Below are 72089 nucleotides of genomic sequence, written 5' to 3'. Positions count from 1 at the left end.
GGACCCATGGTCCGGACGGTCTGGATATAACACGTGCGGCATGAAGGACCCACCGTCCAAAGGTCTGGACAGTGTGGATCTACGACACATCATCAAGGTGGCCACACGTCCCGACCCTGGACAAACAGCTTGGATCTGAAGCACATATATCATGCGGGACCCACAGAACTTGCTAATGTCATTACAGTAGCTCTAGATGCTGGTGCGACCTGCTGGCCCATCGTCCAGATGGATGATTGAGATATAACACACCTCATGATCAGGACCCATAGAACTGCTGATGTAAATACAGCAGGTATGCAACTCGTGGGTCCCCACCGTCCAGATGGACAGCTGGGATATAATACATACAGCATGGTGGCCCACGACCATGTTTAGACGCTAGACGGTCTGGATGAAACAGATGGATAACATTGATAAAACACATGCACCATGGTGCAACCCATCGTCCACAATCTGGACAGTGCAGATATAATAAATAAATCATGGTGGGTCTACATTAGCATGACCCACCGCTTGGATCAAACTAATACTTGTGTTTTTCCTTCATTTAAGTCCGTCTAGGAACAACGGTGTGGATAATACATCATGGTGGGATTTTCATCGCCCATGGTGTGGATCTAATCCATTCTTTAAGGGGGGGCCGCATTAGGAAAAAAATAGAGAGAGAGAGAGACGTGTGATGAAGGGAACTCTGCCACTATGAGCCCTCTCAGGATTACAAAAAGTACATCAACATGGGTCCTAAATAGGATCCATACCATCAATCAGTAGGCCCCACTTGGTCCATCACAAAAATTAAATTATAATCCTACAAAACACCCACCGATTGCTAATCTTCTAGGATCCTTGGAATGTTAAGCTTCTCGGCTTCAATTTTGATGGAGGATGATGAAGATTGAAGGGCTAGGATGAGAGATGATGGGGGTAGGAAGTGGGCCACACTTGGCTCTCTTAGAAGAGCTTGGACGTCCTCTCCTTGGGAATTGCTTGGAATGGAGTGAGAAATGAGAGAGAGAGAGAGGAGTGGTGTGTAAGGGATATGACATGGAAAGCATGGGTCTTATTGACTTTTGGGATGAGAGGAATGGGCTAAGCATGGGTTGCTTTGACTAGTTGGTGGGAGAGGTATGGGTGAGTGATGGGTTGTACTTGACTTGTGATTGATTGATTGATGGGATGGATGGGATAGAGATTCTCTCAGAATCCATAATGGGCAGCATTTTCCTCGAAATAAACGCGGTCCCACAACTCCTAGCCTAGGTATCACATTGGTGTGCAAGTCGCGGCGTTGAAACTGCTGCGACGGTGCGGTCGTTAAGGTATAAATCTCGGGTCGAGTCGACTTAGATATACGGGACACAACTTAAGGTCACGTGCAAACACTGATTATAGGTCATGGGTGGTAGGAATTCAATGGAGAGGATGGCGAAAGTCTAAGGAACGGTACGGACTAGGATACGGGATTTATATATCATATACCCTATATCCGATAGTCAATGGGTGAGTTCAATTTAGGTAGTTCGCAAGAAGTTCAGAATCACCATCGTATCCAATGCCGACAATGAACTTGTGCCAGCTAGAGTCACTACAGGGTTGGAGAATGTGCATTACTACAGAAGGTTAAATACTATCATAGGGGAGGACTACTTTTCTTTGCTTTTCATTGATCAAATTTTGAAAAGGCTAGCTGGTCACTCTTACTACTCTTTCCTTGATGGACATTCAGGCTATAATCAGATAGAGATAGCCCTTAAAGATTAAGAAAATACAAGATTCACATGTCCCTTTGACACCATTGCTTACCAAAGGATGCCATTCGGACTGTGCAATGGCCATGCCACCTTTCAGCAATGCATGTTGAGTATTTTTTTCTGACATGGTGGGGCAATATTTAGAGTTCTTCATGGATGACTTCTTTGTCTTTGGTCCATCCACGAGTATTTGGAAAATCTTAAAAATGTGTTGAAGTGATGTGAAGAAAAGAATTTGGTTCTTAATTGGGAAAAATGTCATTTTATGACTCCTAAGGGAATTGTTCTTGGACATATAATTTCGTCTAAGGGAATTGAGGTAGATAAGGTGAAAATTGATCTTATCTTTAACCTACCTCCACCCAAGAGCATATGTGACGTGTGATCCTTCTTAGGACACGCCGGATTTTAGTGGTGATTCATAAAGGACTTTAGTCATCTCTTTCATCCTCTATGTAATCTACTTCAAAATGATGCACCATACGAGTAGACTGAGCAATGTTAAGAAGCTTTCATTAAGCTCAAGGCTATGTTAACTACCACACTTATATGCGATGCATTTGACTATGCTATTGGGGCGGTGTTAGGCTAGAGAAAAGAAAAGAAGCCCTATGTGATTCACTATGCAAGTAGACCCTAAATTCAGCCCAAGTGAACTGCTCTACTATGGAGAAGGAACTCTTAGCCATAGTGTTCACTTTGTACAATTTTAGGTCTTACTTGATCGGATCCAAAATCATCATTTACACTGATCATGCGGCGCTAAAGTACCTTCTTTCTAAGAATGATGCCAAGCCCCGCATAATAAGATGGATCACTCTACTGCAAGAGTTCGACATAGAAATATGAGATAAAAAGGGAGTAGAGAACGTAGTGGCTAACCATTTCTCTAGGTTTGATCTTCCTGATTCCCTTGAACCGACACTGATAAATGACATGTTCCATGAAGAATAATTGCTTAAACTTTTCCAATTACCTTGGTTTGCTGACATTGTGAATTATTTTGCCACAAGTTTCACGCCGACATATTAGACTACGCAAGATAAGAAGAAATTCTTTGCCGAGGTACGCAAGTTCTTCTGGGATGATCTTTATTTATTTAAATATTGCCCAGACCAAATTCTAAGGAGATGTGTGTCAGACAATGAACATCAGAGTGTCATATCCTTTTGTCACTCTTAGACCTATGGTGGTCACTTTCCTGATAAAAAGACCACGACCAAAATTCTGTAGTGTGGCTTTTACTGACCCACTATGTTTAAAGATACTCATGAGTTTTGCAAAGCTTGTGAGCGTTATCAAAAATTGAGAGGATTGTCCAGTAGAAATATGATGCCACTAAACCCAATTCTTATCATTGATGCATTCAATTGCTGGGGCATCGATTTCATGGGGCCATTCCCCCAATCCTTTAGAAATATTTACATTTTATTGGTAGTAGACTATGTCACTAAGTGGGTTGAAGTGATCCTATGCCGGAATAATGATCACAAAATGGTGATTAATTCTTAAAAGAAAACATCCTTTCCCGGTTCGAAACGCCTCAGGTCATCATTAGTGATTGAGGTTCACATTTTTATAATAGGCCATTTGAGAACTTAATGAAGAGATATGACATCTCTCATAAAGTGAGCACTTAATATCGCCCACAGACAAGCGAGCAAGTTGAGATTTCCAATAGGGAAATTAAACAACTTTTGAAAAAAACTGTTAACTCTGACCGTAAGGATTAGTCAATCTATTTAATCGATGTTTTATGGGCCTACCATACAACTTTTAAGACCCCCATTGAAATGTCTCCCTTTAGAATTGTCTATGGGAAAGCCTGCCACTTACCTATGGAGCTAGAGCATAAAGCCTATTGGGATATTAAAAATCTGAACTTTAACTTGGACAACGTTAGCTCGCTACGCAAACTCCAACTAAATGAACTTGAGGAAATCCGAAAGGGCGCTTATGAGAACTCAAGAATTTACAAGGAAAGGATGATGTATTCCATGACAGGAACATCCTTAAGAAACATTTATAACTGGTCAAAAAGTCCTTCTGTATAATTCTCAGTTATATCTTTTTCTGAAAAACTTTGATCTCGTTATAATGACCCTTTCACTCTTACTAATGTCTATCCTCATGGGGCCACTGAGATAAAGAATCTGACAAATGAAAATGTTTTCAAAGTAAATGGACATCATCTCAAGCCATTTGTTGAGAAGTTTAATTCAAAGGACATGTACATGCCTTTGACTGATCATGTGTACCAAGATTGACCTCCTAATCCGATGGAGGTGTAGTTAGGTTTATTGCTTTCATAGGATTTAGGATTAAGATAATTTGATTTCAGTTTGTTTAGTCTTCGTACTAACCCATTTACATGTTAAGAATTTTCGAAAAGCTTCAATTCTCCTTCAAGTATTATCTTCCCGTCACTTCCCATTTCTTTTCGTTATCTCATTGCATTGCATGCTCATATCTTTTACATTAAGGACAATGTAGGTTTTAGGTTGGGGGTGTGGATTAGGTAAACTAATTAGTGTTTTCTTATTTTTGAGCAAAAATTATGACAAATTTCAAATTTTAAAGTTAAAAACCTGTTTGGAAAGCAATAGCTTGTGCACTTAAGAATGTTTTGAGCATGATGATAAGACGGAGATTGAATTTTGAATTTTTGGAGTTTGATCAAATAAGTAGACGATCACTTAAGTTCTCTTATCTAATTGATTAAGAGGAAGTTTGAATTTCATGTTGATATAAGTCACAAGACACCTTCGATTTGCTTCCTGTGAATAATGCTAAAATTTCTAGTTGCTAATATGTATATCATTGATAGATGTTGAGAATTGAGTCTGGAGAATTCCATCCACCTTAAAAAGATGAAAAGAACCAGTTAAAAAATAGAAAGATAGCTAAAAAGGTCATGTATGATAAAAAGATTGAAAAAGAATGAAAAGAACGAATAAATAAAAGGGTCCATTGATATAAAATCAAAAACTGGAAAAAGAAGCAAAATATGATAAGTTTGGAATAAGTACTTGATTATTCAATAAAGCTTGAGGTGATGAGCATGGATAACATTATGAAATACTAGTATGTTATGGAAAGTAAATAGAATTCACTAAGCACATTGGAAAATTTTGATATATGAACTGATGTTCTTAATTGATTGATAAAGAAACTTTTTGATTGATTGCTCGTGTGATTCGGCTCTAGGTTTTCAAAATTGTACTCATTCATCTTTGATTGCACAAAAGATTGTTTTCTGAAAGTGATTTGAACATTAAAGATTAAAGATCATTTCACGCATGTATTGCTCGAGACTAGCAAAATACTGGTTGGGGGTGTGTTGAGTGTGAAATATTATATATTCCCCCTATTTATACCTTACTTTTATAAACATGATAGTACTCAATCGATTTAATTATGCATGTTTTCATGTGCGAGGTGATTTCCAAAGCTTAAGGTGAAATTGATGCCAAAAGGAAGATTTATGCTCAAAAGTTTACTAAATGAAGAGTCGGAGATTTAGAAGTCATTAATGAAGAATTCACATACCAAAGATCCAAGAAAACCAAGTGTGGAATAAAGAGAATAAAAAATTTGAAGTGAAAAAAATGAATCCTGAAATTTTCCTGAAAACAAATATATTCCTTAAATTGTCTTGAAAAAGTATATTCTGAAACTTTGAGCCTATTTTGAAAAACTGCACAGAGTGCATAAATTTGAGACGGTTTAAACTCTGAGCCTATTTTGGAAAACTACGCAGAGTACATAAATTTGAGGCGGTTTCTAGATTTTTCCAACTCAATGTGAAAGTTAAAGTTCTACAACTATAAATAGGACTCCCTAGGATGCTTCAAAGCATCTTCTAGGGTTTGAAAAGGTCTCAAGGAGCATGCACAAGGGTGGAGCAGCCACTAAAGAGTTTTTCTTCTTCCCTAATTTATTTTTCATGTTTTGTTTAAGAGATTTGGTTTCAATCATGTCTATGGTTGGCTAAACCTCTTAGCTGGGGCTAAGAGGTGAAGCTTGTTTCGTGTTTGGATGTTTATTTTGCTTTAATTCTTGTTTATGTTGAACTTCATTGGATTCTAATTTGATTTTAAGGAATATTTTCAGTTTTCTATAATTTATTGTGACTTGAATTATAATAGATGTTGTGATAGCTTAGATATCTTCTTTTCCTGTTTTGAGATTGTGAGATTGGTAAATCTTGTTGGTCACCATCGTCTCCTAGGCATGGTAGGTTGATGGATGAAATTGCGGTAATGACCACTTTAGTTGAAGTAAGAATATGTTAATATGTCATAGAGGGGGGTGAATAAGACTTTTTAATATTTTATGATTATTTAAAATCCTATTAATCTAATCCTGAGAAAATATGAGTGTATTAGGATTTATTCAGAGTAACTCCAATGGCTTCCAAGCCAAAAAGAGGATCCAATCATAAAACTAATTGAAAGATAAATAAGATGCAAATCATAGTTTTGATGGATGTGACTGTGTGCGAGGTGTGATCTCAGATAATCAAATATGAAAGCATTTAAGGAAATCACATAAGTAATGGAAGACAAATATCAATCTTAAACACAATCATTTTTATAGTGGTTCAACTACTTATCTACTCCACTTTCGGCAGACGCACTCAACTCTTGAGTGTACCGGATCTCACTAAAGGAGGTTTCACAATAGGTTCACCTCAAACTGGAGGTTTTAAATCAGGTTCACCTCTAACCAGTACAACCTACACTTAGGCTGACACACCGTGTCTACACGACACACTTTATACTCCCATGAGTAAGGGTCAACACACAACACCTGATTTTAGGCCACACAGGCCAAGGGTCCACACAAGGAGCCTAATGGAGGTTTCACAACAAGTTCACCTCTAACTGGAGGTTTTAAATAGGTCCACCTCTAACCAGTTTGTGCTCTCCACAGAGCAAGGGTCAACACAAAGCACCCCTATGTACACTCCTGCCAGAGGCCTCCTATGAGGACTAGCAAGGGGTGAGAAACACCTTAGACCCAATCCTACAGAAGGAATGATCACAAGGGTTCTTTGGACTCTGATGACTTACAGATAAGTAGATGAGCCTTATTCAGCGCGTTGTCGAAGATCTCCTCCTTTGTTGACGAAGAATCTTCTGCTTCCTTGAACCGCAACTCAGAAGATGTACCAATACATGGCGACGGGTTGGGTCAAGGTTATGATGGAATCCTACTCTATTAAATGTTTTCCTATAAGGGAGATAGAACGATTCCAATCATCTATACATTCAAGGCATCCCAGCTTAATGATTTGCCATTAAGGTGGTAGCTGCAGGATCCTTGAATGTGGAAGTTCATTCCTTAATCCACTCTATTGAATGTCAATGATGAGGGTGGATTGGAAGATGAACTTCCATGAGAGAAAAGGCTTTAGGGTATATGATCTAAGGTTAAACACTCAAAAGCACTCTCTATTTTCCCTATCCAACAACTAAGGGCAAGGTCTTATTAAATAGATAAAAGGTTCTAAAGGATATAAAATGGTCACATTTTTGACAGAGTTCGATATCATCGAGCGTATACTCTCAATAGTATCGACTAGCCACTCGTTGACACAAACTCAAATGTCAAACGCTTTTGAAACCTTTTGCCAACTGGTCGAGAAAATCAAATGTGCATTGATTTCATCAAATTTCGAACTCCGATTTCATCGACACAAGGTTCGATTCCTTGACATTTTAAAATGTGAGAGCAATTGCCTTTGAAATATTTCAGGTATAAGATATGATCGAGCATCACTTGATATCATCAGAATTTGAATATCGATGATATCGAGGGCAGTGTCGATTCATCGATAATTCCAAACAATTTTACTATAGGCTTGCTGGATAGTTTGTGTCCACATTCGATGATATCGACCATGTCTCGATATGCTTGATATTTGAATATCGATTTTATCGAGTGACCCTCGATCCAAGAAAACAAACCACCTGAAAAACTTGTTGGATAAATGTGTGTCCAAACCGATATCATTGAAGGGCTTCTGATATCCTTGAGATTTGAATTCTAAGGATATTGAGGAGTTCTTTGATATATTGAAGATTGCATAATTTGCCTTAGCAGAACTTTGGACACAACAAACCTGATGTCGATTTTATCGAGTCTACTCTGATGGAATTGAGATTCAGATATCGATGATATCAAGCCATATATCGATACATCGATAATTCCATCTAGAGATCTTTGTGGTTGCTGGACATCTTATGTCCTTATTTCAATAATATCGATTGAGCTTCGAGGATATCGATAACAATGTTTGATTTCATTGAACCATGTATCAATAAATCGACAAAGGTAGAAAACTTAAAGATTTTTCCTAAAGTTTGGGAAAGTTTTCTAACCACAAAAACTTAGGGTGTTATATTCAATTTTAAGGGATTTAAGTACCTAGTGTTTTTGGGACATGGGATGTGAGGCTAAGATTTACCTATGGTGAGTTCTAGGTCTCATCCAGTTGAGGCAGGCGCTTGATCAATCTTCCTATGGGGCTCCTCTGTCTAGCTGACTCAACGCTCACGTTAATTGACAAACCAGGGCACTTTCAATGGAATCCCTTACACTCATCACAATTTTCTTCCATTGAGAATTAGGTCAATGAAAAGTTCAGATTTGATTTAATTATTTTATCTTCCAATTGGATAGGATAGGATAGGATAGGATTCCAATTCCAATTGTGTTCTTTGAATCAAGTAAGGTAGCATCTTGATAGCTACAAGTCGATCCTTTGCACCCTAGTTTCTACCTTTAATTGATAGTTTAAACATTATTCACAATTACTCTTAATTATTAAGATTTCAATTTAAATCTTCTTCTAGTTCTAGTTCTTTTTAGAATACGTACAAGTTTAGTCCCTGTGGATTTGACCTCGTTCTCACGAGTTATTACTACATCGCGACCCTACACTTAGGGTTATGAACAACAACTCGCTAGAACATTCTGGATATTTTCTGATGGATCGAGGACATGTTCGATGGCATTGACGATCTGTTCGATGTCATCGAAGGGACGCTCGATGAAATCGACAAGTTACACAATGCGAAAGAGCGTGACTTTCAAATCCAATTCAAACTAGAATTCTTCCTTCGATGACATCGAAGTCTGTTCGATGGCATCGAAAGTATTACATAGAGTGCATAAATTTGAGGCAGTTTTCCAAAGTCGGCCAGATTAAGGCTATAAATATTAGTTCTTTAAGGAGTTCGAAACACAAATTAGGTTACAAGGAGTAGAGCCAAATGGTGGAGCAGCTTTTCAAGAGTTTTCTTCTTCCCTAGTTTATTTTTCATGTTTTGTTTAAGTGATTTGGTTTCAATCATGTCTACGGTGAACTAAACCTCGTAGCTAGGGCTAAGAGGTGAAGCTTGTAGTGTGTTGGGATGATTATCTTGCTTTGATTCTTGTTTATGTTAAAAAATCATTGAGTTCTAGTTTGATTCGAGGAATATTTCCAGTTTTCTATGAATTATTGTGACTTCAATTACAGTATATTCTGTGGAGGCTTTTGATATCTTCTTAATATATTTGGAGTTGTGGAGATTGATAAATCCTGTTGTTCACCATTGTCTCCTGGGCATGGTAGGATGATGGAATCCTTTCCAATCAATGCAATGGATCTTATGTATTATCTCAATGAAAGTTCATATTGTGCTTGAATAATTTATCTTCCACCAGATAAGATAGGACCCCAATTCCAGTTGTGTTCCTTGAATCAAGTAAGGTAGAATCTTAATAGCTACAATTGGACATTATTTACAATTACTCCAACTATTCTAGAATTTAGATTAGTATCCGATTCTAGTTCTACTTCTAGCTATTTTCAGAATACAGATAAGTTTAGTCCTTGTGGATTCTGTCACGCCCCAAATCCAGGGACGGACAGCTTCCGTGATGCCCCGAATCCGGCACTCGACTTCCATACACCAAGTCTCGAGTTCGGCGCACCATAAGGAAGATTTTTGATTGATTTTTTTTGTTGTATATACATATAATAATACCTGAGCATGAAGATCCATGATCAAAATACGAAGCAATACTCTCCATTATAAATCTTGATGGTTACAAGTACAATACTTTCCAAAAGGTACACGATGTCATCATTACCAAATCGAAAAATAAATGCAATGCATCGAGAAAGCTAAGTCTTCCAAGCTACTTCAGCCCTGAAAAAAATGGAAAATAGGAAGCTTAGGCAAAAAGCCTAGTGAGTACACACGTGTGTGCAGTGTGTCCTACATGCAAGCAAGATAAATATGCTACAAGGAAATCATATATGTGAAAGGTGTGTAGCACATAAGGTATGATGTCAATGCCAATGCAATGCATATGCATCATAGTAATACTTCGAGTCAATGCTACTAGCATTACCAAGTCATGTTTTCATTTCTTCTTTACCATAGCCATAACCATATTACACGCATCCGTAATCACATCATCATCATCATCATCATCATAATGTCATACCATATCATAATTGTGTATCTCGGGAAGCACTATGGTCGATACCCATACACCAGACACTAATAATCGACCTCGCATATCCGCCCTGTGGTATACTTCCACCAACTGTATATCATGGGAAACACCATGGTCGATACGCATGCACTAGACACCAGTAATCGGCCTCACATACCTGCCCTGCAGTGGACTTCCACCCGGCATGCTAGTAGCGGACTTCATTCACGCTTCTCCTCGCCGGCGAGTCAAACCGGTCCCTGTTTGCACCTTAGCCCTTAAGCAGGTTGGACCTACCTCTTCTCAATCCAACCTCGTCAGTGGGAGTCAAATCTATGATCCATGTATCCACTCGGCCCGATGGTGAGGCAACCTAGCTAGCATAGGGGTTTAGGGACTTTCAACCTAAGAGGCACATCATCCCCTACTATTTCCACACTTCCAGTGTCCCGTTCATTTTCAGGGATAACCCAAGTCATCATCATAGATGTACATTTCATCGTTAAGATCCAACTCATGTTATACGACATGACTGTGGTATTTCGATCATCATGTATGTCATGATTATATATGAATTCAAGCAACCATGATAAGGCATACATTCAAGTGCATGTGGTATGTATATAATGTCATGAGTTTAGGGTCTACTTAACCTTTAAGGAAAAATGATGTATAATCATCATATGCCACTATCAACTATATCAATCCATGATCATGTGACTAAACTGAAGAAGACATGTCTTACACATGAAGAAATGTATCGAAGTACACTTGCACATACCATCATTCCATAGTACATGAGTATAATCAATATCAACATGGTTAAGTAGATGAATTTAGTATGCTAGGGAGTGGAATAACATTAATCAAGTATTAAATCACACGCTTCTATTAACCACAATTACTGACATCATTAATATTGTCCATAACTATCATAATCACGAGCATTAATTGTAATAAGAGTTACACCATATCCTTCACAAGATAGATATTTCATTAGTGGCTTTGGCCCGATATAATTTTCTTCTATTGGGACCACATGGCTATACCCTAACTGGGCCTTTTGGTTAATGAGTGGTGGTGATGTAAAGTACATGCACCAAGTGGTTATGAGATGAAAGGCTTAGACATAACATATAGTAAATGAGCCACAGGATGAATGGTGTTGGCGAAACTCATATAATGTAGTGAACTTCATCTTCACGTGGGTTGTTAGTAGATTGGATTTACAAATAATTATTGTAGTAGTTCTACAATGGTTTGGAAGGTACATGTAAACTTCATAAGATATAGTGAGCCCTAAGTTGAATGACTTGGTATATAATATACACATAAGAATTAGTTATGGTTGGATAATGCGGGTTTGTCTTATACAACATAATGGGTCCTACTTTCAAATGGTACTACAAGCAGATGGGTCCACACATAAACATTACAGTGGGTCCCAACAAGTAGATAGTATAGGTATCTCACATAAATTAAGGTAATACAAGGAAGAATAGTTCAAATGCACAAGGCACACGTCAACGAGATCCATCATCAAATTATTTGGTTGGCAAAATAATTGAACAGCATGGATAAAATACATACATTGAGTGGGTTCACAAGTGTTTGAAAGTTATATGTTCAATTAACACTATTTCATGTCGTCTGACTTATTTAAGAATAGGATCTGGGTCATTTTGGAATCATATTCTAGATTTAGCTAGCCTAATAAATAAATGATGAAATATGCAATACTCATATCAAGGTAGGGTTCATAATCAATCTGACACATGCCCTAAGTTCATATACAGAATAGGTTACACCATCAGCATAGTCCACAAGCCTGAGTAATCACACAATTCTCATATGCCCACATGGTCTTATGGCCACTCCACCATCAGAAGTTCGTATAGTTGAGTGGCCACAGAAATGTCACTCTACTTGTCATAATAAGAGATTTAAGGTGAGATGGTTACTTATTATTATTATTATTACTATTATTATTATTATTTTAATTATACCATAACTTGCATAATGGGGCAACCACTTTACTAAACTTTCACATAGTCAAGCGGCCAGTACCACAATTTCACATAGCTTAGCAGTCACCTAAGCACCACATGATCATATAGTTGGGCCACACATTCCCCATATATCCACATGATTTACGTCTATCCACGTCACGCATGATCACAAGATTTATAAGCTATATATTCAACACCATTTCACCAAATCTACCTGCCATTTATCCTGTTAGTGATCATATGGTTAAGGGCCACAACAATCATAAATCCACTTAGACAAGTAGTCATACAATTGCCCCAATTTCATACAGTTAGGCAGGCTATAAAAATCACGCACTCACATGGTGTGGTGGCCCACACAACTTCCACCAATTCACACGACTAGTTGGGCCACCCAAGATCCCAAATTCCTATAGTGTAGTGATCCACATGATTCCTACCAACTAACGGTCTAAATGAGGAATAACTATTATAATGGGTACCATGAAAATGACTTAGATTGCAGTAAATATATAGGCAGCCCCACACTCTAAAATGATCTAATCAAAATAGATGAATGGTTGGTAAAACATGTATAGTAGGTGGTCCATGATCGGTTAAAAAGAATAGATGGATAAATTTCTCACAAACATTACTACAGCTCTAGGAAATATTTAACGGTGGACAAGTGATCAATATTGCTCCGTGGCATGAGATTTGGATCTAACTAGTCTATGAGACCATACCCTAAAATGATAAGGATAAACCAATGAATGGCATGGATCTACATCATACTACAAAGTGGAGTCCAAGGTCAAGGAAGCATCCCAGCATATAGGAGCACACTAGAGCCTAAGAATTTCCAATGGTTATTACAACTGTTTCTATTTATAGCGTGGTCCACCTAAAATTGAGTTCTACTTCATCTTGTGTCCACAGGCAGGAGGTGGGCTCACATCCCAAGTGACTGGAAAATATAGGCAGTGTGGGTATACAACATATGCACCTAGTTGGGCTTCACATACATCACATTATGTCCAAGGAAGTTTTCATTGGTAAGCATACAATTCCCTTTCCTTATTATTATTATTATTATTATTATTATTATTATTATTATTATTATTATTATTATTATTATTATATTTTGTATAATTGTGGGTCCCATTGACATGGTGAGGTTCACCCCATGAACAATTGTACAACAAGCAACATCATAGCTGGTACCACCCATTAGACGAATGACATGGATATAAGGTACATACGTCGGGCGAGGCTCATATCACATGGATGGTCTAAATGATGGACAACTTGGATATAAAATACATGTCACGAGTTGGCTCAATGGTCTAATGGCTGACCCAACTTTAGTGGCAATTACACGTCACGGTGGAACTCAAAGGATTTAATAGTAGGGATTTTTATTCCCACAGTTTCTTATAGTGTGGTCCACCTAAGGTGTGGATCTGCCTCATTCCTTTTCTCATGACTTAAAATGGTCTGAAGGAGTGGATGAATGTCCCGGATATACCTTTCATCACCAAGGTGGGCCCCAGAAAAATCTAAGTATTTTGAGTACAATTTCCAATGTCCAAGTGGCATGGCCTGCATGAACTTCTAATCGACTTGATTTTTAGGACCATACAATAAATGGGGCCAGTAAGATGGATGAATGGTGTGGATTTAGCACATATATCATGGTGTGGCCATGATCACCGCCCTCTTTGGACGTCCAGGGAGGATGTCACCTCCTCCACACCCCTTTTTATTTTATTGTTTTTATTTCTTTTTTGTATATTTCTCATCAAGGTGGGTCACTTGAGAGATCCAGTCCATCTTTTGTGTGTGTTTCACTTGGTAGAGGGGTCAGTCCAAGTTTTAGATGCATCAAAATTTCAGGTGGGCCCCAGCAAGTACTTTTATATGTTTTAGCATGTCTTGACATGATTTTTAATGGTGTGAGCCACCTGAGTTCTATGTACAGCTGATTTTTGGGGGGTCCCATCATTTAAAGGGGACCCATCAAATGCACGGTGCTGATGTCCGACATACATCATGGTGGGGCCTATGGCTGGGACCCACAGTCCCTACCCAACACAGCTGCAAGACGCTGCTTGCTGCAGCGTCATCTGGACACTGACAGCAACAGCGTCAAATGCTGTAATTTTTATTTTTTATTATTAATTTTTTTTATTTTCTTGTGGTTTTTCATAGGTAGGGCCCACATTAAGATGATCTAGTCCATCTGTTGCATTCTATGGCTCGGGACAGACCTATCAAGCCCAATATTCAATATATTTTTTCACACAGAAACATTGCAGTGGGCCCTAACAGTTTATCACTATTAAAATAATATTTTTGATGGTGTGGCCTACCAGAGATTTGGATTGACTTCATTTTTTGGGTCAATACCTAAAATGAGCTAGGGAATTGAATGGACGGCGTGGATTAAATACATACATAATGGGTGGGGCCTGTTGTGGGTTCCACACTCCTCCCTCTTTTTTAAGCAAGGTGGGACGCTACTTGCTGCAACGTCTCTGGACGATGGCTGCAGCACCCTCCCATCTCTTTTTTATTTTTTATTTTTTATTTTTATTTTTTACAAACAGCAAGGTGGGTTCCCATGAGTCCAATGGTGGTATCACTGTCACTACCGTTCTAAAAGTGTGGTCCACCTGAACCTTTGATTTGCTTGATTTTATTTATTTATTTATTTATTTTGGTGTGTCCCACCTAGAATGATCAAGGGAGATGGATAGACGGCTTGAATCTAACACATACATCATGTGTGCGTGTATGCATGGGTGTGTGTGTGTGAGTTTGGCCAGCCCAATGGGCCAATGCTTGGATGATTTGGATGTCATACCAACATTTTGGTGGGGCCCACTATCAATGGGTCTCACATGAACTCCATAATAAATTGATTTTATATATTTTCTCCAATACATCCACACCATTAATAGCATCATCATCATTATTACAATTATCTTCACCATCAATCATACTATCTTCATCATCCACTATTAGTCATCTTTTTATATGTATTCTCCTATACATCCACACCGTTGATCACATCATTATCATCAAATCATCACCACTATTAATTATCCAAATAATCAAAAAGAGAACAAATCATAAGAGTGGAGGGGGGTGTACTCACCTTAATGGACTAGATGGATGGATGAGATGGATGGAAGGGATGTGATTGATGGACTTGATGGCCCACCAAGATCACTCGTCTGTGTGTGTGTGTGTAGAAAAATGGTTAAATGTTAAGGAATGAAGGAATATATGTAGAGAAATTGTTAAAATGTGGTTAAATTCAATTAATGTGATCTGTTAGCTTAGACTAAGATTATGATAATTAATTCATGATTTGTAATTAATAGTAGATTAAAGGAGCATGGGATGGCATGGTGTGATGATGTCATACATAGGGTATGGAATGCAGAGGTGTTGACTCTGGGGAGCACATGAGAGATGGGAGGTATAAGTGTGTGACATCACACACATGGGTAGAGATTCTCTCACTCATGTGTGGCATGTGCATGTGTGTATGACATGTGTTGTGCACATGTGTGGAATGGAGTATTTGGCGCCTTGCGCACATGATACACTAATGATTCTGCACGGCGTATCTCACTAACAGAGTATCGTACAGATGCACGAGTTATACCTCCATGATCGCGGCGACGAGGCGGTCGACATGAAATAGGTTTTGGGGTCTTGTGGTTCTAGTCAGTTGGGTGTGTACTATGAACGACCAATCCAGGTCTAGCTAAGGGCATTGATCATTGTCTACATAAGCATAGAAAATTATATGGAATAGACGGGGTCATACAGATTCGACCTTGGTCTCACCGAGTTATTACTACATCACGACCTTGCACTTGGGGTTGTGAACATTGCACCCGACCAAACTCGGCGCCAACTTGACCCAACTCGGTACTGGTGACTGGGTTAGGTTCGGTCCGGATTAGTCCAGGGTAGACCCGGACTCGGATTAAGGCAAACATGCTGGACTTGGTACTGAGTCAGGTCGAGTTTGGGTCAAGTCTATTTGAAAACCAGATCGAGTTCGGGTCAGCCCTAAATCGGTCCGACTTGACTCAATGCCTAGCTCTATACTAAACTTTAACTATTTAGATACTACTCGGTCTAGCAGAAGGCGGGACAATATTCACAGCTTCATCTCTATTTCTTTATGATCTCATCAACGCATCAGATCACTCTATTGATGAGGTATATCTAAGTTGTTTAAATCCTGAAGATCCAACTACAAAGGAACTCAGTTGTACATGTCCGATACATTTACTCAAATGAAGCTGTCCAAATTGTGGACTCGACATTACTAGGTCCCCACCTTATTAAGATGAAATCAATTTAAGTGTTTCTAAACTCAATTAATGAAAATTTTGTTAACTAAATTGTGAAAGTTAACTTGTTTTAGCTTCACCTGTAAATGAAATGACAACCATTCGTCCACAATTTCAAAACAAATTAATTTGAGTTACATCTATATTCCACTAGAGTAACAGACTTCTAATTTGTGCTTAGTGTCTAACAAACCATGATATGCACTTTGACAAAGATTCAACAAATATGAAATCTAAGAAAACATGGCTTAGATGAACTGAGGGATTCTAGTTGTAAGTGGGCCATTCAGTTGGAGGGTCCAAATTCCTTGGATTAGCTTAATTGGAAACTTGATTTCAAAAGTTACCAAGCTTTATTTCTACAATCTACCTTATCTGATGATTCTTGCTCATTGATTCAGGTCACACCCTTTAAGTTAGAAGAAGCCAATTTTTACATTTGGAACACTTGTAGGTCTGGACCATTCATATGCTGAGCGCTACCATGATCTATTAAGAAATCCCACTGGTTGGATAACCCCTAGATGATTAGAAACAGAGCTAAAAAATCTTCGAATCAGTAGCTAAGATCATTTGATCAGTGTGATATTTGGTTATGGTCACCATGGTCCATTAGATGAGTGGTCAATACAAGTGAGCTTGGAACAAGATCCTTTCCTTTTTTAAGAATCACCATACTTTTCTCTCCCTCATCAGACCCAAAATTTCTTCCCATAGGCCTGCGCTCCCAACGTTAGACAGCCTAATTACATTCAGGCTACAAGCAGCCACATTCCAATATCCAGCTCTAATCTCCTCCTTTAATTGGTCTTTCTCCCACCCATAATACCCATCAAAGAACCTGAAGTCCCCTAATCCAACTACATTCCTCTTCACCATCTTAGCAGCACATCCCACACTCTCCTTTGTCCCATAATACAAATCCTTCATCATCTCATCAAACACCCCACTCCTGCCAACCTGATCGTCACCCCCATTCTGATTGCCCACCAAGAATAGCCCCTCCTCCAGTGGCCCACCAAAAAATAATGGTTTATCCGAGAATATGCCCGCAACATCTAGGTCTGTTGATCTTGTCTCCTTGATTGACATGAGGCATGGACGGTTGAGTATGATGCCATGGACCCAATTGGACCTGTCGACAAGAGGAGAATGACGGTATGTTCAAAGATATGGACCCCATCAAGCTTCTTTGTTGCGATGAGTAAGCAGCCATGTTCTGGATCATGGAGGTTGTGGGCCCACTTCCCGCTGAGCTTGACTGGAGGAGGATTATTCCCCCTGGCTTCATCGAGGGCAGGCTCTTCTGTCCCTGAAGTTTGTTCTCCAGCGACGAGCCTTGCTCTGAAAGATCATTAATCTCGGTCGATCATGGGCTCCCGATCGTCATTGTTTGGCATTGGTGAGGAGAGCTGACAACTTACAGTTTTCGATGAAATCACAAAAATTTGAGAAGAAAGAAATCTATTAACAACAGTTAAAGAGATTCTCTTACTATGCTTCATAAACAACGTTTGGATGTCTAAATTTTTGTGTAACATAGTTCAAAAACTTGAAAATTCAATTCAGTTTGATGTGGACCTGAAGATTCGGCTCAGATTAACTTGACATTTACTAGTTAAAATAAAAGGTGTTTAAATTAATAATAGATGTTTAAATAACTATAAGATAATGTCTTAATTTGTAAGAAACATGGTGCATTACATGCAAGGTGGTGACACTAAACTATCCATGACCCACCTTGCATTTTTTTATTATTATTTTTTAAAAAATATTAAATAGTCATTTCACTCAATGAATGACTCGGTTTTAGTAAAGCCAAGCTACATCGCGTCGGCTGAGAAGGCAAGTTCTAACAATCTTAACTCGTTATCGAGTTTTCAAGTTACTTGGCGTGAAATCCCTTCGAGTCAAGTTGATTCGGCTTAGTTACTAGGCTGGTAATAAAGTTTTAAAACTATGGCGTGTATATGATATAAACACAGTCCAATTCCTTTTTAGATTTTAGCTCAATTGAAACCCGAACACAAACTAAAATAGACAAACGAGGCAGGAGTCATATAGAGAGAAGGAAATTCAAGCACTTACTAGAAATGGGAGGATAAATTGCACCATTTCTTCGAGGAAATACATTGACTTTTCTCTCGTAGAAGATGGGGATTTTAGCTTTGGATGAAGTTTGGGTTGCGGTGAGTGACATGGACTTGAGAAAACAAGCTTCCATGATCGTCGTCATCTCTCTTTCTATCTCTCTCGATCGCATAAACGTGGGTCAAGGGATAAGGAATAATATATATATATATATATATATATATATATATATATATATATATATATATATATATGAGAAGTGGCTGAATGTGCACCACATGCTTCTCTCAACCCAACTGAAATTGGGATGCACATCTCTTCTTGGTTTTTTCCTACATGGGCCAATGAACAGAGTACTTTACACGTGACAAAAGAAAAAGGATATCATGGCACATCCACGTGGATTGCATATGTATGGCTACTGATTTCCTCATGGAAATTTCTTTTATGCTTTTAAATTGAGTCCAAGTATCATGACACATATAATGACATGGAAAGCTCATAGCCAATGGCTCAAAAGTGGATTGAGATGACAGGATGCGGATTTCCCCAAAGTTCCTGCCACTACATCAAAATCGTTTAACTAGAGCGGTTACGATTTTGGTTCAGAAACGGCTTCAAGCTGTTTCTGATTTGAAACGGTATTCAACCCTGCTCAGTCCGTTTCTGATTTGAAGCGGTATTCAACGGTATACGTATTATTTCCACTGTTTTGTTGGTGAGTCCCAATTGAGTGTTGAATTTTCTTATTTATTATTATTATTATGTTTTATTGTTTTATTTTGAAACAAATGAATGGAAGGGATTCGATTAGTAACCTCTGAGTGGACCCCACAAAGCCTGAGAGGCACATTGGTTTATATCTACCGCAGACTACCAATTCATTTTCAGCCCTTTCTTACGCCAAAAGCTCTCAAACCCTATTTCGCATCCATTTCCATCTCCCTCACTCGATCTCCCTCTCCCTCTTCCTCTCCTTCTCTTAATCTCCCTCTTTCGATCTCCCTCTCCTGATCTCAACTCTCTCTCGATCTCCATCTCTCTCCCTCCCTCTCCCTCGATCTCCCTCTCCCTCGATCTCCCTCTCTTTCGAACTCCCTCTCCCGATCTCAACCCCCTCTCTCGATACGAACGCACTACGTGAAAAATGGGAAAAAATGACGGATTTAGAGACGGTTTTGGACCGTCTTTAAAATTGCTTGGTTTAAAGACGCTTTAGAGACGGCTGTAAACCGTCTCTAAATTTTTAGACGGCCCTTGACCGTCTTTATTATTGTCTTAAAAATTTGAACATTGACAAATCATTTAAGACGGCCAAAAACCGTCGTTAATTGCAGATAAAAGATGGCCATTGACCGTCGGGAATAAGAGACGGTCCCTGACCGTCTTATATGGCGGAATTTGAGACGGTCAAAGACCGTCTCTTACTAGTAATTTGAGACTATCAAGGACCGTCTCAATTAGAGACGGTCGTTGGCCGTCTTTTCCTGTAATTTGGGACTGTCAAAGAGAGTCTGTATTAGGGACGGTTCTTAGCTGTCTCTGTTTGAGACTGTCAAAGATCGTCTTTATTAAAGACGGTCATTGACCGTCTTGTATTGGTAATCTAAGACTGTCATGGACCGTCTCAATTATAGACGGTCATCGGCCATGTTTTACTACTTAAGGAAGGCAGTCAAAAATAGCCTGTATTAGGGACGGTCCTTAGCAGTCTCTATTTGAGACTGTCAATGACCGTCTCTACTAGCCGTCTTATTATGGTTATTTGAGACTGTCAAGGATCGTCTGCATTAGAGACGGTCCTAAACCGTCTCTAATGCTCAAGTAAAACATTAAGAATAAAAGAAATTATGAATTTCAAAAAAAAAAAGGGTTAAAAAACTTGGAAAAATAACTAACAATGTTTAAGAAAAAAATTTAGATTTTGAAAAAAAATGTAATTTTATAAAAATCTAGATTTTGAAATAAAAATTAAGAACTTTTAATAATGTTGATAATTTTGAAAAAAAAAAATTCGATAAGAAAATGATATTTTGAAAAAGAAAATTTTAAAAATTAAACAAAATTATAAAAAAAATTATCAAATTGCAAAAAAATATATATTTTAAAAAATAAAACTAGATTTTGTATTTTGAAAAGAAAATTTTAAAAGTTGTATAACAAAAGTGATATTTAAAAAATGATATTTTGAAAAAGAAAATTTAAAAAATTAAACAAAATTGTGAAAAAATATATATTTTTAAAAATAAAACTAGATTTTGTATTTTGAAAAGAAAAATTAAAAAGTTATATAACAAAACTGATATTAAAAAAATGATATTTTGAAAAAGAAAATTTAAAAAATTAAACAAAATTGTGAAAAAATTTGTAAATTGTGAAAAAATATATATTTTAAAAAAGAAAACTAGATTTTGTATTTTGACTAGAAAAATTAAAAAGTTATATAACAAAAGTGATATTTTGAAAAAGAAAATTTTAAAAATTAAACGAAATTGTGAAAAAATTGGCAAATTGTAAATTATATATATATATATATATATATATATATATATATATATATATATATATATATATATATATATATATATATATATATATATTAAAAAAGAAAACTAGATTTTGTATTTTGAAAAGAAAAATTAAAAATTTATATAACAAGATTTTGATAAAAAAATGATATTTTGGAAAAGAAAATTTTAAAAATTAAATGAAATTGTGAAAAAATAGACAAATTATAAAAAAAAATATATTTTTTTTAAAAAAAAAAGAAAACTAGATTTTGTATTTTGACAACAAAAATTAAAAAGTTATATAACAAAAGTAAGATTAAAAAATGATATTTTGAAAAAAAAAAAAAAAAAGAAATTAAACAAAATTGTGAAAAAATTGAAAAAAATGTAAAAAAATATATTTTTTTAAAAAGAAAACTAGATTTTGTATTTTGACAAGAAAAATCGAAAAAAAAAAAGGGATCTATACCAAATTGAATAGATGTGGCCTACAATACACAAGGTGGGATTAAAAACATGTAAACGTGAAAAGAAAAAAGAAAAAGAAAAAGAAAAAGAAGAGTGTTAACTCGAGGTTAAAAAAAATATACACGTTTAAGAAAGAGGAGTGCAAATCAAAGCTCCTCAAAACCTTGGTAAAAAAGAAAATGGTCTAAATTCAACGGTAATATCAGATGGTTGAGATTATCCAATCATTGTGATATTAAAATAAGTGTTCTACCCAACAGAATAGATGTGCCCTTCAACCCAAGTGCAGACTAAAGAAGATTGAAGCATATAGATGTTTAAAAAGAATAGTACAAGTCAATGTTCCTCAAGATAGTAAAAAAGAAAATGGTCCAAATTAATCCAACGACAATTTCAGATAGTTGAGATCATCCAATCAGTGTGACCTTTGGAGAGGGTATAGGTATGCCAGGTGTTGCCAACATTAAGAATTGGTACCAAATGCATACATTAGTATAGGCCATTCTCATGTTATCATTTTTCGACTATTAACTCGTCTCCAAAGCAATGAGATGTAAACTTGCACAGCTTAGATATAGTTTAAGCTCCTTATTAATTAAAAAGGAACTAGAATATAGTTAATTAAGCCAAATGGAATCTCAAAAAAAGAAAAAAAAAAAGACGACCGACATCCATCCAATCGTACCAAGTCCACCAATCAGGTGGCAGAGATTGTTCCATGAAAGGCATTCCCAGCTCTCCACCCATCCACAGTCGGCCCCCACATATTAGCTCCAAGGACTCCAAAACAGTAAAACACAACACATAAGTCTCACTAGAAACCCTAGAACTTGCAAAAACACAAGACATTGACACAGATAGAATTTTTTTCAAATGGAATCAAATTAATATCAGAGGTTAGTTTCCAAACACCACTAGTAGAATCGAACAATCTTTAACAAGAAAACAAAATCAAACCCTACAACCCCTAGAATTCAACATATAGCCTCATCAAAACAGCAAAATCCAAAGGTGAAAAATCATCATAAGAGCGATTTCATGACCCACCTGAGATTATTGAGTTCTTATGATTCAAAATCACATCCTAAATATATGATAAAAAAATATATGGATGATGTCGATATGCATAAAATATATCAAGGTGGGCCATACACGGTTAGATTAACACCCATGAAGGAGTTATCTAAATAGTGAAATGGTACTATAAGGTCACCTCTTGGGAACTTCCCATGAGGTTAATCTGTGTGCGCCCCACCATGATTTATGTAGAACATCAACACCATGCATTTGATGTGTCCCATTTAAGTCCAAAAATCAGTCATATACAAAACTCAGGTGAGCCATAACATCTAAAACTATGTGAAGACATCCCTAAAACGTATAAAAGCATTCAATTGGTCGGGCCCACATGAGTTTTGGATGTGTGTGAAACTTGGGCTGACTCCTCATCCAAGTGGGACACACGTATATAATGAATGGGGTGGATCTATGAACCACATCTAGGTGGGCCCAATAAATGATTATGAATGTTTTAATGGAAGGGTAACCCTCTCAACTATAGTATGTGGTGTGGCCCACCCAAGTCATGGATTGACTTTATTTTTAAGGTCGTGGCCACCATGGAATGGTGCATCTGACTGACGGGACAAATCCAAAGTTCAAGTGGACCCACCATAGAAAAGAGTGGGATAGTGACACCCACTATTGAAACCTTCTTAGGGCCCGCCGCGATGTTTATTTGAGATCCAACCTGTTTATAAGTTAATACAGACATAGATGCAGTTGAAAATTGGTCTGACCCCTCATCCAAGTGGGACACACATAATGAGTGGGTTGGATATGTGAATCACATTTAGGCAGGCCCAATATATGATTATGAATGTTCTAAGGAAACCCCTCCATTATATTATGTGGTGTGGCCGACATTTAGGTTGATGTTTGTGTTTTCCCTTCATTCATATTTTTTTTGATATTATGAACATGTTGGATGACAAATAAACATTACTGTGGGCCCAAGGAAGGTATCAACAGTGGAAATCATTATTCCACACCGTTTTGTGTGGCATGGTCCACTTGAATTATGGATTTACCGAAAATTTGGGATCAACCCACACCGTTCATCTATTTTTCGAGATCATTTTATAGAATTATCCAAAAAATGAATCATATCCAAAGATTAAATGGACCACACCACAAATAAGGGGAACGAATTGGCTCCTCCCCTATACCATCCAATGGCTTATGGTTGGTGCTGTGTGGGCCCAACCATGATTTATTTTTACAAATACATGGATGAAGGGAAAAACTAAAATATCAACTTGATCCAAAACTTCAGTGGCCTCCCAAAAAATTTCAATGGTAGACGTTTAGTTTATATTATTTCCTATGATGTGGTCCACTTCAGATTTTTATAGGCTTCATTTTTGAGCTTATGTAATAAAATTATATGTTAAAATGGATGGATGGAGTGGATAAAATGAAAAAATCATGGTGAGCCCCAAAGGATTTACTTAGTATGCTTGGGAACGGATTGGCTACTCCCCAAACACTAGCCAATGGCTGGTGGTGGGTGCTTTGTGGCCCCCACCATGATGTATGTGTTTCATCCATGCCGTCCATATATTTTTACAGATAATTTTACAATATGAGACCAAAAATGAGATATATCCAAATCTCAAGTGGACCACATTATAGGAAACAGTGTTGAATGAGCATCGACCATTAAAAACATTTTGGCAGCCATAAAAGTTTTGGATCAAGCTGATTTTTGTTTCTTCCCTTCATCTGGTCCTGTATGACCAAATCAACAAATTGGATGTCAAATAAACAGTACAGTGGGCTGTAGGAGGATTTTAATGGTGGATATCCAATCACTATTGTTCTCATGTGGTGTGGATCACCTGAGATTTATATTCCTCTAATTTTTGGCATAAAGCTTTAAAATGATCTTTAAAAATGGATGAACAGAATGGATGAAACACATACATCATGGTAGGGCCCACAAAGCACCGACCAGCAGCCAGCCCAAATTTGGGCGCGCGCTCAAAATAGAGCCGCGCGCGCCCTTCCCTCACTCGGCATGCTCCCTTCCCTCTCTCTCTCTCTCTCTCACCCCTGCCCTCCCTCGCTAACCTCCCTCGCCGCCCTCTCTCACTCTCGCTCATCCTCTCTCTCTCTCTCTCTCTCTCTCTCTCTCTCTCTCTTTCTCTCTCGGTCCTCTCTTCACCGCGCCCTCTCTCTGTTTCTCTGTCTCTCTCGGTGCTCTCTCTCTCTCACGCATCCACACGAGGTATCTCTCTCTCTCTCACTCTCTCTCTCTCTCTCTCAATCTCTCTCAATCTTAATACCGATTGAAACGATTTGGGGATTTAGGGATTTAGGGATTAAGGTGGGCCATACTGAGTTTACTTAGTACAATAAGAGCGACTGAGTAACTTAATATGCAATCCGATTTCCTTTACAGCATCACCATGATCTATGGCCCCACCATGATGTATATATTTTATCCATGCCATTCATCTATTTTTACAGATCATTTTAGGGCTTTATCTCACTTGGAAAGCCTTTTGGAGGACATGTGTGAGATGGCCATGCATGCTTATGAGAGTATCAAAGTTTCTCTTTTGCAGGCCTGTTCCACGAAAGGGGTTTGATACTCTAGCAGAGTTTAGTGAATGATACACATGTACACAAACATCTTTCAAGTAGCAGATTTTTTTCTGAAATTAAAAATTCTTATAACTCTGTTGAAGTGGCCACTGGCTTTAAGATGGAATGTAAAGATTAGAGATTTGGACATCAGCAGTATTTATGCATTGAATTAGTCGTAATCTTTGATGTAATATTGACGTGTGGATTCTTTGGTATTAGTTCATAATATAGATGTCAGACAGGCAAAGCTTGTTATACACTGAAAGCTGCAAATATTTAAACTTATCTAATGTGTTTTGTGATGTGTTCTTATGCAAAACCAAAAGAAAATGTCATCTAGAAAGTTTCAGATATGTATTGATCAGGTAAAATATTTATCTTCCTTTAGAGAGATTGTGATACTTTAGCTGATTGGAAATGAAATTTCATGAAACATGATGAAGCAATTGCATCATAAGAATTCCAAAGTGTTGTATTTCATTTAAAATAAAATAAAATAATTCATTGTGGTTAGGAACATATAAGGTGTGTTTAGATGCATTATTGAACTGAATTGCAACTATTAGTCTAATAGAGTGGAAATTAGACAAGTTGTGATTTCCTCAGCAACTGTTTGGGCTCCAAATTGTGGTTATGTTGCTTCCAAGTTGGACTTGAATAAAAAATAACTACCAATTTTGTGGGTTGATTCCTCATCATGAATTCTAGAAAATGTCGATTACTTTTGCCCATTCCTATAGATTAATAAAGTGAAATTTCACAATTAACTTTGTGCGTGATTTTTGTGTTTTAACCCATCATAGAGGTAACCCATTGATTGGACAATTGGAGTCAATGAGGATGTTGATTGGATGGTATACGGGGCTTCATACCAAATCTTAATATATTGCTGATGAACAGGATCATTTCTATTTCCTACACATTTACACTTTGATTTTCAAATAGCCGATGAGTTAGAAAGGCCCATTGCTTGGTGATCTAGACTGTTGAGATGGGTTTTCATCGTAGATGGACCATGCTTCCAAAATTTGCCCTACCAAAGATCCTACGTCTTAAAAGTTTCTACTCCTTTTCCTATTTGCTTTGAATTGTGTTGGAACTAAGAGATTCTTTAGATACATCTATTTAACCTTATTTTCATTTGTTCTATTTGACTGCAGGAGATGATATCCAAGCCTGAAATTGGACAATCACAAAGGTTTTATGCATGAAACAAAGCTAATTTTTCCCTTCCTATGTTGCTTTACTATTGATTCCAAGTAGCTTTTTCTTTCTTCTTTATATAGTTTTTATAATGATTTGTATTTTTTAAAAATGTTTCTAGGATATCATGCTGATAAATATGGGTGGACCAGCATGATTTTTTTGAGTATCTATATTTTTCTTTCTTTTGTTTATTTATTTGTTTATTTTTCCTGATATTAGTCCTAAACATATGCATTTCTAAATCTTGATTCTACACATCTCAGTTTGCTGGATTGAATAGTTCACCATTTCTTTGTAGGACTAATTTAGGAGTCGTTGGAGATGATAACCTGCTTAATGTGGTTTCCATTTTCTATGTCACCTCAAGCATAAAGTGGATGGGTTTCACTAATGATGCTGATCCAATACCGATTTGGAGGTTCATCCAAACGTGCCCTTCAACTGTGGCATTCTCCATCTGCTTCCTTGCTTCCCTTTTCTATTTTCTTTTTTGGTAGTAGCAGCAACTTGCCTACTAATATTCCATCTCTTTTGAGGGTCCTGCAAGGGGTATAGACAAGATTGACAAAATTCTACATGCCCATTTTTTTTTGGTGAAAATCAATTTGATTTTAGTAGATGTGTAGTTGTTTTTTTTTTTTTTCCTTTTTGAAAAATTAGTGAAATTTGGGATGTTTTGAAGCAATTTTATGCATATTTTTCGATTTCGATGTTCATCAAATTTGGATTAAAAAAGGAGTATTATGTGGGTTTTTTCTATTATATGTAACAGAATCTCATTTGAGTGCTTTTTTATTTATCAGTTCTTCAAGTCTATGTAATCATTTGATGTGAATCCATTTGGATTCTACTGTAATAATTTTTCTATTGTCAAGAAGGAAATCTCATATGGGTATCTCTCCTTTTGAACTTTCTTTGATTTGGTGAAAATCAATGTGACTTTAGGATGATGTGTGGGCTGTTTTCAATTGTTTTGGGATGAAAAACCAATGAAATTTGGGATGTTCTTAAGCAGTTTGATGCATATTGGTTGAAAAATGAAGTGTTATGTAGATTTATTATAATTTTTTATGGTTTAGATGATGGAATCTTGTGTGGGTGCTTTTGCATTTATCAATTCTTAAAATTTGTGGGATTACTTGATGTGAATCAATGAGAGTTTTTTATGATTAGTAGTTGCTTTTGGGTGTTCTTGGACTGAAACCAATGGAATTTGGGGCACTTTCAAGTTATTTGGACTTGGCATAATTAATGGAGTGTTGTACACATCATTTATGTTACATGTAAGCGAAGCTCATGTGGGTACTTTTGCATTTGGTAGTTTTTGAAGTTTATGTGATCATGTTATATTAATTGATGGGAATTTAGGATGATGGGTACTTGTTTCCGGGATTTATTTTTTTTGGGACCAAAATAAAGGGAACTTGGGATGTTCTCAAGCAATTTGATGCATATGTATTGACCCAGATGTTCTTCATACTTGGATTATCTGAAAAATGGAGTGGTCATGTAGATACTTTTCTGTTTATTAGTTTTAAAAGTTTGTGTTTATTTGATGAAAATCAATGGGAGTTGAGGATGCCGGGTACTTGTTTTCAGGTATTTTGATTGGAACTAAGGTAATTAGGGGCTTTTTCTAGTTATCTGATGCACATTGATTGATTTAAATGTTTTTCAGATTTTAATGATTGTATTTATATGCATGTGTTGCCCTCAGGTCTTACATGAACTAATTTATATGCATGTGGTGTCCGCGGATCTTACATGAACTAATACGATGCCCCAATTAGATTATGTGGAGCAAGAAAGAAGTTAGTTTTCTTCCCTTTACCATTGTTGTTTGATTGTTAATCCATGCAACGATTATTTTTTTATGCCATAGGTCTTGGCACTTGCTATTTTTCTTAGAATTTATTAGTTTAATAACCTAGCTATGTAAACTATTAGACTTTGTTACATAAGCATAAATATGAATCACCTTCTTTCTTCTTTTTGCTAGGTGGCATCAAATCTGGATGTCGTAACAGATGTGTATGATTTCCTCCATTTGGTAAGCACCATTTCTAATGAAAAAGAAGTAAGCAATGAATGTCTAGGTGCAGTGCTGATGAAAAACAAGTAAGCAATGAAGCAGGCCGTTCAATCTGATCAATCTACTCCCTAGGGAGGTTGGAAATCAAATGATGTGTACAACAATTTAGGTATGGTTTGCACCAATTCAAGATACTGTACATTAGGCATTCAATATATAAGACTGGAGTGAGACTGATTAGGCATTTAAATGTGTTGTAGGATGTTGTTTGAATTACTTGTCCTAACAGGTGCACAAGTTGGGATGGATTGGACTTCTATCTTGAGAAAGCATCATGATTTCAGGTAGTTATTATTGTAATGGAAAGTTAAAAAATTAAAAGAGAGAGAGAGAGAGATAATGAATTCCTGAAAAGAAATGTTCCTTATCATTAGGGCTGCTTTCGCCAGGTTTGATGCAGAAATCATTGCCAACTTCATAAAAAGACAAATAGCATCAGTGGCCATAGATTGCAACTTGAATTTAAACAAGGTTCGAGGTGCCGTCAACAATACTAACAGAATCCTCCAGGTCAGATTGTTAATTGGACCTGATTTTATTTAAATGATCTTGATAATCCATTTTATTTAAATGAGCAGACCTATATGTGCGTCGGAGCTATCCGGATATTGAGGGGGGTTCCCTGGAAGGTGGAAACCGCTGTTATGACCATGATGAAGTTGTCCATTTCCTATGGACACCATTGGAGGGGCCTGGCCATTTGGACATGCCGTGTTTATGTATTTGATCAAAATTAATGGAGCAGACCCGGATGTGCATCGGAGCTATTCGGAAGAGCGGGGTTTCCTGGAAAGAGGGAACCGCTATTATGACCATGATGAAGCTGTCCATTTTTTATGGACAGCATTGGAAGGGCCTGGCCATTTGCACCGGATGGCCGTGTTTATATCTGTATTTGCAGGGACCATACCCTTAACCTAAACCAAAACCTATGACCTAAAACCTTAACCTATAACCTAAACCTCAACCTTAACCTAAACCTAAACCTTAACCTAAAACCTAAACCTAAACCTAAAACCTAAATGTATTCTCAAATCCCTAAACCTAAACCTACACCTAATCCTAATCTCAACTCCCTAACCTAAACCTAAACCTAAACTTGAAAACCAAAACCTAAACCCGATCCCGAACCCGATATCCTAAACCTAAACCTTAACCTATTCTCAATTCCCTAAACCTATAGCTTATAACCTAAACCAAAACCTAAACCTATACCTAAACCTAAACCTAAACCTATAACCTATAACTTAAACATAAACCTAAAACCTAAATGTATTCTCAAATCCCTAAACTTAAACCTACACCTAATCCTAATCTCAACTCCCTAACCTAAACCTAAACCTAAACTTGATAACCCAAACCTAAACCCGATCCTGAACCTGAACCCGATTTCCTAAACCTAAACCTTAACCTATTCTCAATTCCCTAAACCTTAACCTATAACCTAACCTAAACCTAAACCTATAACCAAAGCCTAAACCTAAAACCTAAGTGTATTCTCAAATCCTTAAACCTAAACCTACACCTAATCCTAATCTCAACTCCTTAACCTAAACTTAAACCTAAATTTGAAAACCAAAACCTAAACCCGATCCCGAACCCGAACCCGATTTCCTAAACCTAAACCTTAACCTATTCTCAATTCCCTAAACCTATAGCTTATAACCTAAACCGAAATGTAAACCTATACCTTAACCTAAACCTATAACCTATAACCTAAACCTAAACCTAAAACCTAAATGTATTCTCAAATCCCTAAACTTAAACCTACACCTAATCCTAATCTCAACTCCCTAACCTAAACCTAAACCTAAACTTGAAAACCCAAACCTAAACCTGATCCTAAACCTGAACCCGATTTCCTAAACCTAAACCTCAACCTATTCTCAATTCCTTAAACCTTAACCTAAAACCTAACCTAAACCTAAATCTATAACCTAAACCTAGACCTATAACCTAAGTGTATTCTCAAATCCTTAAACCTAAACCTACACCTAATCCTAATCTCAACTCATTAACCTAAACCTAAACCCAATCCCGATTTCTTAAACCTAAACATTAACCTATTCTCAATTCCCTAAACCTAAACCTAAACCATAACCTAAACCTAAACCTAAACCTATAACCTATAACCATAACCTAAACCTAAACTTAAACCTGTAACCTATAACCTAAACCTAAACCTAAAACCTAAATGTATTCTCAAATCCCTAAACCTAAACCTACACCTAATCCTAATCTCATCTCCCTAACCTAAACCTAAACCTAAACTTGAAAACCCAAACCTAAACCTGACCCTGAACCCGAACCCGATTTCCTAAACCTAAACCTCAACCTATTCTCATTTCCCAAAACCTTAACCTATAACCTAACCTAAACCTAAATCTATAACCTAAACCTACACCTAATCCTAATCTCAACTCCTTAACTTAAACCTAAACCCGATCCCGAACCCGATCCCGATTTCCTAAACCTAAACATTAACCTATTCTCAATTTCCTAAACCTATATCTTATAACCTAAACCTAAACCTATAACCTATAACCTTAACCTAAACCTATAACCTATAACCTTAACCTAAACCAAAACTTAAACCTGTAACCTATAACCTAAACCTAAATGTATTCTCAAATCCCTAAACCTAAACCTACACCTAATCCTAATCTCAACTCCCTAACCTAAACCTAAAACTAAACTTGAAAACCAAAACCTAAACCCGATCCCGAACCCGAACCCGATTTCCTAAACCTAAACCTTAACCTGTTCTCAATTCTTTAAACCTATAGCTTATAACCTAAACCAAAACCTAAACCTATACCTATACCTAAACCTATAACCTATAACCAAAACATAAACCTAAAACCTAAATGTATTCTCAAATCCCTACACCTAATCCTAATCTCAACTCCCTAACCTAAACCTAAGCCTAAACTTGATAACCCAAACCTAAACCCGATCCTGAACCCGAACCCGATTTCCTAAACCTAAACCTTAACCTGTTCTCAATTCCCTAAACCTATATCTTATAACCTAAACCGAAACCTAAACCTATACCTAAACCTATAACCTATAACCTAAACATAAACCTAAAACCTAAATGTATTCTCAAATCCCTAAACCTAAACCTACACCTAATCCTAATCTCAACTCCCTAACCTAAACCTAAACCTAAACTTAATAAACAAAACCTATACCTGATCCTAAACCCAAACCCGATTTCCTAAACCTAAACCTTAACCTATTCTCTATTCTCTAAACCTTAACCTATAACCTAGCCTAAACCTAAATCTATAACCTAAAACCTAAGGGTATTCTCAAATCCTTAAACCTAAACCTACACCTAATCCAAATCTCAACTCTTTAACCTAAACTTAAACCTAAATTTGAAAACCTAAACCTAAACTCGATCCCGAACCCGAAGCTGATTTCCTAAACCTAAACATTAACCTATTCTCAATTCCCTAAACCTATATCTTATAACCTATACCTTAACCTAAACCTATAACCTATAACCTTGACCTAAACCTAAACCTAAAACCTAAATATATTCTCAAATCCCTAAACCTAAACCTACACCTAATCCTAATCTCAACTCCCTAACCTAAACCTAAACTTAAACTTGAAAACCAAAACCTAAACCCGACCCCGAACCCGAACCCGATTTCCTAAACCTAAACATTAACCTATTCTCAATTCCCTAAACCTATATCTTATAACCTAAACCTACACCTAAACCATCACCTAAACCTAAACCTATAACCTATAACCTTGACCTAAACCTAAACCTAAACCTGTAACCTATAACCTAAACCTAAACCTAAAACCTAAATGTATTCTCAAATCCGTAAACCTAAACCTACACCTAATCCTAATCTCAACTCCCTAACCTAAACCTAAAACTAAACTTGAAAACCAAAACCTAAACCCGATCCCGAACCTGAACCCGATTTCCTAAACCTAAACCTTAACCTGTTCTCAATTCTTTAAACCTATAGCTTATAACCTAAACCAAAACCTAAACCTATACCTAAACCTAAACCTATAACCTATAACCTATAATCAAAATATAAACCTAAAACCTAAATGTATTCTCAAATCCCTAAACCTAAACCTACACCTAATCCTAATCTTAACTCCCTAACCTAAACCTAAACCTGAACTTGATAACCCAAACCTAAACCCGATCCTGAACCCGAACCTGATTTCCTAAACCTAAACCTTAACCTATAACCTAACTTGTACCTAAATCTATAACCTAAACCTAAACCTAAAACCTAAGTGTATTCTCAAATCCTTAAACCTAAACCGACACTTAATCCTAATCTCAACTCCCTAACCTAAACCTAAACCTAAACTTGAAAACCTAAACCTAAACCCGATCCCGAACCTGAACCCGATTTTCTAAACCTAAACATTAACCTATTCTCAATTCCCTAAACCTACATCTTATAACCTAAACCTTAACCTAAACCTAAACCTAAACCTAAACCTATAACTTATAACTTTAACATAAACCTAAACCTAAACCTGTAACCTATAACCTAAACCTAAACCTAAAACCTAAATGTATTCTCAAATCTTTAAACCTAAACATACACCTAATCCTAATCTCAACTCCCTAACCTAAACCTAAACCTAAACTTAAACTTGAAAACCCAAACCTAAACCCGATCCCGAACCCGAACCCGATTTCTTAAAATTAAACCCTAACCTTTTCTCAATTCCCTAACCTATATCTTATAACCTAAACCTATGCCTGAACCTAAACCTTAACCTAAACCTAAACCTGTAACCTATAACCTAAACCTAAACCTAAAACCTAAATGTATTCTGAAATCCCTAAACCTAAACCTATACCTAATCCTAATCTTAACTCCCTAACCTAAACCTAAACCTAAACTTGAAAACCAAAACCTAAACTCGATCCCGAACCCCAACCCGATTTTCTAAACCTAAACCTTAACCTATTCTCAATTCCCTAAACCTATAGCTTATAACCTAAACCTAAACCTAAACCTAAACCTAAACCTAAAACCTAAATGTATTCTCAAATCTCTAAACCTAAACCTGCACCTAATCCTAATCTCAACTCCCTAACCTAAACCTAAACCCGATCCCGAACCCGAAACCGATTTCCTAAACCTAAACCTTAACCTATTCTCAATTCCCTAAACCTATTGCTTATAACCTAATCCGAAACCTAAATCTATACCTTAACCTAAACCTAAAACTAAACCTATAACATATAACTTAAACATAAACCTAAAACTTAAATGTATTCTCAAATCCCTAATCCTAAACCTACACATAATCCTAATCTCAACTCCCTAACCTAAACCCAAACCTAAACTCGATCCCGAACCCGAACCCGATTTCTTAAACGTAAACCTAAATGTATTCTCAAATCCCTAAACCTAAACCAACACCTAATCCTAATCTCAACTCCCTAACCTAAACCTAAACTTAAACTTGATAACCTAAACCAAAACCCGATCCTGAACCCGAACCCGATTTCCTAATCCTAAACCTTAACCTATTCTCAATTCCCTAAACCTATAGCTTATAACCTAAACCTAAACCTAAACCTATAACCTATAACCTTAACCTAAACCTAAATCTAAACCTATAACCTATAACCTAAACCTAAACCTAAAACCTAAATGTATTCTCAAATCCCTAAACCTAAACCTACACCTAATCCTAATCTCAACTCCCTAACCTAAACCTAAACTTGAAAACCCAAACCAAAACCCGATCTCGAACCCGAACCCGATTTTCTAAATCTAAACCTTAACCTATTCTCAATTCCCTAAACCTATAGCTTATAACCTATACCTAAACCTAAACCTAAACCTATAACATATAACCTAAACCTAAACCTAAAACCTAATATATTCTCAAATCCCTAAACCTAAACCTACACCTAATCCTAATCTCAACTCCCTAACCTAAACCTAAACCTAAACTTTAAAATCCAAACCTAAACCCGATCCCAAACCCGAACCCGATTTCCTAAACCTAAACCTTAACCTATTCTCAATTCCCTAAACCTATAGCTTATAACCTAAACCTAAACCGAAACCTAAACTTAAACTCTAACCTAAACCAATAACCTATAACCTAAACCTAAACCTAAACCTAAACCTAAAACCTAAATGTATTCTTAAATCCCTAAACCTAAACCTACACCTAATCCTAATCTCAACTCCTTCACCTAAACCTAAACCTAAACTTGAAAACCAAAACCTAAACCCGATCCCGAACCCGTACCCAATTTCCTAAACCTAAACATTAACATATTCTCAATTCCCTAAACCTATAGCTTATGACCTAAACCTAAAGCTTAACCTAAACCTAAACCTAAACCTAAACCTAAAACCTAAATGTATTCTCAAATCCCTAAACCTAAACCTACATCTAATCCTAATCTCAACTCCCTAACCTAAACCTAAACCTAAACTTGAAAATCCAAACCTAAACCCGAACCCGAACCCGATTTCCTAAACCTAAACCTTAACCAATTGTCAATTTCCTAAACCTATAGCTTATAACCTAAACCTAAACCTAAACCTAAACCTAAACTTAAACTTTAACCTAAACCAATAACTTATAACCTAAACCTAAACCTAACCCTAAAACCTAAATGTATTCTCAAATCCCTAAACCTAAACCTACACCTAATCGTAATCTCAACTCCTTAACCTAAACCTAAACCTAAACTTGAAAACCCAAACCTAAACCCGATCCCAAACCCGTACCCAATTTCCTAAACCTAAACATTAACATATTCTCAATTCCCTAAACCTATAGCTTATGACCTAAACCTAAACCTAAACCTATAACCTATAACCTAAACCTAAACCTATAACCTAAATGTATTCTCAAATCCCTAAACCTAAACATACAACTAATCCTAATCTCAACTCCCTAACCTAAACCTAAACCTAAACTTGAAAACCCAAACCTAAACCCGATTCCTAACCCGAACCCGATTTCCTAAACCTAAACCTTAACCTATAACCTTACCTAAACCTAAACCTAAACTTATAACCTAAACATAAGCCTAAAACCTAAACCTAAACCTAAAATCGAAATGTATTCTCAAATCCCTAAACCTAAACCTACACCTAATCCTAATCTCAACTCCCTAACCTAAACTTAAACCTAAACTTGAAAACCCAAACCTAAACCCGATCCCGAACCCAAACCCGATTTCCTAAACCTAAACCTTAACCTATAACCTAACATAAACCCAAACCTATTACCTGCACTTATAACCTAAACCTATAACCTAAACATAAGCCTAAAACCTAAAACTAAACCTAAAATTGAAATGTATTCTCAAATCCTTGAACCTAAACCTACACCTAATCCTAATCTCAACTCCCTAACCTAAACTTGATAACCCAAACCTAAACCTGATTCCGAACTTGGACCCGATTTCCTAAACCTAAACCTTAACCTTAACCTATTCTCAATTCTCTAAAGCTATAACCTATATACTATAACCTATAACTAAAAGCTAAACCTTAACTTAAACCTATAACCTAAGCCTAAACCTTAACCTAAACCTAAACCAAAACCTATAACCTAAACCTTAACCTATAACCTATAACCTAAAACCTAATCCTAAACCTAAACCTAAACTTAAAACCAAAACCTAAACCTAAACCTATTTTAATGATCATTTTTATTTTTAAAAAGTGCCCACTTTTTTAGAAGAAGTTTATGCAATTCTTCATGATTCTGAATTATAATATTTTGTTGGTTTAATATTTTTTTTCAGGTGAAAGACACAAAAAGAAAATTGTTGCTGATTTTTTTTCTTTTTTTATTTATGATGTTAAACCTATATGTATTTATGTGTGGATGAATGTAATGTGGATAAGATTGCTTGTGTTTGGATGGATGTAGTTTATGTTTGGATGAATGTAGTTTATGTTGGATTTAAGTAGTTTGGGTTGTTTAGATGGATGTGAATGTGAATATGATGAAATATATTATATAACAGGTGTATATCAGGAAGAATATGATGAAATATCTTGTAACAGGTGTATATTGACCCTCTTATAAAGGACGGTCCGTGACAGTCCTTTTTAAGGACGGTCCATGACCGTCCTTTTAAAGGACGGTCTATGGCCATCCTTTGAAGGCCCATAAGAGACGGTCCATGACAGTCCTTTTTAAGGACGGCCCATGACCATCCTTTGAAGGCTTATCAGAGACGGTTTACGACAGTCTTTTTTAAGGACGGTCCATGACCGCCCTTTTAAAGGACGGTCGATGGCCGTCCTTTAAAGGCTTATAAGAGACGGTCCGAGACCGTCCTTTTTAAGGACAGTTCACGACCATCCTTTTTTAGGACGGTCCATGACCGTCTTTTTTTCATCAATAAAAATGACGGTTTTCGACCGTCCTTTAAGTAATACGACATGTCAAAATTTGATGGCCCTTGCGACGGTCCATGACCGTCCTTTTTGGTCATTTGAGATGATTTTGGGCCGTCCTTTTTTCACAGTTTTGGCGTAGTGACGGATCTGATCAACGAACCATTCTGCATGTGGTCCTAGTGACAGTGATATACACATCAGTCGTGATAATAGGTAAATCGAATTCTTCCTATTATATACCTTCCGAGCAATTAGGGTTCTTGTAACTCTCTCTCTCTCTCTCTCTCTCTCTCTCTCTCTCTCTCTTTTAGGGTTTTATGTTATTCCATGGCAGAAGGGGCTGAGATGCAATTGGGGAGAGCTGTTATACGCCGTAGCTCTGAATATGCCTGCAGGTTCTCTACAGGTTGGCTAACTCAATCTTAGCCATACATTTGTAACGCCCTGAAAACCGGGGGTCGAGCAGAAGCCCAGCTCCCAAGTTCCAACACATCACTTATGCAACATAGATAATGATGATTAAATGTTGTCTATATTAGCACATTAAACATGAACGGGATTACACTAAATTAGCATATCATACTCCAGAGACAATTAGATTACGCAAGCGGAAGACTGTGATAGATATATAAAGCATATAAGTGGTAAGTCCCCAGAGTATCAACATGTTGCCAGGTACAATAATTACATGTATAGTTCTAAACTATACAAAATGATAAAGTGTAATGTCATCTAATCCATATCCCTATAGCCCCGGTGACGTAACTCCAGACTTACAAATACCCGCTAGAGAGTTGTAAATAGGAGAACTCATCCTTGTCATCATAGAAGGCCGGCTCCAACTCGTAAGCCACAACATCATTGTAACTACAACAGAGTCTGGTTGGTGTTTTAAAACACCGTCCCAGAGTGGGAGTGAGTGATCAAATTAGTAGAGTTATAAGGCAAAGGTTAACATGTTATCAATTCAATCAAGCAGTAATGATAAAGCAGTACAGCAATCATGTCCTAGATGCTCTTGTTAATATAGGAATGATATGCTATAATGATGCATGCCCTTCCTACATTCCCCATGCGACATCATCTCACGATCGCAACATGCAACACTCCCGCTGTTCTTAACTCCAATGCCAAAGGCACATGTAATGCGGTGCATGTGCGTGATTAGCCAAGTTCTTACTTAGACTTATTCATGCAATAGGTTTAGGAAGCTAAGGTACCTCCCTTTATATCATTGACCCAAACAATCATCAATGTAAGGTCGTTAATCCTAGTTAGTCGCATACGATGACAGTTCTAGGTTGCTACGGAGAGGCTCATCACCTCAGCGCAGGCCTAGTTTATACTCGAATTCACTAAGAAAAGGCTTGTCACCTTAGTGTAGTCCTAGTATATACTCGAGGTCACTACGAGATGTTCGTCACCTGATCGTAGGCCGATAACTCGAATACAGTGTCCCATACTACCGTATTCGGCTCATGAGTTTGGTTTGCTCACTGGACACTACGGGGAGGCTCGTCACCCCAATATAGGCTGACAGCTCGACCACGGTGTCCCATACCACCATGCCCAGCTCATGAGTCTTAGCAGATTGTAGTACCAAGGTTAAACGAGCTTTGCATTGGTAAGTGGTACCTTAGATTCAAGCAGTAGCGTCCATACATGGTGAACATACATTAAGCCAATCGGGATACTTGACAAGCTCGACTGGTACAAGTGCACATTGAATTAATCGACATGGATCGTGTAAGCACTCCACGTGGCCTAACCACTCTCGACAAACAGCGCACGACTCAGATTCATCGAATGTGTCTTGTGTGGCGAAACGACCTTGGCCAGTAATTCGGGAATCATTACCAATTGCTTGGACTATGCAATAGTCCCAATCATATTCAAACACAATAGGCATTCATATGTGATAGTCAAATAGCATGTGACAACCAATTCGAATATAAATCTCATTTGAGCATTTTAACAAGCACATAGTACACATGTTGTTGTACATAGGCATTTCATTCATAAAGCACGTAGTAGTAAGATAGTTTACATGAAGGAAACTTTAACTATAGATAAGGTAATTGAGAATCCTATCTCAATACCCTTATTAAATGAATTTCAACAAGCATTTTCTCATTTAGGCATTTTATCAAATACTTAGACTACATATATCAACATACATGTAATAAATTCGTTATAACATATATTATAGCAAATCCTTTCACAAGGGAGTTGCCACACGAACAACAATGTAATGACCCTGAAAATTTTTTGCCAAGACCCGAGTACTACCTCTATTTTCCTTAGAAGCTTTTTGGGGTAATTAGCGTTAAACTCGATTGCTTGTGAAATTTGCATCAATCATGTTAAATTTGATCTGCATGACTCAAAATCTGTAGAATAGTTAGCACTAGGTTACTCTGAAATCTGGGATTCATCGCTAAAGCCAATTGCTCTTGGGAATTTTTGGAAGTTCTGGATTGGACCTGGACCGCGCGTCGAAAGTCCGATAGCGATGATCTTAGGCTATTGCGGTCACCATGTTAGACTTGGCCATCACCTCAAAAATCAAGTCCATGTGATGTTCTGGGTCGATTTGATTGAGTTCGGAGTGAAGAGTGTGTGAACAGTTGGAAATTTAATAAGATTTTCTGAAATCTTAGTCGTGTCGCTTGCGCGATGATTTTAAGCAATCTGTCCGTTGGATTCTGACCCAATTTCACCCTCTAATCAGAAAAGGTGGCCCAGGCATGTCCTTGTGCTTGTGGACCTGATCGAGATTCGGTGACCATTGAATTGAGTGTGGTCCGCCACGGATGATCTGAAGATCCAATCGGTACGAAAACTCAGCTTGGCCTAGATCCATGGTCAGTGAGCTTAAGTCTGACCTTTCATGGTAATAGACCCACCGGAAGTGCTCCGTTGGATCGAGAGAGGCTTGTTTTGGTTATACCCTAAGTATACCTTGGCCCTGGGGTTATTTTCATCAATGTTAGGCCTATATATAGACCTTAAAACCCTAGTTCTCTTTTCCATACGAATTTCCTAACCCTAGCTAAGAAAGAGAGAAGAAAAGATAGAGAAAGTGAGAAAGAAGTTGGTGAATCATCTTAGATTCTTTCCTGTTCTTCTTCATCCTTAAACCTTTACTTTTGAATCGTTATTCCGGCGATTCTGAGTTCATCTTTGGGTAAGTTAACCTAACCCTAATCTGTGTTAGAGCTTAGAATATTCTTTGTGATGTTGTATCTCATTTCTATTCTTACCTTAGGTTGTCTTGTCGCTGTTGACGAAGACTTATCGTCTGAATCAGTTCGGTGTTCTATTTCTGGATTAAGGTGCGGACTTTAATCGTATAGGTTATGGTTTTCAAGGCTTTTGATGCCAGTGACTGGTTTATTCTTGCTATGGATGAGATTTCACATGCCAAATGTTATGTTTATTTTGCATTCCTGATATGCATGTGTTATATTAAGATCTGTGTATTCTGTGTATGTATAAAGTACCGTATGCGTATAAAATGTGAACATGTGATTGCCATGATTATTTGTCGTGTACTTATGCTAATTGTATGTGCGACAACTCCTTGGCAAAAGGAATTGTTCAAATGCGTGTATTTTTAACATACGTCATGTATATTGTATTATGTATTCTAAGTGTTTGTAGAAATGTCTGAATGATCTAAAGTGTGATATATCAACCTAGTATGGGCGTTGAGAAGCGATTCCCAACTCTCCCACTAGTGTGTATGATTTCCTTCATGCAAGTTACATTCCTTGTTGTTTAATTTCAAGTCTTGCTTATGCTTAAATCCATGTTAAGTTGATATTCTTCAAATGCTTGCGTACTACATGATTCGAGTTGTTGTTCCATTACTATTCTAAATTGTAGATATGAATATCTGTTGTAGTGGAATGTGTGTGGGACTATGCATTAGTCCAAGAAATCGGTAATCGGCCTTAAGTTCATGGCTGAGGTTGCTTTCGCCACGTAGGACGTGATTAGACGAACCCGAGTCGTATTAGAGTTGTCGGCAGTGGTTTGGCCACGCGGAGTGTTTGTGCACTCTATGTCGTTCAACCCAACGTGTGCTCGTGCTAGTCGAGTTCGTCAAGTAACCCGATTATTCGATGTATGTTCACCATGTATTGACGCTACTGTTTGAATCTAGGATACCCAACTTACCGATGAAATCTTATTAACCATTGCACCTTGATCCGCTAAGACTCATGAGCCGGACATGGTGGTATGGGACACCGTGGTCGAGCTGTCGGCCTACGCTGGGGTGACGAGCCTCCCCGTAGTGACCAGTGAGCAACTAAACTCGTGAGCCGATTATGGTGGTATGGGACACTATATTCGTGCTGTCAGCCTATATTGATTGGTGACGAGCCCTCTGTAGTGACCTCGAGCATACCTGGATACCGCATTGAGGTGACGAGCCTTATTGTGGTGACGAAGGTATGATAGGCGTACATTGATTGGTGACGAGCCCTTTGCAATGACCTCAAACCATATGATCGTATGAGAAGTCTAGGACTGACGACCCTAGAATGGATCACTGTTTAGATGGTGATATGAGGAAGGTACCTTAGCTTCTCAATCCTACTGTATGAAAAGGACTAATAACAACTTAGTAATCATGTTCATGCACCGCATTTGCATGTGCTTTGTAGACGTGGCGCACTTTGAGGCGATGTCTTGTGTAACGTAAGATGAAGACGCTGAGGGTGTACGCGCGAGGGCACGCATTATTCTTCATACATTCTTGCATTAATAAGAGTACTTAGGACATATTTGATTGTTCTGCTTTATCATTACTGCGTGATTGAACTGATAACAAGTTAACCTTTGCTTTATTGTTCCACTAAGTTGATCACTCACTCCCACGTTCTGGGGCGGTGTTAAACACCCACCAGACTCTGTCTTAGTTGCTGATGTTGAAGATGTTGATGCAACCTTTGAGGCAGAGCCAGAGATCGAGGATGATGAGACTGCATTCTCTTTCATGCAGTTTTTAGACAAGTCCTAGTGAGCCTCGTTCTGATGCAAGGGATGCTGGGATTTCTTTTGGAAATTAAATTATGTAATTTGATACTTGTAATTTTGATAGCAACACTTGTCAGTACGACCTGGTATGTATATATATTTCAGGGATTTGTGCATATACACATATATTTCTATAAGTCTTTCGCTTGCATTCTTCACTTATCCCTGAATTATATTTGCTATTTGGCTTAATCTATTCCATGTTTTATGCACTAATACAGACAACATACATCCATCATTAAATATGTTGCATAAGTGATGTTTTGGAACTCGGGAGCTGAGTTATGCTCGACCCCCGAATTTCAGGGTGTTACAAACAACAATAATCATGGCAAGAACAAATCATAATTCTATATTCTTACAAACATTTCAACAAACACCTGGAATGCATTAATTTCAACATAGTTCATATATATATATATATGTGTGTGTGTGTGTAATATAAGGAAAACATCATATCTAAACATGTGTGATAGCAATCAAGTCAGTTATAAATCATTATTGACATTGAAAGCCATGAAAACCATAACCTAAACATTTATAGTCCGCACCTTCTATCAGTAAACTCGTATCGAAATCAGTTCGAACACTACGCCTTTGTCTATGGCACAACGACAACCTATAGCATGAAATAGGTTAGCTATTTCACCATTTACTCTATTTGGATACCTAACACAGATTAGGGTTAGAATTTTTTACCCAAGAACGGAATCAAAATCGCTAGTATAGCGATGTAGGTAAGATGATTTGGCACGTGGAGCAATGGGATCAAATCCCAGCAACTATCTCTCACTCTTTCTCACTGCTCCTCACTCTTTCATTCTCTTTTCTCTCTTCTCTCTCTTAGGGTTTGGAAATTCGTATAGAATGAGAGAGGGGTGGGTTAAGGCCCTTATATAAGCATAAAACTGATGTCAATGGCCCCGAGGCTATGATATACTTAGGATATAGCAAAAGGGCGGTTGTTTCGGTCCAACAGAGCTCATCTGGAGGCCCATTTTTTGTATACAGTCCAGAGAAAGTTCCCTGATAATGGATCTATGTCAGGGTAAGTTTTCGGTCCAATCGAGTTTGTAGATCGACCGCAGAGGACTAGTTTCAGTTCAACGGTCATCATCTCTCGATCAGGGCCACAAGTGCACTAACATGTGTAGAAAAATTTCCCTGATCCGAGGGTATAGTTGGGTTAGAATCTGACAGTTTGAAATCTTAAATTTGGCCTGCAAGTGAACGGCCTAATTCACTTAAGTTTGGGTTCATGTTCTAAAGATATTCACGTTTCTCACACACTTCGCTCTGGGCTCAAGTTGTGCATTTTTGGATACTATTAGGACTTGATTCCCTTGATGGTTGTCAAGCCCAGTAAGGCGGTTATAACCGTATAGTTTCACGTCAATCGGACTTTCAACGCGCGGTCCAGGTTCGATACGGAGTTTCAAAATGCTCCCAAGAGCAACTAGGTTTTAAGATTGATCCTACGTTTTTAAGTAATGTAGAGTCAGTGATTCTATTGGATTCGGGTCTTGCAGTTCATATAGAAAGTGATTCGAGCTAATTTGCTGAGTAATTCAGTTTAGTACTTAATTAATTTTTGTCTAATTTCTAAAGGATTCGGTCCTTAGTGATTTCTGCTTGAGGTGGTACTCGGGTCTTTGTACGAATTTTTTTCTAAGACGTTACAACATCAAATGATGGTCTCATAGTATGGTTCTAATAATCCGTTATCAGTGCATGGTTTGGACGGTGGGAAGTCCACGTATGAAATTACAGAAGTGCCATTGAGATGGCGTTTTGTTTAGGAGAAGTCCAGGATCGTAGAGCATTATAGTGCTATGTTCTACTAGATCCTTTGGGATATGTGGACAGTCAAATCAGTCAATCTGTATTGTCCATTTGGCGAATCCCATGACGTATTGGCCACATCGCAAAAATCTTAGTGATCGAATGATTCTAACCATCTAATCATGGCGTATGAAAGATGGATGGTTAATATTGTTTATGGAAGTAGGTCCAGTCAAGAATTTGAACAATGAGTTAGGCGGGGACCATCACTGATTGGTTGTAACAGTTCTAAGAATCACTTTGATTAGATGATCCTAACCATCCCATCCATGGCTTGGGGGAATACATGACTATAGAAAAGGTCAGTTTTTTGGGTAGATAGGATCATTCGATCAAAGTGGTTTTTTTTTTTGTGGTGGTGGCCCATGGATTATGGGCTGGAGCTAGTGGATGTTCCAGATTGACCGATTGACCATCATGCATCCCCATGCAACAAGGAACGTCGGGCCATTTGTTATCTGAGAGGTTTATCATGTACTGTTCTGGAACTGACTCGGTCAGCCCTGAGTTGAGCCAGAACGCAGCCAAGTTGGGCCAAGCTTGGATTAGAGTTGACCGAGTGTATGTCTGAGTCGACTCAGGTGACTAGTTGATCTTTGATGAAGGGGCACTGATCCTCAACAAAATGTACATTTTGCTGAGGCTTCCAATACCACACACTTGGGGCTGATTTTTCGGTGATCTAGACTGTTGATGCAATGGACCACACCACATATTGGGGGCTCCCAACTAAGGAGCATGATCTAATTAGTTTTTATGACACGATGAAAGGACTTGCATTGTCAAGTTGAGCTGAAATGTTTATGTTTCCATTCTATATTTCTAATAGACTTGTAATTGTTATCATCAGTTTTCTTTTTATCTTGATTCTTTTTCTCTTTTCGGTTCTATCTTGATTCTTGATTTCATTATGATATATGAGAAAACCTGAAATTTTATCACCTTTTTCCACTTACATTATTAAAGAAACTCTCCAGCTACATTTCACACACATTACGGGGTCTGGACCATTGATTCTGTAGTACTCTCCATTGATGGGCCGTAATTCAAAACTCAAACCAATTAGACAATCCTAACCCTTCTACTGGAGGTTGGTGAATGGATGGAGAATTGCTTGGGAAAGCTAACCAATCTTAGAAAAATAGGAAGATGTTTAGATTTGGGAGGGGTGTATGATAAGTTGTTATCTGAATCCATTCTCAAATTAGAGTACCTGTAGTTATTGACTGTGATGCAATACCAATCCTCAGAGTCTTCTATACATATTTTCAATTTAAATATGCCTTTTACATGTTTTTTCCAGTTAAGTAAGTTGTGTTTGGAAGGGAAGTTAGTTGTTGAGGGCCGAATATTGCATATCAGACCCCGATTACTGCCTGATTTTGTGTACACGATAATGGCTAATATTATAATTTAATCGTGTTTTTGTTGCAAGATGTAATAAGGAGCTTTGATTGAAAAAGAGTATTAAAAGTATGGATTTAACGCTCCGAAGTCACCAGAGCAAGGAATGGACTCCAGGGGACCGAGATCGATGGATATACACGCCAGAGATTCGAGAAAATTGAGAAACTGAAGCTTAAGTGGCCTAAAAGTTAGTCAGAATGCAAGATCATAGGGTTTCCACCATCCACTCGGCTTGAAACTTCATACATGGCCTGAGGACCATAAATTAACCGTACACGTCAAATTTCAGCCATTAGATCCTTGTGGAAGTGGCCCAACAGAGAGATCAGAGGACAATAACCATTGAGAAAGCATCTTGGACATCCTTGGGAGATCTGGACCCAAACTAAACTGATGGAAAGAGCACGAAAAACGGTGGATATTTGTCAAATTTCACTTCTTTTGGATGGTGCAGTAGGGAGAAACGAACGATGGACGTTTCTAGAAGGCAGAGTGGCAATTCTGTAAATATAACGAAATTCATATGCATGCATGCACGTAAGCAAGAGGTTTGCTTCAACGTTCTGTATCGACTCATCACAGGTTGATTGTGTGGCCCACCTAGAGTTTGGATCTACTTCATACTTTGACCCATAAGCTTATACTTTATTAAGAAAATGATGAGTAGAGTAGATCTTTGAAAATACCATCAGAAGTGGACCCCACCTATTTTTTGCGCAAAAACATCCAAATTGAGAAGTTTCTCACGTCCAGTGACGGACGTGTTCCACTGGGTTTTGACAGTGAGCCCCACCCATCATTCCATTAGATGATCTGACCCGTCCATTTGCTCTGGAGGATGGCCAAGACCCTGGATATGATTCATTTCTGGTCCCATACAAGCGATCATGTGAATTTCTTATCCAAACGAAAGACGAACGGTGCAATGAAACGTTCTGTGGGCCACACCGAATCTAACCCAAAACCAGTCAATTCTACATAGTTTTTCGAGCAGAATCTAATGGACGGCATGGATCTTTCACCTGACACCAAGAAGTGGGGCCCACCAACATCCAGCGTAAGCTCTATTACGCACGCACGTTTTCTCCTATGCGTAAAGGCTACGCACACAAGATGTCGTTGCCTATAAGAAGAAAAAGAGTAGAGGGATGGGGGGATCGAAGCTTGGCGTGGGCAGCCGTGGAGGCTAAAGGAAAGGAGGAAGACAGGAAGGAGAGGAGTTGCACGTGAACGAGGCTTGAACGTGGACAGGGAGAACCAAGAGGGGGAAGTTCTTTTGGAGGCTAGACGTGCGGCTGGTTTTTATTCTTTCCTTCTTGTTCTTTTCTTTCTCTTTTTATTTTATTTTCATTTGCTTTGTTCAACCCATTCATGTGTCGCTAAACCCCTTAGCTAGGGCTAAGAGGTGAAGCCTGTAGCGAGATGGGAGATACTATTTCAAGCTTTTAACTTAAATTCATAAACTGAATGTGATTTTAGTTGATTATTAAAGGAATGTTTTTCTTAGTCTTTAATGATTTGTTGTGACTAAAATTACAATGGGTCTGCAATGGCTTTGAATATTTCTATTCCCTTTTTTTTTATGTTTATGAAGTCAAGAAGCCCTGTTGTTCATCATTGTTCCATGGGCATGGTAGGATGACAGTACCCTTCCTAATCTTCATACATTGTTGGTTGGTTGGTAATTAGTTTAATTCTGTTATTTACTTTGTCTCCTGGGCATGGTTTGGTGATGGAATCCATTCTAATTCATATACCTTTCATCGCTTGAAAACCAGATCAAGTAAAGTTCAGTTTGAATTCCATAATCCTTGATGCAGGCATAAGATCTCCCTGATCTCTACAAGTGGATCCTCTGAATCCCTAGTTTCCTTCCTCTGAATTCCTTAAAGTTTTAGATAATTATTCCACAATTATTCCTTAAAATTCTATTTGGTTGGATCACATCTTAGTCTAGTTCTAGTTCTACTTGGTTTCAGATAACGTACAAGTATCAGTCCCTGTGGATTCGACCTCGGTCTTACCGAGTTTATTACTACATCACAACCCTATACTTGGGGAGTGAACATTAGTCAAGGTATCTGAATTCCCAGAAAACCTCACTAAGCTTACCAAGGTATACTCCTATTTAGAGAAAGACTCACTGCCGAAGCTGAAGAAGCTGTCAAACCTTCGCATTCGCAAATTGCTTTGGTCTTCTTATTAGGGAAAGGAAATGGTTTTTGCTTCACAAGGGTTTTTTGAACTCAAATCCTTACATCTTAAAGGGTTACGTAAATTAGAGGAGTGTGACATGAAGGAAAGAGCTCTGCAAAGTCTTTTACATTTACGGATCAATTACTGCCAGTAATGGAAGAAGCTTCCGAAAGGACTACTGTAACGCCCTAAAAATCGAGGGTCGAGCAGAAGCTCAACTCCCGAGTTCCAACGCATCACTTATGCAACATAGAAATTGATGATTAAATGCTGTCCATATTAGTGCATTAAACATGAGTGGGATTATACCAAAACAACATATCATACTCCACAAATAGTTAAATTCGCAAGCGGAAGACCGCAATAAGTATATAAAGCATATAAGTGTTTGTGAGTCGCCGGTGTATGAACGTGATACCAGGTTAAATAATTATATGTTTGGTTCCAAAATATATAAAATGATAAAGTGTATGTCATCTAATCCATATCCCTGTAGCCCCGGTGATGCAACTCCATGTCTACATAGACCCGCCAGAGAGTTGCAGATACAAGAACTCCTCCTCGTCATCGTAGAAGTCAGGCTTCCCCTTGTAAGTCTCGACATCACCTGAAACTAAAACAGAGTCTGGTTGGTATTTTAAAACACCGTCCCAGAGTGGGAGTGAGTGATTAACTCAGTGGAGTTATAAGGCAAAGGTTAACATGTTATCAATTCAGTCAAGTAGTAATGATAAAGCAATACAATAAGCATTCGTAAGTACTCTAGTTAATACAAGGATGATATGTATTAATGATGTATGCCCTCGCTTGCACTCCCTTTGCGACATCATCTCACGATCGCGGCATGCAACACTCTCGCGGTGCTCAACTCCAACGCCAAAGGCACATGCAATGAGGTGCATGTACGTGATTAGCCAAGTTCTTAATTAGGCCTATTCATACAGCAGATTCGGGAAGCTAAGGTACCTCCCTTTATATCATATACCCAAACAATGATCCATCTAGGGTCGTCAATCCTAGTTAATCACATATGATAGGTAGTTCCAGGTTGCAACGGAGAGGTTCGTCACCTCAGCGCAGGCCTAGTTTACACTTGAGGTCACTATGGAAAGGCTCGTCACCTGATCGCAATCCTAGTGTATATTCGAGGTCACTACGAGAGGCTCGTCACCTGATCGTAGGTAGATATCTCGAATACAGTGTCCCATACCATCGTATTCGGCTCACAAGTTTGGCTTGCTCACTAGACACTATGGAGAGGCTCGTCACCCCAGCGTAGGCCGACAGCTCGACCACGGTGTCCCATACCACCATGCCCGGCTTATGAGTCTTAGCAGATAGTGGTACCAAGGTTAAACGGGCTTTGCACTGGTAAGTGGTACCTTAGATTCAAGCATAGCGTCCATACATGGTGAACATATAATGGGCCAATCGAGACACTTGACAAGCTCGACTGATACGAGCGTACGTCGAATTAATCGACATGGAGCGCATACGCACTCCTCGTGGCCTAACCACTATTGATAATTAGTGTACGACTCGGATTCCTCGAACGTGTCTTGTGTGCCTAAATAACTCTGGCCACTAACTCGAGAATCATTACAGATTGCCTGGACTATGCAGTAGTCCCAATCATACTCAAACACAACAGGCATTCATCTTCGACAGTCAAATAGCATGTGACAAACAATTCAAATATAAATCACATTTGAGCATTTTAACAAACACATAATACACATGTTGTCCCACATAAGCATTTCATCCATAAAGCACCTAGTAGTAAGCTAGGTTATATGAAGGAAATTGTAACTATAGCTAAGGGGATTGAAAATCATATCTCAACACCCTGATTAAATGCATTTCAACAAGTATTTTTTTTATTGAGGCATTTTATCAAACACTTAGACTACACATATAATCATACGCGTAATAAATTAGTTATAGCATATATTGTAGCAAATCCTTTCACAACGAGTTGCCATAAGCACAAAAATCATGCATTCTCAATCAAACAATCATAGCAAGCATAAATCATAATTCCATATTCATTCAAACATTTCAACAAACACATATAATGCATTATATTCAACATAGTTCACATATATATGTAATATACAGAAAACACCGTATCTAAGCACATATGACAACAATTAAGTTAGTCATAAATCATTAATTGACATTGAAAGCCTTGAAAACCATAATCTAAACATTTATAGTCCGCAGCTTCCGTCGTTGAACTCGTATCGAACTCAGTTTAAGCACTATGCCTTCGTCTATGACACAACGGCTACCTGAATTACGAAATAGGTTAGCTATTTCGTCGTTTCTTCTATTTGGATACCTAAAGAAGATTAGGGTTAGGGTTTCTAATCCAACAACGGAATCGAAATCGCCGGTATAGCGATCTAAGCAGGCTGATTCCGCACATGGAGCGGCGGGAATGAATCCCAGTAACTCACTCTCACTCTCTCTCTCTTCTCCTCACTCCTCTTTTTCTCTCTTCTCTCTCTTAAGGTTTAGAATTCGTATGGAATGAGAGAGGTGTGGGTTAAGGCCCTTATATACGCCCAAAACTGATGATAATGGCCCTAGGGCCATGGTATACTTACGTTATAGCTAAAGAGTGGCTGTTTCGGGCCAACGGAGCTCATCTGGAGGCCCATTTCCTGCATATGGTCTGGAGAAGGTTCCCTGACAATGGATCTATGTCAGGTTAAGATTTCGGTCCGATCGGATTTACGGATCGACCGTGGAGCACCTATTTCAGTTCAACGGTCATCGTTACTTGATCAGGGCCACAAGTACACTGACATGTGTTGGAAATTTTTCCTGATCTAAGGGTGTAGTTGGGTTAGAATCTGATGGTCTAAAACCTTAAATTTGGCCTGTAAGCGAACGACCCAATTCACTTAAGTTTGGGTTCATTTTCTAAAGATATTCGCGTTTCTCACACACTTCGCTCTAGGCTCAAGTTGTACATTTCTGGATACTATTTGGACTTGATTTCCGATATGATTGTCAAGCCTAGCAAGGTTGTCATAACCATATAGCTTCGCGATATTCAGACTTTCGACCCGCGGTCCAGGTCCGATATGGAGTTTCAAGATGCTCCCGAGAGTAACTGGGTTTTGAGATTGATCCTAGGTTTTTAAGTAACGCAACATTAACGATTCTGCTGGTTTTGGGTCTTGTAGCTCGTATAGAAAGCAGTTCAAGCTAATTCGCCGATTAATTTAGTTTAGTACTTAATTAATTTTCGTCTAGTTTCCTAAAGGATTTGGTCCTTAGTAATTTCTGTCTGAGGTGGTACTCGGGTTTTTGTACGAATTTTTTCGAGACATTATAATCTACCCCCCTTAAAGAAAAATTTTGTCCTCGAAATTAGTACCTTTTCGTACTCCTCGAGAATTTGAGGGTAGTTCTTTTAGACCTTGGCTTCTGTTTCCCAAGTAACCTCTTCCTCACTATGGTGTGTCCACAGTACCTTCACAAGTGAAATCACTTTACTACGCAGCACCTGCTCCTTCCTGTCTAGGAAACGCGTGGGTCACAGCACATAAGTAGCATTCTTACTCAACTGTACCTACTCCCATTTGATAATGTGGGAAGGGTCAGGAACGTATTTCTTCAACATCGATATATGAAATAGGTTGTGCATGCCTACAAGTAGTGTGGGCAAAGCAAGGCGGTACACAACCACACCCACTCAGTCTAGTATCTGGAATGGGCCAATGAATATTGGTGTGAGTTTTCCTTTCCTTCCAAACCGGAGGACTCCCTTCATCGGAGAAACCTTCAGGAATACATGGTCCCTGACCTCAAACTCTAGCGGTCGTCGTCTCATATCGGCGTAACTCTTCTGTCTGCTCTGTGCTGCTAGGAGTTGACGCCTGATAATGTCTATCTTCTCTGAGGTCCCTTGCACTAACTTGAGGCCAATCAAACTCTTCTCGCCAAGCTCTGCCCAACAATGCGGGCCTCTACATGGACGCCCATATAGTGCTTCATAGGGGGCCATACCAATACTCGCATGAAAGCTGTTGTTATAGGAGAACTCAGCATAAGGAAGATAGTCATCCCAACTGTCTTTAAAATCTAGCACACAAGCTCGCAGTATATCTTCCAACACCTAATTAACCCATTCCGTCTGCCCATCCATCTGTGGGTGGAACGCGGTATTGACCTTCAGTTTCACACCCATTGCTTCCTGGATATGAGTCCAGAAGATAGATGTGAATCACGTGTCTCGGTCTGACACGATCTCCATAAGAACTCCATGCAGATGCACTATCTCCTTGATGTATAGTCTGACCAAATCATTTGCAGAGTTCTAGACTCTAATCAGGAGAAAATGAGCCGATTTCATCAACCAGTCTACAATCACCCAAATGGAGTCATGTCCCTTCCTCATCTTTGGCAACCCTGGAATGAAGTCCATAAAAATAAAATCACATTTCCATTCAGCTATGGGCATGGGCTGAAGTAGTCCAGGAGGTCGGCGATGTTAGGCCTTGACCTGCTAGTACATGAGACAACGGAATACATAGTCTGCTATGTGGGCCTTCATGTTGTCCCACCAGTACGAACGTTTCATATCTCGATACATCTTCGTACTGCCAGGATGCATCGCCATCTTCGAATTGTGAGCAGCTTCGAAAACTTCCTTTCTCAAGTCACGAAGGTTTGGGACGCATAGGCGGCCGCGATAACGTAAACCTCCATCCATATCAACTCTCCATTCAGAGTCCTCATCGTCACTGGCTCACTTTCTTAACTCTATTAACCATTTATCTTCCCCCTGAGTCACTATGATCCGGTCATCGATAAGTGGTTGTACACGAATATGTGTGATGCTCTTGAATGGCTCCTCTACCCTAAGTTTTTGCTAAAAGTCTCGCACAAACTCTATCATGTTCCATTCATCGATCAACAGAGGAGCCACAAATGCTATCGTCATGTAGTTCAACGCATCTGCCACAAGGTTAGCCTTACAAGGATGGTAGGAGACCTTGAACTTGAAGTCCTTCAAGGTTTCTATCCACTGTCGCTGCCTCATATTCAAGTCTCTCTGTGTGAATACGTATCTGAGGCTCTTGTGGTCACAAAAGAGCTCGAACTCCACTCCATAGAGGTAATATCTCCAGAGCTTCAATGCAAAAATGACGGCTACTAACTCCAAGTCATGCGTAGGGTAGTTTTCCTCGTGTTTCCTCAACTGTCGCGATACATAGGTGATCACTCTGTCTTTTTGCATCAGAATACAACCCAAACCAACACAAGACGCGTCGGTGTATATCGTATATTTGACCCCTTGCTCTGGCAATACTAGGATGGGTGCGGATGTCAACTTGTCCTTCAGTTCCTAAAAAGCTGCTTCTGCCCTCTCATTCCAGGTAAACTTAAGATCCTTCTGAGTTAGCTGTGACAATGGTCTGGCTATCTTGGAAAAGTCCCTAATGAATCGACGGTAGTAACCTACCATGCCAAGAAAACTCCTCACTTCAGTAACTGAACCGGGCCGCTCCCAGTCCTAAACTACGGCCACCTTAACAAGGTCTACCATTATTCCTTCCTTGGACACCACATGTCCTAGGAACTTGACTTCTTCCTTCCAGAAGTCACACTTCTTATACTGAGCAAACAACTGGTTCTTCCTGAGCGTATCAAAGACTACTCGTAGGTGTTCCTCGTGATCCTCCTGACTCTTAGAGTATATCAGAATGTCATCTATGAATACGATGACAAATTGAAACAGATATGGCTGAAATACCCGGTTCATCAGATCCATGAATATGGCTGATGCATTCATGAGTCCAAATGACATCACAAGGAACTTGTAGTGCCCAAAACTGGTTCTAAACGCTCTCTTCTGCACGTCCTCATCCCTGACGCACAACTAGTGATACCCTGACTGTAAGTCAATCTTCGAGAAATACTGTGCCCCCTTCAACTGGTCGAATAGATCATCTATCCTAGGTAAAGGATACTTGTTCTTCACTGTCACCTGGTTCAACCTGCGATAATCAATACACAATCACAGTGAGCCATCTTTCTTCTTCACAAACAACACGGGTGCTCCCCAAGGAGACACGCTAACCCGTATGAAACCTGAATCCAACAGGCCATCAAACTGTATCCTTAATTCCTCCATTTCACATGGAGGCATGTGATAGGTGAGTAATGAAATGAGTGTCGCACCAGGAACAAGGTCAATAGTAAAGTCGATCTCGCGCTGGGGAGGCAATCTAAGTATCGTCTCAAACACTTCCCAGAAGTCCTGGACTACGGGCGTGTTTTCAAGCATCGGACCATCATGATCTTTTAATAGGGTAGAATAGCAAAGGACCCGAAAGGGGCAACTGACCTGAACGGGGAATGTGAAGGTCGCATTTTTGAGTTCGTGTATCATCACTAGTCGGGTCTCACAGTTAATCTTGACCCTCATTTCAGTAAGCCAATCCATGCCAAGGATGACATCGAAATGATATATCGTGGTGACAATCATGTCAATGTATATTGTTCTGCTCCCTAAATCTGTCAAGCAACCCTCACACAACTTAGTGGCATTTGTAAAAGTTCCTGCTGCTACGATAACTCTCACCCCAACCATAGGGTCGTATTCAACCCTAAGCGCTTGACCGTAGAACATGGTATCACGAAATAGTGGACCCGGTGTTCACCAACAGAAATACAGGTGTACCTTGGATGTGGGCAGTGACCTCGAAGGCTAAGGGCACTGTAGCTGTTAACTCAGACACTTCAGCTGTAAGTGCATGTACTCGCACCTGCTGAGTTCGGTTCGGCTGTGGTACCATAGGTCGCTGAGGTGGCCTAAATTGAGGTGCAGGCGGCTGGTAAGAAGGTTGTGCAGGTAGTACATAACGTAGAGGTGGAGCTGAGATAACTAGTAGCATCTGTCGGTTGATCATCTGAGGAGGCATAAAGTCGTTGTCCCTCATCCTGGTGAAACATTAAGTGTCAGCATAGCCTGACCTCTTGCAGTAGGTTCACCATATATCAGGTCACCTTGGCTGTGTCGGTGGAGCCGTAAGCAGAGGAGCAGAATCTGCTCACGGCCTATTGTCGAGGAACGGCCTACTCAGTAAATCTGGTTGAGGCCTAGGAACCATAGGTACACCGGTACGGGACAGCCTGTCCCCATCCTACTCATCTCGCAGAGACATGTCCACCAGCTCAGCAAGTTGAGTATGCTAGCGCAACACATCTTTAAGCGTATCTCGGGTAGCAGACCCTTAGAAAATCGCTGCATTCGCATCGGTTGGTCTGCTAATATCAGCGGAGCATATCTGGCCAGCTCTGTGAACCTGTTCTCATACTCCGCCACTGTCATTCCTCCCTATTAGAGGCGAAGAAACTCTCCCTCCTTCTCATTGCGGTAGGTGAGAGGGAAATACTTCCCATGGAAGCACGTCTCAAAGGCCTCCCACGTCTATATGTACCCAGCAGAAATGGTCCGCAAAACGCTGTCCCACTAGAGACTGGCCTCCTTCTCAAACATATAGGTGACTAGCTCAACCTGTTCTGCTTCAATGCAGTACAGCGACTTTAGCATCTTAGAGATGTGGTCAAGCCAATACCCAGCATCCTCGAGTCTGTGAGTACCCGTAAATGTAGGAGGTCAGAAGCGCTAAAATCACTCAAATAAACCACTAGCACTCATGTTTCCAGCAGGGTGCACAGGTGGTACAGGTGGAGTCACGCTCATATTCTGGGTAAGGTCCCTTGCAATGGTAATCCATATCTGATGCTGCTGCTGCATAAGGAGCATCATCTGCTCTAGCCTATCAGTACGAGGAGCCGCCAGAGGCATGTGAGGCGTTGAAGTAGACGCACAGTTCTACTCAAGAACCAGTGGTGTAACAGGTGTCGGCCCATTTGTGGGGCCAGTGGCCGGCTGAGAATCCGACATAATCTCGTGAGTCGGGCCCAAACTGGGGTCCGTATGGCTATCGCTTAGGAGAGGTGCCCCATTAATCGAGTCACCAAGTGTGAGACATGTCGTACTCCGCGTGCTCTTAGGTGACATTCCCTATATACAACATAGGGTGCAACGCATGTGAGATTTAGCATACAACATGCAATTTCTCAAGCATTCTACATATTTCATAACAAAAGGAGCCATATGCATTTCATTTAACTAAAATTGCCACAATACATGAGATGTAGTATTACATGGATCATGACAGAAGATGCATGTGAGCTAATCTAAGGTTTCAAATGCTAAAGCATACCAACCACTCTACCATATCACTAAGCCTATCAAGGCTATACATAGAAATAAGAAAACAAGCAACAAAGCAAACTAAAAGACAACTACATGTATAACTAGTCGTCTGAATCTAGCAATAGTGGAGGTGCACCCTTGTCCTGCATACAACACAGGATAACCCTCAAGGTGCGAGATACTTTGCTAAATTTTCGCTTCACGAAGGCCTGATTGTCTTCAAGCTTGGCTTGGGTCTCTGTGATCTCCTGTCTCAGGGTGACTTGGCCCTCCTCGATCTGAGCCAAGCGGGCTTTTATAGCAGCCTAATCACTGTCGTGCTCATGTGTAGCAGGAGGAGAGCCCTCATCAGTGTCTTAGGCCTCTTCTTCTTCCTCTTCCTGCCCTTCCTCTTCCTCTATCTCATTTCTGACTTCCTCATCACTCTCTTCCCCTTCACTTTTCGTCTCATCCTCACTCTCATCGAGTCGGGCTTGACATTGTCGTGGCCTAATATTCATGTTGTTAAGAGTAGTGTCATTGATGAAATGGATCGGCATAGGAATTTCTGCTCCCAGTCTGTAGCCGAATTCACTTGCAAACTTGCATATAAGTCGACCGAATGGGAGTGAAATGGTTGTCCTAAGAGAGCGTGCGGTCTAAACTATCTATAGTAGTACATACGTAGGTAAGCACAGCTTGTCTCCCTGCCCAGCTCAGTACAGAAAGTCTACCATTAGACGTGTGCACTCGCTACGATTGCTTCATCGGGGAGACACATTGTATGTGAAGATATGGGGGAGCAGGCGGAAGTCATGAGTCATCTCGGATGCCAGGAGGCAATTGCCTTGATTCCAGTGGACCAGTCGGACACAAAGAAATCATGTATGTCGATCTCTTTCACGCGCACTCCTGAGACTCTTCTCGTTGGCATGACCCTCTCCCCGTGGCATCCCCATGACTCGAGCTATCAAGTCCACATTAACAATGGCTTCCCGCCTTCCCATGAGGATAGAGAAGGACAGAGGCTCCAGTAGTGGCTCTCGTATATGGTCGTAGAAGCTCGGACAGTGCTCTCATTCCCATGAGTCTTGCCCTCAAATATGAGACCCCACCCGACGTCCGACAGAGATCCATCACTGGATAAATCTTAAAGAGCTTCTCATCTACGTGTGCTTCAAAGAGAACCCTACGGCCTTGAAACCTTCCAAGTGACATATTTGCCAGTAGAGCTCTTTCAAGGGGAGCCTAGGGATCGAGATCCCACTTTGTCCTTATTTCCCGATCGATGTTGGAACTTGCTTTGGCTCCTTTCTGCCTCCTCGAACGGGTAGGGCGGCTAGGCCTGGCTTCATCCGTGGAAGCCCTCTTCTTCCGCATGAGAGAAAGAAGTGTGGAAAGGGAGAAAATCACCATCACGAGCTCGAAAAGAGCCATAAAATGGAGGGATAGGATGAGTTGTTGGACTTTGAGATTTTTGAGACACAAGGGAGGGTTTCTGTACTCAAATGGAAGGGAATGAGGGAGATAGGAGGTTGTAGAAGATGGGTTTGAGAGAATGGTGGTGGTGGTGCAAGAAAGAGGAATAAGATGAGATTGAAGGGGTGATTTGAGAGAGAAAAATGGAGATTTGAGAGATTTGGGAAGCTTGGAAGGGGGGATGAGAGTAATGAAATAAATGGGAAAGATATAAGGGGTCCCACATGTTTTCATGGGGACCACAGCCGTGTAGATATGCCGGCCTGACAGGCCCGGGCGACTCGAACGTCGAGGCCTCGCCGATCCGGCGATGGCATCGCCGGTCGCTGGACAGTGGCGTGAGGGCTCTCCCCAGGGGCAATAGCATCCCCCCCCCGGGTGTTGAAAATGTGCGGGGTCCACTTTGGTTCCCCCCAAGTTGCACCGTTTGGGCCCCCAAGTCTGTTTGAGTCATTTTCGATATCCATCTCGTGTATATTCAGCGTTTTAGGTTGTTGTGGAATAGGCCGAATTATGGTCTAAACCCATTGATTGACAGTATAGAAAAGAATTGAGGCCATCTCGCATGATCACCGATGCCTACTGGTCCGTTTTCAACGGTCAGTTTCACCTATCGGCGAAACTGAGAATTATACGACTGTTTTTACATTTTATCACTCCCTCTTAGATCAAAGTACATCAGTGTACATCGTGTTACCACAACCCAGGTCCAGTTTAATCCAAATCATGCTCTGATACCAACTTGTAACGCCTTGAAGATCGAGGGTCGAGTAGAAGCTTAACTCCCGAGTTCCAACGCATCACTTATGCAACATAGAAATTGATGATTAAATGTTGTCTGTATTAATGCATTAAACATGAGTGGGATTATACCAAATCAGCATATCATATTCTAGAGACAGTTAAATTATGCAAGCGAAAGATTGTGATAAGTATATAAAGCATATAAGTGTTTGTGAGTCCCTAGAGTATGAACATGATACCAGGTTAAATAATTACATGTTTGGTTCTAAAATATACAAAATGATAAAGTGTATGTCATCTAATCCATATTCCTGTAGCCCTGGTGATGCAACTCCAGGTCTACATAGACCCACCAGAGAATTGCAGATACGAGAACTCCTCGCCATCGTAGAAGTTAGGCTCCGCCTTGTAAGCCTCGACATCACCTAAAACTACAACAGAGTTTGGTTAGTGTTTTAAAACACCATCCCAGAGTGGAAGTGAGTGATCAACTCAATGGAGCTATAAGGCAAAGGTTAATATGTTATTAATTCAGTCAAGCAGTAATGATAAAGCAATACAACAAGCATTCCTAAGTACTCTAGTTAATGCAAGGATGATATGTATTAATGATGTATGCCCTCACCTGTACTCCCTCTGCAGCATCATCTCATGATCGTGGCATGCAACACTCCCGCTGTGCTCAACTCCAATGCCAAAGGCACATGTAATGCGGTGCATGTGCGTGATTAACCAAGTTCTTAATTAGGCCTATTCATACAGCAGATTCGAGAAACTAAGGTACCTCCCTTTATATCATATACCCAAACAATGATCCATCTAAGGTTGTCAATCCGAGTTAATCACATATGATGGGCAGTTCCGGGTCGCTACGGAGAAGCTCATCACCTCAGCGCAGGCGTAGTTTACACTTAAGGTCACTACGGAAAGGCTCATCACCCGATTGCAGTCCTAGTGTATACTTGAGGTCACTACGAGAGTCTCGTCACCTGATCGTAGGCCAACAGCTTGAATACAGTGTCCCATACCACCGTATTTGGCTCACGAGTTTGGTTTGCTCACTGGACACTACGGGGAGGCTCGTCACCCCATCGTAGGCCGACAACTCCACCATAGTGTCCCATACCACCATGCCCGGCTCATGAGTCTTAGCGAATCATGGTACCAAGGTTAACAAGCTTTGCACTGGTTAGTTGTACCTTAGATTCAAGTAGTAGCTACCATATATGGTGAACACACAATGGGCCAATAGGGTTACTTGACAAGCTCGACTGGTACGAGCGTACGTTAAATTAATCGACATGGAGTGCATACACACTCTTTATGGCCTAACCACTATCGATAATCAGCGTACGACTTGGATTCCTCGAACATGTCTTGTGTGGTGAAACAACATCGGCCATTAACTCGAGAATCATTACCGATTGCCTGGACTATGCAGTAGTCCCAATCATACTCAAACACAACAGGCATTCATATTTGATAGTCAAATAGCATATGACAAATGATTCAAATATAAATCACATTTGAGCATTTTAACAAACACATAATACACATGTTGTCCCACATAAGCATTTCATCCATATAGCGCGTGGTAGTAAGCTGGTTATATGAAGGAAATTGTAACTATAGATAAGGAAATTGAGAATCATATCTCAACACCCTAATTAAATGCATTTCAACAAGTATTTTCTCATTCAGGTATTTTATCAAACACTTAGACTGCACATATAATCATATGTGTAATAAATTAGTTATAGCATATATTGTAGTAAATCCTTTCACAAGGAGTTGCCACAAGCACAACAATCATGCATTCTCAATCAAACAATCATAGCAAGTATAAATCATAATTCCATATTCATTCAAACACTTCAACAAACACATAGAATTCATTATATTCAACATTGTTCACATATATATGTAATATATGAAAAACAACATATCTAAGCACATGTGACAGCAATCAAGTCAGTCATAAATCATTAACGGACATTAAAAGCCTTGAAAACCATAATCTAAACATTTATAGTCTGCACCTTCCGTCGGTAAACTCGTATCGAACTCAGTTCGAACACTATGCCTTCGTCTATGGCACAACGACTACCTGAATCATGAAATAGGTTAGCTATTTTGTCTTTTCTTCTATTTGGATGCCTAAAGCAGATTAGGGTTAGGGTTTCTTACCCAACAACGGAATCAAAATCATCGGTATAGCGACGCATGCAGGCTGATTCGGCACGCGGAGCGGTGAGAATGAATCCCAGCAACTCACTCTCACTCTCTCTCTCTTCTCCTCACTCCTTCCTTCTCTTTTTCTCTCTTCTCTCTCTTAGGGTTTGGAATTCGTATGGAATGAGAGAAGTGTGGGTTAAGGCCCTTATATAGGACTAGAACTGATGTCAATGGCCCCAGGGCCATAGTATACTTAGGTTATAGCCAAAGAGTGGCTGTTACAGGCTAACGGAGCTCATCTGGAGGCCCATTTCCTACATACGGTCCGGAGAAGGTTCTCTGACAATGGATCTATGTCAGGTTAAGATTTTGGTCCGATCGAATTTACGGATCGACTGCGGAGGACCTATTTCAGTTCAACAGTCATCACCACTCGATCAGGGCCACAAGTACACGGACATGTGTTGGAAAAAATTTTTGATCCATGGGTGTAGTTGGGTCAAAATATGAAGGTCCAAAACCTTAAATTTGGCCTACAAGTGAATGGCCCAATTCACTTAAGTTTGGGTTCATTTTCTAAAGATATTCGCGTTTCTCACACACTTCGCTCTGGGCTCAAGTTGTGCATTTTTGGATACTATTTGGACTTAATTTCTAAGATGGTTGTCAAGTCCAGCAAGGTGGTAATAACCATATAGCTTCGAGGTATTCGGACTTTCGACGCGCGGTCCAGGTCCGATATGGAGTTTCAAGATGCTCCCGAGAGCAACTGGGTTTTGAGATTGATCCTAGGTTTTTAAGTAACGTAGCGCTAGCGATTCTGCTAGTTTTGGGTCTTGCAGCTCGTATAAAAAGTGGTTTAAAATAATTCACCGATTAATTTAGTTTAGTACTTAATTAATTTTCGTCTAGTTTCCTAAAGGATTTGGTCCTTAGTGATTTCTACCTGAGGTGGTACTTAGGTCTTTGTACGGATTTTTCCGAGATGTTACAACTACATCACCTGAAGACCCTTAAGAAATTAGAGTTGTGGAATATGCCTTCATTATTCAAAGCAAGGCTCCAACCAGACAAGGGAGTGGATTGGTCTAAGACTCTGCGCCTACCCTCCATCGACATAAACTATATGTCATAATTCTTAGCACTCGCATGCACTTCCTCTCCTTGGGAGAGCTACATTAGTTAGATTTCTTTCCCCGTTTCATTTTTATTTACCTATTAATCCGTACTTAAAGTTAGTATAATCATATGAATTTTTTCTTTTGTAACTAAGAAAACATATATAGTCTCATGAATTTAAAGTTCTAGTTATATTCTTCAAGTAATTTTTTTTTAATGCTTTAAATTCTTGCTATGAAAATCTACTGCTAGATACTCCATTCCTTTTGTGGTTTGTATATGTAAAGGACGATAGTATTTTATATAGAACTCTACACGCCAACAGTTTGAAGAAATGCTTAACCACGACCCTTTTTTGGAGAAATCATGCTAGCAGTGGTCCAGTTTGACCTACGCAAGTCGTTGTATGGTTGGATGAAAACCACTGTACATCTATCTAGTTGACCCTTCTTTGATGGACCATTGTATAAATTCACATGGAATTAACAACTTTAATTGTTTGAAAGCTATTGATCGGATGGTCACCATCATCTTATTAGTTGTGAAAAACTATCGGCATTTTTGTAATTTTCTAGCAATTGGTAATGGAAGTTGTGAAAAACTAGTGGAATTGGGGTATTTTGCAATAACAATGAATTAATCATGTGTTTATCTACAAACCATGTGTTTTTATGTGTATTCACAGATGTCCTGTTTTTGGCATGGGAATCTTTAAAAAAAAAAGTGTAAATTTGTTTCCTCCATTAAGGAGAAAGAATGTTAGCTTTGCAAGGATGTTATGTTGGCATTTGTGCCATGGATTTCCTCTTCACATGAATGGCCTCAACATTTCTCTATCGTGTCTATTTAGTGTATCATAGACTCGACAATCAGGGATGGCTTTCTCAGTACACATGCCAACTTGGTAAGCATGTCAAGCATATCAGCAGCGGATAAAAGGGACCTTCTTGTGAAGATGACCATGTGCAGAAATGATGCATGACAACTAACAAGGATCACACATCTATCTTCAATTAGCACAACTAGCAATTTATTCAAGCTGCTAATACTTTTTTTGTGCAAGACCACCTTATGAGTGAGCTAGCTTGACTTTTGCATATGCTCTTCTTCTATATGACCATTTTCTCTGTGTTCCCTTTGGGGGCTGTATTCTAATTTTTGGTTGTTCATAGAGAATATTGATAGGCCAAGAGGTTTGAATTTTGTGATAAGTTAATTCTTTCAAGTTGATATTGATTGAAAACGGTGATTTCCTATTCAGGACAAAATTTTATTCGCATTTGTAATATGTCTACAATTATACTAGTTTTCATTCTATTAGAACCTGACCCAAGTGGAAGTTTCTAACTATCCAATCTTTGGCCTCTTCAGTTATTTATTGTTATATCCTTGACTATTTATTTGTAGTAATTGATCGATGGATTGGAAACTTCCAATCCGAAGGTGTCCTCCATCCACACTGAGATGCACTGGATTTTTTAGTGTGGATTACCACCAACACCACTTTGGGTGGAATAAGTACATCATGATAGGTTTCCATTTATGTACTTCTATTTTACTGATGGGTTACTTCAGTATGAATAGTTACACATCATTTTTAGGCTTTAACTAGAGATTTAATTGGTAATGTCTTGATTTTATTAGCTATGGTTCTCGGCGCATTTGAGGTGTTTGATGAGAGAGTTTATACATGCATCATCAAGCCACAACATAGCTTCCCTTGTGCAAAATTCAGGCCATTTGCTCAAGCCGATATGCCATACATCTATGTTAATTGCTCACTGTCCATTTCATTTGCATACAGTTGGCTCACCTAATGAAAAGTTGGATCCCACACACATGTTTCACATTAGCATGTGCAGCTGCAAATGGATGGTCACAAATCCACTGGCTTAACCTCTGTTTTTATGTGAACTTCATATGGTTTTTGATTTGTTATAGCAAAAATAGTAGCACATTGTTTTTTTTTTTTAACAAGAGATTTAATTTTTAGTCTTTCTTTTATAAGAGAAGCTACTTGACACATGTGAGGCAATTGGACGTGACATGCACATGACATGGCAAATGATCACCAATGAAAGTTAATGCATGAATGATATGAGATCTTTGGATTATATTTTCAAATTGTAGCAAGAGTTATGTAATATTTGACTTGTGATTATATTTGTGTTTGGATGTAATATGCTTATTTGAAATGGATGCAATTATTTAGAGTATAGACTTAAAACAGGCTCCACAATGCTTTACTAGAGAGTTTACATGGAAAGCTGCTCATTAATTGTGAAAAATTCAGGCTGGTTTGGTCATCTGGTGGGCCATGTAGCTATACGCATCTATATATAGCAAACCTCTTCGGGAAGAATTTTACAAGGTTGCCATTGATATCATTATCAAAGGAGACGTCGAATTGCCCGAGCCAGACAGATATCATTCGACTTTAGGCGAAGTTGGAATTGGCTCATTTGTTGCATGGCATCATTGCTTTACTGAGTTCATCAATTAGGGACAATAGTCTAACACTTTTTTGGACAAATGTGTTGATGGCTTCGATCATCACTGCATGGTAAGGAATTATATCACAGATAAAACACTTTACTGAAAGTAGACTCTACCAGTTTTGATGTAAATTTAGAGTGTTAAGACAATTGCTAGTTTGGATGTAGATTTAGAGTTTTAACATTTCTATATCATGTATATTCAATGGTGGTCAAGTTATTTTGTTTAGCTAACACTGCATTGTTGTTGCCTATTTTCAGCTTGCTTAGGTACTAAGCCAAATCCAGGATTTCCTAGAAGAGGGATTTTCAGGTATCTGTATAGGAGAGATTTGCTTCTCTTGTGGTTCATCTTGTGGTTATCTTAGGTCAGGCTTGACTTGTGTTTATGGTGCAAGTTCAAGTATATATTCAGTTGAACTGCAGTAGGTGTAGCCCCAGAACTGCAGCAGGTGGAATCCCCTATTGTTTATAATGCCTACAAGCTTCTTGTTGTGCCTTCTCTAATTGGTGGTATTCTTATAATCTGTGCAAATACTATTCACTATCATAGTCAGGTAAGTCGTTCTGCTTTTACCCATGTTTGTAGTGTAACCATTGTGGTAGGTTAGCATAATTGACACTGTTTATCAACATTTTCTTTCCAGTTTTTACTTGTTTAAGACTTACCTTTTCAGTTTATTTGGTTATTTTATGTTTGAGGTTCAAGTGCTTATATACATGTGTGATGTCTCACTGACCTTAGGATATCTTTCTTCCTCTTGCTTTGGCAGTTAGTATCTTGTGCTCTTTGCCTGAACAATTTTTCTGTTCCTAGTGAAAGCAGGTTCTTCCCTTGACACTTTTTATTGTCTTCCTCATTTTTATATGTTCTAATATTTCTTTATTAAAATATATTGACATAGTGTATGTTTTGAAGATAGTAATCTTACACATCAACACTAGTACTTCCTTGCTTCCAAATTTCTGGACTTCTCTTTTTCCTCCATCTCCTACTATGTTCTACTTATAATTCAATGTTTAAGGCTTTTGTGCTTTCAATTACTAAGCAAAGTTGTTTTTAGTGTTCACAATATATTTATTATTTTCAAGGAGCATCGAATTTGCTGTTTTGTGTGTCTATTCAGCTAGGAGTTTGTTGCATGGTTTGTATGATGCAGTTGAATTGAACTCTTTTTGTTGGAGAATTTTCTTGGCTGGCCTAAATTCTTCTAAAGGGACCAAAATGAGCTAGATAAGTTACAGAAGTCTGCTCTAGTCTGCTCTTCAGAATTTTCTTACTCTAAATCACTTCTTTTGAATTTCCCAATCTCTTATTATTTTGGTCTGCTCTTCAGATCTGATAAACTGCCTTTTGTAACCCTTCTATGTTAGAGATGCCATGCTTTTTAGGTATTACAATGGATTTAAAACTTAAGATCTGGAACTCTGGTAAATCAATTTGAAGGGTCCTTGTGAAATCTTCATTTCATTTTTATCAGTCATTCTACATTTAATTCTGCCCCATTGTCGTGAATATTGTCAGCACATCCTTTCAATCGATCTGCTCTGGTGTAGAAAGCTAAGGATAAGGGATTTCTTTTTGGGAAAAAGCTATGACTGGAGTCTTGACATCCCTTGATGGGTGCTTTTTCATTACTCCTATGTGGATTGCAAACAAATGTTCCATAGAAACAATTGAGACCTAAACTGTAGCTGTCAATTGCTTTTTCCTTCCCGCTTGGCAGCTGTAAGTCATATACCAAAAACTACAAGGAGACCATTTTCCCACTTGATTCCCTTCCCTTTCAGTTATGTTCTTTACAATTTCTATTATCACGTCTCTATGAAACCTTTGCACAAGTTCTTGGATGTAAATTTTTACATGTGTTATTCCACACCATCATATATTATTACTTAATCAGTGATATCGTAAAGATCTCAGAATTTTTTGATTTTTTGATTTTTGTATACGCTTCCCTCTCAATTTGGTTTTATTTTGAATATAAGGCACACGGGATGGTGGTGGTCCAATTGGAATTTCATATTACATAGGAGCTCCCCAACGAAGAATGGGTGGAGCTAGAGGGTTTGTGCATTTCTACTCTTTTAGTATTAATTTTTTTCAGTAGTATTTTGAGGTGCTGAATTACGTCAGTTAGTGACATTGCCTTGGATATCTGTTTGTCTATGTAGTGGAGGCCATCCATCTTTTATCATAAGCACGACTGTAGAAGTTGTTGCTCCTCGATCACTTGTTGCTTCTATCTATGGAGAGGATGGAGGCTGTTTAAAATCGATAGCCGAGGTTTATTTTGAGACATGATGGCTGTTGATGTCCCTGCATCCTTGATGCTTTGTTACTGACTAATAAATGCATTTTCAGATTTCTGGTGCTAAAATTACCATCACTGAAAATGCACCTGGGGCAACTGAGACTGTCATTATAATATCTGGAACACCCGAACAAACCCATGCTGCACAAAGCCTGCTTCAAGCATTTGTAATGAGCGGGATAGCCTCCCCCTGATTTGTCGTAGTAGATAGGAAACCTTCCTTACATTCTTCCTGTTGTATCAAAGAAAAACCCCTTTCCATTGTTTTTCGTGGAATCCATGGTTTCCAAACATTGCCTTAGGGTGTTGACCTATTTCACTATATGGATTTGAAAGCTGTACCAACATTAGCAAAATAGTTGCTTGATTGCATTGCGTCACAGAAAACTTGGTTGGTTGCAATTTTTTGGGAGTCAATGTGCTTTATTCTTCACTTGATCCCTCAAATCTCTTTTCATACTTGTTTCAGCCTCCATTGTGGGAGCGGTACCAGTAGTAACTAAAAGACTGGGAATTGGCAATGAACAGAACACAACTATTCCAATGGCTACAAGGAGAAGGCGGTGTCAGCTGAGAAGCCTCCTATGTTTGCTTTCCATTTGAGACCAAGGGGTTTGGAAGTGCCGAACAAGGGTACAAAGCAAAGATCACATAGGAAGTTCACAGCCATTGGGCAGTATGGTGCTTTTTCAAGAGACTAAAATGGCTTAGAAGTTCACATAGCAAGTTTTTACATGCTGTCCCTTTATTTTTTATTTCAAACACAGGCGTGTTTGTTGAGTGGATTGGCGTGATTTCTAAGCAAAGGCCTCTACAAGGTTGGACACACCTGTTGGATGGCTTGGATCTTAGACATGGATGGCTAGTTTGCACATGGGGTGGTGTGCAGATGAGTTTTTTATATTGGTGTGGCAAACATTAGAATTTAAATCACAAATTAAGATGATTTCAAATTCTATGCTGTGTTTGGCAACTTATATTTGGAATACATGTAATTTTAAAAAAAGGAATGCAATGATGTCTTATATTTATAGGAATTTGGATTTATTTATTAAATCAACTTTAATATCTTAAATTAGTCTACATGTCATGGAAAGAGAATGATTCTAACAAGCCTATTGAAATATATACTTGATTAAAATAATGATTAAATTTCCAATGTCAAGTGGGCCACAAGTGTAAGATTACCAACATGCGACTCATCAAAGCCTTTTAACAGTTGATTTATATGTGCAATGATTGGACTGTTCAATTTTAGTGATGTAATGGATAATGTGCCGTATGTACAATGGTTTGATAGCCCAGGGGTGAATGGAGATTTAGAAACATGTCCAAATCCAGGTTTAAAACCATTTTTAAAATTTCGTTCCTAAAATATGACCGTTGGCACTAGAACGGTTTAAAATCGTTCCTAAAATTTTGTTTCTGAAATTTGAAATGGTACCCAAAACGGTTCTGAACCGTTCCTATTTTTCTGTGACGGCTCATTTAGGAACAGTTTTAAACTGTTCCTAAATGATGATTTTGGTGTAGTAAGCACTGTAAATAAGGTGGGGCCCACCATAATGTTTGTGAGAAATCAACCCCGTCCATCTGTTTTTTGACCTCATTTTAGAACATGAGTATAAAAATGAGCCGGATCCAAGACTCAAGTGAGGATTAAACGTCCATGGTTGAAATATTCCTGGGGCCACAGAAGTTTTGCATCAGGATAATATTTGGGTTTTCAGTTCATCCCAATAGGAATGACGTGATGAACGGAATGGATGGGATGTAAACATCATTGGCAACCCCAGGGAGGTTTTAACAGAATGAATTTCCCTATCCACCTTTTCGTTTAGTGCAGCCACTTTAATCTTGGATCCTGTTCACTTTTTGGTCTCAAGTCATACAATGATCTCCAAAAATGGATGGATATAATAGATTTTTGACAAACATCATGGTAGGCTCACCAAAGGGGTAGTTTGGCACCATGGATTTGGGGGATTTGAGGGGGTTTTAAATCCCATGGTTGTTTGGCAGCATAAAGTAAATGGGGGGTTTCAAATCCTCTCGAAGAGGGGGTTTGAAAACCACGGTGAAAGGTTGGATTACACCTAAGGGCCTGTTTGATTTTTCAAAGCTTGTGTAAATACCTTATAAATGGGTAATTATTACCATTTCACCCGTTTGAAAATTCATCGAAATTTCTACATTGGAAAACCGATTCAAAAGAGCTAGTTTAAAATTGTGGACCCTAAAGTGATGTATATTATATATCCATTTGTCCATCTATTTTACCATAATATTTTGAGGCATGTTCGAAAAATGAGGCAGATCCAACACTCAAGTGGCCCACACCAAAAGAAACAATGGCCCCAAGAGGTTTTTAACTAAAAGTGTTTGATTTCCTTTTTCCATAGCGTGGTCCACTTAAGCTTTGGATATGCCTCATTTTTTGGCTCATGCCATAAATTCAAGTGGCATAATGGATGAACGGTATGGATAAGCAACATACATCACGGTGGGACTCACAAATATTTTGCAGAATTCTCAGTTTTTGTGTCTAAAGAGTAGTTGGTCAAATCAAGCATCGGGGAGAGTAATGAAATACCAAATGAAATAATTATTACCCATTTACAGGGTATTTATCAATGAAATGAAAAGTCAAACAAACCCAAAAATCATTTTAATAATTACATGTGTAACATGTGTGTCACCGTTCTATTATTCTATTGGGCACATGGCCCACTAATGATATTTAAAAACAATTAATCAATGGCATCACCATTAATTACTTTAATACAATGATCAGCACCATCCAAACATTGTCCATGTAAATCAATGGTTAGAATTGTTGGTTAGTCACTTGGACATGAACTTTTCCCTGTGGCCCATCTGAGACTTGAAATTTCATCATTTTCGAGCAAAACATATATTTCAGCAGGATTATTATAACCATTGTGTCAAACACTACATATGTCACTAATTAGAGCTATTAATGTTGATTTAGTAATTAAATTGAAACCCCCATAAATATACAATGCACGACTACTTTTGGATTAAAGTTGATTCCCAATCCAGGGTGCCAAACAGAGTAGGGGGATTTCAAATCCAGGGGTTCCAAATTAACGCTCCTAAACAGGCCCTAAGTTCATAGGACAGCAACTTACGTGGATTCGATAGGAAGCGGATTTCCTGCTAAAAGCCTTTGGCATGAATCTCCAGCCCCGTAAACTTAAGGTGGGCCCGTTGTGATGTTTGTGAGAAATCTACTCTGTCCATTCATTTTTTTTAGCCCATTCTAGGATATGAGACCAAAAGTGAGAAAGATCTAAGACTCAAGTGGACCGTGCTAAAGAAAAATGTAGTTAGGAAAATTCCTACCGTTGAAACCTCCCCGGTATACATTAATGTTTACATGTTATCCATACCGTTCATAACGTCATTACTATTAAGATGAATTGAAAACACAAATATTAACATGATTCAAAACCTTTGTAGCCCTGTGAATATTTCAATTATGGACAATCAATTCTCATGTTTTCAGCCTACTTGAGTCTTGGATCCTACTCATTTTTGGTCTCATTTACCAAATTGATCTCACAAAATGGATGGACGAGGTGAATTTCTCGCAAACATCATAGTGGGCCGTACCTAGGTTTCCAGTGCAGAAGCTTCTTGCAGATTGCTTTGGAAGGAAATCCACATCCAAGTCGGTAATGAACCCTCAAGTGCCAACCGTTCGTGTTGGAAAATCTCTATTTAGCCACCATAATGTATGTGTTTGATTTACACTATCCATCTATTTTTCCAGATCATTTTAGGACATGAGCCCAACAATGAGTCAAATCCAAATCACCACAGGAATCATTGGCTAAAATTTTTTTGGGGGCCACACAAGTTTTGGATCCAGCTGATAATTGTATTTTCTCTTTATCCGGGTTTATATGACTTAATCCAAAGGTTAAATGGTAAATAAACATTATAGTGGGCCGTATGAAGTTTTTAATGGTGGCATTCAATCACCATTGTTTCCTGTGGTGTGGTCACATGAGATTTGGATCTACCTCATTTTTTGCTTCAGTCACTAACATGAACTGGAAAAATGGATGAACGACATGGATAGAAAACATACATTATGATGGGGTTCACAAAGCTTTTCTAGCTGGGGTCACTTGGTACATGAGAGATGTTATGGTTGAGTTGGAAAAATAGAAAATTAATCATTTAAAGATAGGATTAAGGTGCATTACGATGTTGCTATCTTTAAGGCGATATTTGTACCCTACTATTGATTAAACCAATTTAAAAGAGGGTTATAGCAAATCTGCCTCCAGGATACAATAAGCCTCTTCTCCAAGACCAAAGAAATGTGGGTTTTGGCCTACAACCAAAAAATCGCACCCCGAATACACTGTTACAGTGTATAGCCCAGATTTCTATCCTGTTACAATTTACCCCATGAAAATTGTTTGCAATTTACTGCCTGAAAAATTATTTGCAGTTTAGCACCTGAAAACTGTAACTTTCCAAAAAAAAAAATCCAAAAATGAAAATGGAGAAGAAGAAGAAGATGGAGATGAAATTGTTGGAATTGTGTTTCCGATTGACCCAAAAATGGGTTTATATAGAATCATAAGAGATGCTTGAAGACCCTTTTTATGAAAAGACATCTTCTTACATGGTATCTTTTCAAAAATGGTGGTGTCTTTTCAATAATGGCATTCCTCTATTTCAAATCTAAATAATGCTCCCTTTACCAAGAGACATCACCATTCACAAATGAACAGTCACCAACAATCTCTAAAAGCTACAACCCTTTTCCTAATTTCTTTTATAAATTAAATTTTATTTTCTTCTTATTTAAAAAAGAAACCCAATAATCCCCCACTATTTTTCAAAATACAGAGGTCAGGGTATGTAAGGAAAATATGTCCATAGAAGAATGTGTCTTATGAACTTAAACCTTCACTTAGTGTAAACAAATCAAAGTTAAATCAGAATCCTTAGTGACTATGGTCTTGAATTAAGTATTCTATATGACACAACGAGACATGTTACACACATATATATTTCATTACTATGTGTTTTAAAAATTATAGCACATTAACGGCCTTGTACTCTATCATGGATTCATAAGTTCATGAGAGTAGCCAAAAACTCTTGAACATTAGGAAGTGGGTAGGAAGTGGCCCCACTTTCAATACTCATATATGTGAGTCCTTATGAATGCCCCTATAACTATAACACCCTTGAAAGGACTCATTAAGAGCAGTAGCTCATCCTCCTTTTTATCATTACAAGTACCCAGCACTATACATATATTCAATAATAATACAATAGAAAACGTACAGTGCTGCTTCAGACACTTCCTGTAAGGTACTTTGCCCATTGAACATATTAACTTAGGTTCGGTTTCCCTCATTCGGTGTTTGTGAAATTGGCTTAAGTCATATTCCTCTTGATGTTCTACTGACAACATCCCTTGCCAGTCCCTTAGTGAACGAGTCTGCTAGATTCTGGATAGATCATACATACTGTATTATTATAACACCGTCACTAAGTAGTTGTCGCACAAAACTATGCCTTAGACTGATATGTCTAGATTTTTCATTATAAGTCTTATTATATGCCTTTGATAGTGTCGCTTCACTATCACAGTAGATAGAGACCGATGGTAAAGGCCTTACCAATAATGGTATTTCTAATAATAGGTTTCTTAAGCATTCTACCTCTTTACTACTAACTGCCAAAGCTATGAATTCAGATTCTATGGTAGAGTGAGATATGCAAGTTTGTTTCTTGGATCCCCAAGAAATGGCAGCTCCTCTAAGTGTAAAAAAGCATCCACTATTAGACTTGGATTCATTAAAATTAGTGACCCAACTTGCATCACTATACCCTTCAAGCTCACTAGGGTAACCAGGAAAATGTAAACCATAGTTAATTGTTTTTCTTAAGTATCTCTAGAGACAGCATTCCAATGATCAAAACTTGGATTACTTGTAAACCTACTCAATTTACCTGCTGCAAAAGCAATATC

General features: G+C 38.6%; 1 protein-coding gene and 1 long non-coding RNA gene across 2 annotated transcripts; one reads left to right on the top strand and one right to left on the bottom strand.

The window, feature by feature from the left end:
* Positions 1-16719: 16719 nt before the first annotated feature.
* On the bottom strand, positions 16720-54864 carry LOC131228796 (uncharacterized). The gene is given in 3 exon segments (XM_058224658.1): positions 16720-17735; positions 17738-17926; positions 54765-54864. Coding segments are annotated over 3 exon segments (741 nt in total). The 3' UTR covers positions 16720-17283.
* Positions 54865-65688: 10824 nt separating this feature from the next.
* LOC131229128 (uncharacterized) lies at positions 65689-67139 on the top strand. Its single transcript, XR_009163184.1, has 2 exons — positions 65689-66036; positions 66115-67139. It is a non-coding gene; the product is annotated as an uncharacterized LOC131229128 (long non-coding RNA).
* Positions 67140-72089: the final 4950 nt, after the last annotated feature.

The sequence above is a fragment of the Magnolia sinica genome, chromosome 16 (assembly GCF_029962835.1).
Source record: "Magnolia sinica isolate HGM2019 chromosome 16, MsV1, whole genome shotgun sequence".
NCBI lineage: Eukaryota > Viridiplantae > Streptophyta > Magnoliopsida > Magnoliales > Magnoliaceae > Magnolia > Magnolia sinica.
Note: the sequence above shows the minus strand (reverse complement) of the source record. Positions and strands in the feature narration are given on the sequence as shown.